Source organism: Mytilus trossulus, unplaced genomic scaffold (genome assembly GCF_036588685.1).
Source record: "Mytilus trossulus isolate FHL-02 unplaced genomic scaffold, PNRI_Mtr1.1.1.hap1 h1tg000247l__unscaffolded, whole genome shotgun sequence".
Taxonomy (NCBI): Eukaryota; Metazoa; Mollusca; class Bivalvia; order Mytilida; family Mytilidae; genus Mytilus; species Mytilus trossulus.
In genome coordinates this window covers 778428-833005 of record NW_026963318.1, presented here as the reverse complement: position 1 = coordinate 833005, position 54578 = coordinate 778428, and the positions used below count along the sequence as shown (strand labels likewise).

Below are 54578 nucleotides of genomic sequence, written 5' to 3'. Positions count from 1 at the left end.
TAAAAATCTTTAAATTTGTTTCTTTTTGTTCTTCGTTTTGTCTGTTTTCATCTTCTGATTCTCGTAAGTGTTGTGATTTCAGTTTTAATCCAGACTGTAACTTCGTATTTTTATCACGTAATTCAGCTAGTTGTGATTTTTGGTTCATAAGTTCAATGTCTTTTAAATCAATTTTATTTCGTAAATTCTTAATTTCTCCATCATACTTCGTAACCATTTTGTCAATTTTCCCTTCTGTATTCTTTACATGTTCATCGAAACTTTGTTTGAGTTCTAAAATCAACGCTATAATAACTGCGTTATTTGTTTGTTTAGTTTTGTTCTGTTTGTTAGTTTTACACATATATCTGTAATTTTCGAGTCACTATCATCGCCTCCCGTAGTCATACGTCGCGGACTTTTAGATATACATTGCTTTAATTCTGAAATATTCTTAGCTCCTTCCAAGTTTTTCACCGATATTGTCTCGCTGTGCTCTTTCAACAAGCTTTGTGTCTTTCAAAGTCAGTTCTCTCTTACGTAAAAGGACGAAAAGGGAGTTTCGAATGGGTCGCATATCTTGTGTAGTTGTATGTTTAATTAACTCACCTGTAAATGGCTCTAATCTACTAATATTGGATGTTAGTACTCTTAATTTCAGCGTAAATAAGATATTTATATATATATATTAAAAATCTCCCACGTTGTGGATTAGCACAATGTTAACCTTAATTTGGAAACCATGCATCCAGTATTCCTGCCGTACCAAAAAAAATATTAACTAAAATCATTGATACATGGATCAGATGGTTTTTCAAGTGAATTTTTTTAATTTTTCTGGTCTGACTTAAAAAAAATTGTTGTAAGATCTTTGAATGCAGGGTATGATAAACGGAAACTTTCTGTTATTCAAAAACAGGGGATAATTACATGTCTTCCAAAGGGTAACAAACCTAGAATATTTTTTTAAAAACTGGCGCCTTATATCTTTGCTTAATACTGTATATAAAATTGGCTTTGGGGTTAAAGCAAGAAGATTTAGAACAGTTTTGACTAAACTTATTGATACTGATCAGACAGGTTTTAAGAGTGGAAGATATATTGGGGAAAATCTAAGATTGATCTATGATATCATGGAATATACTGAAGATAATGATATACCAGGCCTTTTTTTGTTGATAGATTTTGACAAAGCCTTTGATTCTATTTCATGGGAATTTCTATTAAATGTATTGAAATTTTTTAATTTTGGCGATTCTATCATTAATGGATGAAAGTGCTATATCAAAACATTAATTCAGCAGTCATTCAGGGAGGGAATCTTTCAGACTTTTTCATTGTTGAACGTGGAAATAATTTTTGTTACATTGGAGACTAATTGCCAGAAAGCAGGGTTGGGCAGGGAATCGATTAATTACGAAAGTAATTATAATAATTGAGTCTACGGTACCATTGCTTTGTTGTTACATTATTGCACTCGATGTACGCTAGATTTATTAAACTTTAACCCAATGTATAATAGTTTTGTTGCTTATTTTTTCGTCAATAAGTCATAAATAACGATCACAACATATCTGGAATCTAAACATGACCACACTGTCGGCAAATGTTGACATCAATTGCTTTCATAACTGACTTCAAGCTTTCTAGATTTTTTTCGGCTATGCTAAGTTGGATATTAAGATCGTAGGTGAACATGAAAACAAGAGTGCACACACTGAAATGTCTCGCCTTCTTTACTAATCCTTGTTACTATATTGCTAGACATAAACATAAAGCTTTATTACAACTGTCACATAAACTCAACATTAACCAGGAAAATGAAACATTGATCAATGAACCATGAAAATGAGGTCAAGGTCAGATGAACCATGCCAGGCAGACATGTACAGCTAACAATTCTTCAATACAACAAATATAGTTGACTTATTGCTTATAAATTAAGAAAAACAGACCAAAACACAAACACTTAAAACTTAGCAATGGACCGTGAAAATGAGGTCATGGTCAAATAAAACCTGCGTAACCGACATAAAGATCATAAAATATTTCCATACAACAAATATAGTTATAGAAATCAAATTATAGTAGACCTATTGCATATAGTATAAGAAAAACAGACCAAAACACAAAAACTTAACTATGACCACTGAACCATGAAAATGAGGTCAAGGTTAGATGTCACCTGCCAGTTGGACATGTACACCTTACACTCCTTCCATACACCGAATATACAAGACCTATTGCTTATAGTATCTGAGATATGGACTTGACCACGAAAACTTAACCTTGTTCACTGATCCATGAAATGAGGTCGAGGTCAAGTGAAAATGGTCTGACAGGCATGAGGACCTTGCAAGGTACGCACATACCAAATATAGTTATCCAATTACTTCGTAACATGAGGCATCTATATACAAAGTATGAAGCATCCAGGTCTTCTACCTTCTTAAATATTAAGCTTTTAAGAAGTGTGCTAACACCGCCGCCGCTGCCGCCGCCGCTGCCGCCGCCGCCGCTGGATCACTATCCCTATGTCGAGTTTCTGCAACAAAAATTGCAGGCTCGACAAAATCAGTAATGAACGGCAAAAAAAAAAGTTTCTTTAACTTCAACAAGGGATAGTCCAGAATGGAGTTGTACAGTATACAATACAGATAGTCAGACGTGCACATTGCTGCATCACTCGTTTAGAGTTAGTGGTAGTTCGCCAAAATGCGTCGGATTAAACATGCTCCCCGGTCAAACAAAACTTATACTCAGTGGATTTGTAGCCTGAACTGTCATTGTTAATAAAAAATAAAAATCATTAAGGTTGCAATATTGTAAAATTCAAACAAAAGTGTTCAAGTTTTATTCATATTACTAGTCCCATATCATTTCTTAATAAATCGGTTCCTTACCCAATCCTGCATTCCGGCAATTAGTCTCCAATGTGTCAATAATTTTATTAATATATATATATATTGTTACATTCTGTGTAACCGTAGCCAGTGCCTTACATGAAACAGTACATAATGTGATAATAATATAATACATGAAGTTCCCACTCTGTATAACATTGAACTGTATTATTTCGAATATCTTGAATGGAGTTATCTTCCTTTTGTTTCATCTGTTACATAAATGGAGATACTTCCAATTTTACTTGACATGACTATGCCAATAGTTGCCTAAGGCAGGAAGTATACACCTTTGAAGCAGACTTTAGATCAATTAATGTGCAGTTTAGAGAGGTTGCGTTGGATGTACTAACTTCTTTATTTGTTACTTATCGAGACATTTTAAAAAGGTGGGTTCCCAACCCAGAGTAAAAAAGGTGGTCCAACTATATGCTCCCTTTCAAATGTATTGATCGTCCAAAAAAGGGGTTCAACTGAATCAATATTGGTAAGTTCAAGGGATAAGGGTTCAACTGAATCAATATTGGTAAGTTCAAGGGATAAGGGTTCAACTGAATCAGTATTGGTAAGTTCAAGGGATAAAAGATAATTCATTACCCAAAAGACAAACAAAGGTACACAAAACACTGCATGTTAAGAAGAGCAGCTGAACATGAACCCCATCAAAAACCGTGGATGTATTGATCATATCAGGGCTCTCGGTCATAAACATTTACTTAGTACTCCAAGTACAAAATAAGTGCTCGAACACACAAAATCAAGTATGTTAATTCATTGGCACTAGACGTTTTGTCAATAGTATAAAAATATTGGCAATTAATTGGAAGAAAATAGTGTCCATATATATGATATAGGGCACTAGACGTTCTGCCAATAGTATAAAAATATTGGCAATTGGAAGAAAATAGTGTCCATATTACATATATAAAATATAGAGCAATAGACGTTCTGTCAATAGTATAAAAATATTTGTAATTGACAGAATGTCTAGTGCCTGTGGTGGATTCTTGAGTCTGAGTACAAAAATCGTGCTCGAAAGTTTTCAGGCCTCACGGTGTTACTGGCATGCTTTTTGCCAATTCTTCAGCGGTTTGCAAAATTATTACGATTGACATACTTTGGTAGGATTGCTACGGATGATTCCGACAACAAATGTAGGCATGTTATACACCATTGTATAGAAAAATCAATTTAGATTTACGATATAACAAGCTTTAGTGGGATTGACAGTCTATAAAGCGGCATATAACGGAACTTCGTCACCACCTAACATTTTTCTAATTGTGTTATAATAAGGTATATAGGATTTTTTTTTCTGAGACAAGTGCCTGTGATAAACTAGTAAAAAAAAAGCAGAACCGAATAGAGTAAAAAATAAAAAAGCAGGACAGAGATTACAACTAAAAAAAAAAGCAGGACAAAAATTTTCATCCTAGCTCCCTTATTATCTGCAAATGCGTTGTTTCAGATACAAGGACAGAGGAACTGACAAAACAATTCCTAAATTGTCAAAAGCATAAACCAAATAAAGGCTCAATACGAATAGATCCCTAAATTAGTTTCTGAAATTTTTTGGGTAATTGTATTGTCGGATTGCTACCTGTGAATCTTCACCTGAATCTTACAGATAGATTCTCATGACATGAATTTGAGTTTCTGTATATTGTGTAATTTTTAATAAACACGTTTGTTAATTCTCATATACATCAATCTGCAGAATTGAATATCTGAGTATATATTATCAATAAAATGCTTGATTAGGACATGGATAAATTTAAACATATTCACCTCTTGCTACATGTATGTTGTGATGATAAGATAAGACAAAGATGATGACACGTAGGTACCTAGTCAGTGATTATGATTCATCCAAACAAAATATAGATACAACACTGATGTATACCCCAGGAAAGTTCAGATCAAATTGTGTTGATATATGGCTAAAGAAATATCAAAGGATATTAAACCAGATGCTCCACAGGGCACAGCTTTATACAACCACAGAGGTCAAACCCTGAACAGTTGGGGCAAGTATAGACACAACATTCAAGCTGGATACAGCTTTGGATTTTGATTATGATTAAAAAGTTGACAAAGCATAGGTTTCTGACGCAGAATGAATGTAGTCTAATAAACTTATTTTTTTGCCTTTGAGTAATAGTATTCACTATGCTGTTGAATATTAGTCCCCTCAAAAAAAAAATCTTTTTTATTTTCTGAAATCTGAATAAGAAAAATTGGCTGTTTGCCCTATAACCCTTAAAATAAATCATATCCTTCTACTTATGGTATTAAACATTGTGGTACAATTTCAGAGCAATTGAAATACTGATGCACAACTTATTGAATGTCCTGAAACTAGATAATTTCTTGTTTTGGGCCCCTTTGAGCCTTAAATTCCTAAACTTTTGGGACCATAATCTCCAAAATCAATCCAAACCATCTTTTTTTATTATCCAGAAACTATCTTATATTATTATCCGGAAACCATCTGTTGGTACAACGATGACATGATACCAATATACAAACAAAATTTTTGTAATTTTTGTGGTCGTATAAAAATGGAGAATGTGTACCCATGGACGCAGATGATCCCCCCTTTTTACTTGATAATGGTAAAGTGACACCACCAAAATTCAACTTGATTTGTGTTATGTGGTTATAAGCATTGTTCATAAGTTTCATAACATTTACTTCAGGCAAGCTTAAGTTAATAGAGAACGGAAAAATAAATATTTTACAATTTTTCTTTTTATTAAGAGGCATAACTCATGATAACTCTGGAATGGTTAAAGTGAAACTACCAAAATTCAAACTTGATCCGTATTTTGGGGTAATAAGCATTGTGTATAAGTTTCATAGAATTTGGTGGAAGCAAACTGAAGTTAGAGAAGGGAAACCAATTTTGGGTACATATGGACCAGGGCAAAACTTACTACCCCTCCAGCTATGGCGGGGACATAAAAAGAATATGTTCTTGTGACAGATGACTCTGCTTGTAAAAGCTAATGAAGCATTTTTTCCATTTATAAAGGGAAAGTACTTAAAAGTGATTAAAGGGACACCATCCAAATTCAAGCTTGATCTGTGTTTGATTAGTAACATGCATAATGTTTAAAGTTCTGTAGGAGGGAACAGCCATACAGACATGCAAGGGAGAACATTTTGCTCTTGTCACCAAGCAGCAGGGGGCATAAAAATATACCGGCACAATGTTCATTTAAACATACAATAAAAACATAATAAATTTGATTTACGCTAATGTACCTCTTTATATAAACATCAATGATCTTTAATTTATTTAAAAATATACTAAAACCACACTATATATACTATCCATTTGGCAAAATACATGCTTTGATTATCAATGTATCATTTCTAACATATGTAGAATTATCCAGAATTCCAATTGGCAAAAATTCCATATACCCAAAGCCTTTATGATTGCGAGGTGTATTTGGTCTTTGAAATGCAGCTAAATTTGGTTTAGAGATTAAAGTTTCAACAACATGATGCCGTAATTCACATACAGGATTTTGATCAATAACGGTCAATATTATTCTGCCATTAAAAGGCCAGTCTAAAATGTCGTCATAATCTCCCTGCATAAAATGAATAAAAATAGAAAGATGAGTTCCTCGGGCAGAATCTACACCATTTAAATTGGCTCTTATACATAACTTGTACCCATAGAAATGAGAATAAAATGGTGGACTGTGAATTGCTGTTGTATCACCAATTTCTGCTTCTCTTCTGTATTTGCGGTAATTTCTTATTTTCCAAACATAAGTTCCACTGCAAGTCCTTCCTTCAAATTCATTAATAGTACTTTCTAACATTTTAAGCCGTTTATTTAAATCCTTGACAATTTTTTCATGATTATCATTTCTACCACGAATTTGATCGATTTGATGTTCGTGTCTAGCTAAACTTTCGTCCTGTGTAACATTCTGATCTTTCAGAGACTTTAATTCATATCCTTGTTGGACAGAGACATAAGCCCCACCTTCTACATCCTTATTGGATTGCTGAGAAGAATAACTTATACTCGGAGCAATTTGTGTTTGCTCACTTATATTCCTCTCGATCAGACTATGACTATGACTACTAGCGACAGGTTCTGGGAAACCCTCGACGGAGGAGACATTAGAATCAGGTGAATAAGGAATTGGAGTCGGGTTTGATAAGACATTCATTCCTTGCTGTACACCTATATGCTGTACACCTATACGTAAAGTTTCTAGTAAGTTTGTGATTGATTGTTCTGATGATGTGACAGGTAAACTGTGAGATTGTGGGACTGCAGTAAAATGTTGTAATGCTCCAGGGGCTATATTTTGTACAGCTGAGCTCAGCTGCATTAAAATGTTGAACATCAAATTCATATGCTGTTGTATGGATTCTTGTAAATGTTGTGACATTTCACATCTCTCCAGCTAAAAAAGAAGATAATAACATTCAATAATCATTTTATTTTTTGTTTTCAAATGGTTATAATCAATCTTATTTCATAAGATAGTAGCTGAAAGTCAAAATATGAAGAAAAAAAATCACTGGGTACTTTTTAACCCTTGTTTTATTCAAATTTGGGGAAAATTGTGCACAGCTAAATCTGGTTTACCCAACCATATATGTGCCTGTACCAAGTCAGGCTTTCTGGGCCATATGTTGTTTGTTATTATTTGTTATTGTGTGTGTCTTTTTTCACAGGAGTCTAGTGTAGGTAGTTGGTATGGTCTTGTATGTTCACTTGTTATGTTATATGACTTTTGATTGAGTTAAGCCATTTCAATTGATGATTTATAGTGAATAATTGTATCAATAAATTTATTGATACAATTATAAAGAGTATGTTCCCTATTGGAATTTTGAAAAACAAGGATTTATACTGTGTCGTTCTGATGTTACAGTGACTTGACTGTTAGTGTTGCTATCCACCAATTGCAACTCATTCAAAATTTTGACCCAATTGCAATTTGTTTTATTAAACCAAATTGTTCAACTGGTCAGAAATTTGAACTAACTGCTGTAGAAAACCACAGTCAGGTTGTGAAAGTGCAAGGTAATAAAATAAAACATACTTACAATCCTATAAGACTTTAACTGCACTTTGATGATGTTGTGACAAAATTAGTCTATCAGTTTGTATAGGTATATTATAGTCATTACCATGTTTAAGGTGAAATTGTTATTTTGAATTGCTGTAAAAATGTCCATACTAAGCTTTCATATAGTTTTTCTTTCGAAAAGTCTTTTATATTCATAAGAATCAGACATTGTGTGAACTAGATATCATTGAGATGGAAGCCATCTCTGTGGGCCCCGCTGTCAATAACGTGGGGTAATAGTGATAGTACTATTTCATAGTATAATAGTGATATGACTGCATGATGTGAACTAATTGTTGACTACTCTAAGGAGTCTCATGTGTGATTTCAATTTAAGATTTTAAGTTAAAACTGATAAATATTCTCATCTTACTTTCATAGTATAATAGTGATATGACTGCATGATGTGAACTAATTGTTGACTACTCTAAGGTGACTTCTGGATGTATGGATTGATGTTTGAACAATATGTTTAAAGGTGCTGCCCAATTGATATTTGTCACATATTTTTAGAATTATGCCTTCAATATATTCAGTGATATTATGACCCACCAAGTATAAAGTATGAAATATTAACGGTTCTCGAGAGGTAGAGCGAACACAATTTGTTAAGAACAAAAAACGGATGGACAGACTGACAGACTGACCTTAGACCTAGGATGCATACATTATGACACATTCTCTGGTGTTGGTTTATATATATGTTAAGTTGAAAATGTTTGTCAGGTATAAAGTATGAAATAATAACAGCTGTCCTCTCAAAATATAGTGTGGATCAAATTTGTTAGCGATGGACAGACCAACAGACAGACCTTTGACCTCGGAAGTGGTACATACATCATGACACACCCTCTGGTGTTGGTTAAAATGGATGTCAAGTATAATATTTGAAATCATAATGGTTCTCAAGATATAGAGCGGACACAATCTTCACCACAGGACACAGGATTGTCAACTGAAACCAAAGTTTTTTTGACGTTGACCTTTGACCTAGGAAGTTGTACATACATCATGACACGCCCTCTGGTGGTGGTTAAAATGGATGTCAAGTATAAACTTTGAAATCATAACGGTTATCTAGATTTGGAGCGGACACAATCCCACAGGACACGGGGTTGTCAACTCTAAACCAAAGTTTTTGACCTTGACCTTTGACCTAGGAAGTTGTACATACATCATGACACGCCCTCTGGTGGTTGTTGAAATGGATGTCAAGTATAAACTTTGAAATCATAACGGTTATCTAGATATGGAGCGGACACGATCTTCACCACAGGACAGGGGGTTGTCAACTAAAACCAAATTTTTTGACCTTGACCTTTGACCTAGAAAGTTGTACATACAATGGAAGCCATCTCTGTGGGCCCCGCTGTCAATAACGTGGGGTAATAGTGATAGTACTATTTCATAGTATAATAGTGATATGACTGCATGATGTGAACTAATTGTTGACTACTCTAAGGAGTCTCATGTGTGATTTCAATTTAAGATTTTAAGTTAAAACTGATAAATATTCTCATCTTACTTTCATAGTATAATAGTGATATGACTGCATGATGTGAACTAATTGTTGACTACTCTAAGGTGACTTCTGGATGTATGGATTGATGTTTGAACAATATGTTTAAAGGTGCTGCCCAATTGATATTTGTCACATATTTTTAGAATTATGCCTTCAATATATTCAGTGATATTATGACCCACCAAGTATAAAGTATGAAATATTAACGGTTCTCGAGAGGTAGAGCGAACACAATTTGTTAAGAACAACAAACGGATGGACAGACTGACAGACTGACCTTAGACCTAGGATGCATACATTATGACACATTCTCTGGTGTTGGTTTATATATATGTTAAGTTGAAAATGTTTGTCAGGTATAAAGTATGAAATAATAACAGCTGTCCTCTCAAAATATAGTGTGGATCAAATTTGTTAGCGATGGACAGACCAACAGACAGACCTTTGACCTCGGAAGTGGTACATACATCATGACACACCCTCTGGTGTTGGTTAAAATGGATGTCAAGTATAATATTTGAAATCATAATGGTTCTCAAGATATAGAGCGGACACAATCTTCACCACAGGACACAGGATTGTCAACTGAAACCAAAGTTTTTTTGACGTTGACCTTTGACCTAGGAAGTTGTACATACATCATGACACGCCCTCTGGTGGTGGTTAAAATGGATGTCAAGTATAAACTTTGAAATCATAACGGTTATCTAGATTTGGAGCGGACACAATCCCACAGGACACGGGGTTGTCAACTCTAAACCAAAGTTTTTGACCTTGACCTTTGACCTAGGAAGTTGTACATACATCATGACACGCCCTCTGGTGGTTGTTGAAATGGATGTCAAGTATAAACTTTGAAATCATAACGGTTATCTAGATATGGAGCGGACACGATCTTCACCACAGGACAGGGGGTTGTCAACTAAAACCAAATTTTTTGACCTTGACCTTTGACCTAGAAAGTTGTACATACAACATGACACACCCTCTGGTGTTGGTTGATAATCATGTTAAGTATTAAGTATGAAATCATAATGGTTCTCTAGATATGGAGCGGACACGAAAGTGTTACGGACGGACGGACGGACGGACGGACAGACGGACGGACGGACAGACGGACGGACAGACGGACAGACGGACGGACGGACGGACAGACTGATCACTATAGGGCGACCCGCCTTAGTCGGCGGGGCCCTAATTAAAACATTTCATATTCAGTAAAATATGTGTAAAATTGCAATATGTTTGTAGGAAGTTTCCATGGGGAGATAATATTCTTTTCTTTCAAAAAGTCTTAATTCAAAAGATTAATATTTTAGGTTATCTCCCCATGAAAAATTGTCAATAGCATATTGTTATTTCACACATATTTTCCTGAGTATATGATGTTTTATTTAAAATGATATCTGGTTCTTATGAATAAAGAATACTTTTAGAAAGAAAAACTATATGAAAGCTTAGTTTGGACATTTTTATAGCTATTCAAAATAAACAATTTCACCTTAAGCATGGTAATGACTATAATATACCTATACAAACTGATAGACTCAAATTTTCACTACATCATTAAAGTGGAGTTAAAGTCTTATAGGATTGTAAGTATGTTTTATTTTATCACCTTGCACTTTCACATTTTGACTGAACAATTTGTTCAATATTCTGACCAGTTGAACAATTTGGTTTAATAAAACAAATTGCAATTGGGTCAAAATTTTGAATGAGTTGCAATTGGTGGATAGCAACACTAACAGTCAAGTCACTGTATGATGTTTCACATTTGTTTCAGGTAAGGGTAAAACTTGATAACTATTGAAATGCTGCATTTGTTTGTACAAAATGCAGTGGCGGATCCAGAAATTTTCATAAGTGGGGGCCCATTGACTGACCTAAGAGGGGGCCCGCTCCATTCAAGCTTCAGTGATTCCCTATATAAGCAAACAATTTTTTTCCCAAAAAGGGGGGTCCAGGCCCTCCCCCCCCCCTTAATCTGCCTCTGAAATGTACCTGTCCTATCAAGTCAGGAACCTGATAATCAACGGTTGTCGTATATTGATGTGGTTCATAAGTGTTTCTGGTTTTTTTTTTATATTGTTTAGACCATTAATTTTCCTGTTTGAATGGTTTTATACTAATTATTTTGAGGTCTTTTGTAGCTTACTGTAAAGGCTCTGTTTTGAAGACCATGCTTTAATCTATATTGATTTACTTTTATAAGTTGTGACTTGAATAGAGAGTTGTCTCATTGGCACTTATACCACATCTTCCTTCAACAAAATGCAGGTTTTTAAAAAATATTACAGATCAGTTGCTATTTTTTGTGGAAGCTACTTTTGCACTGCATTTAACTGCATTACCTGAAGTCTATTTATGTATTTTATTTTTGTTTCTCCAGTGTTAACTGGTTATCAAGTTTACATTATTTTCAATGGCTGATTTGACAATTACAGTTCAAGAGTTATAATCCTGTGTTATAAATGTCATATTTAAGTTTGGGTTAACATAAGGTCATCAACCATAAATCAGAGTACAGGTTAAGTTTAAATTTTTTATATATCTGATATAGTATTTAATTTTCAAAAATTAATTATATAAAGCTAAATAAAATTAAAACTGCAATGCATTGCAAAAGGTTCCGTAACAAGACCTTTTTTTAACAGTATGTGTAAAACAAAATTCTGCTTTGATCATAAAAAAACATCAACTTTTAAAGAAAAATTTCCTCATTCATTTTAAACTATTATAATTATAGTATTTTTAACTTTCAAATACAAAAAGTTTTCAAAATTTTCAAAGATACCTGAATATAAACAATCAAAATAAATGTTAGGTTTTTTTTTTAATCAAAATGCAAACTGTATCCGTGTAAGCATCCACTGAAAAAATGGGAAAGGATGCATTAAATATAGTTTTAAATAATAGCACTGTTCAACCTCCCTTTACATTTTCTAACTGCATTAAAATCTATAGCATAAATGTACAGATGCACATTATGCTTTCATTATACTCTAGATCAAAATTAACCAAGAGTTTAAAATTGCAAAATAAAAGTCAACTTACAGCTTAAATTGTGTTGTAATATAGCATGATCAACAATGCCAATTAGAAATTGATAGAGTCGTAAGGGTAATCCATTCAATACAATACATGTATTCTATTTACTTCCTGAATTAAAGTGATTGGACCTTTACAACAAACAATAAACATATTAAAGTGTTATTTATGTCAAATTCAAAGGTCTTTGAAAAGTCAACAGAACATGAGATCTGACAAAGTTAACAGTTATAATACCATGAGATCTGACCCCAAAAAAAACAGATCATTGTTTCAAGACCATGAGATCTGACCAAAAAAAAACCTGATCATTGTTACAACACCATGAGATCTGACCAAAAAAAAACAGATCATTGTTACAACACCATGAGATCTGACCAAAAAAAAACAGATCATTGTTACAACACCATGAGATCTGACAAAAAAAACCAGATCGTTGTAACAACACCATGAGATCTGACCAAAAAAAAACAGATCATTGTTTCAAGACCATGAGATCTGACAAAAAAAAAACCAGATCGTTGTTACAACACCGTGAGATCTGACCAAAAAAAAACAGATCATTGTTACAACACCATGAGATCTGACCAAAAAAAAACAGATCATTGTTTCAAGACCATGAGATCTGACAAAAAAAACCCAGATCGTTGTTACAACACCATGAGATCTGACCAAAAAAAACCAGATCATTGTTACAACACCATGAGATCTGACAAAAAAAAACCAGATCGTTGTTACAACACCGTGAGATCTGACCAAAAAAAACCAGATCATTGTTACACCATGAGATCTGACCAAAAAAACCCAGATCATTGTTACAACACAATGAGATCTGACAAACAAAAAACAGAGCATTGTTACAACACCATGCATGCCATGAGATCTGACAAAAAAAAAACCAGATCATTGTTACAACACCATGAGATCTGACAAAAAATACTCTGATCATTGTTACAAGACCATGAGATCTAACAAAAAAAACAACAGATCATTGTTACAACACCATGAGATCTGACCAAAAAAACAACAGATCATTGTTACAACACCATGAGATCTGACCAAAAAAAACAGATCATTGTTACAACACCATGAGATCTGACAAAAAAAATCCAGATCATTGTTACAACACCATGAGATCTGACCAAAAAAACCAGATCATTGTTACAAGACCATGAGATCTGACAAAAAAAAACAGATCATTGTTACAACACCATGAGATCTGACAAAAAACCCAGATCATTGTTTAACATGAGATCTGACAAAAAAAAACCAGATCATTGTTACAAGACCATGAGATCTGACAAAAAAAAACCCAGATCATTGTTACAAGACCATGAGATCTGACCAAAAAAACCAGATCATTGTTACGAGACCATGACATCTGACAAAAAAAAAACCTGGTCCGAGAACACAATTAATTCGTAGTGCATTTCTTTTAAAACATAAATGAAAATAAAAAAAATCCCACCTGCGCTTTCTCAAAGAAACTTTTACAGTGTGTTGTACTACTTTTGGGACAAATTATATCAAATTTATAGAAAACTTCATCGCTTCTAACTCAAAATATGGCCAATTTTATGTTTAGGGCGTCTTGAAATCTTTTGACAGCTTCCGAAGTGCTCATTTTCAACCTTTTTCAACTGGACCAAATCACTACTTTCCTTTAAAATTCTGGACCCAAATTTTTTTACAGTGTAATTTCATCCCCCTACTTGCAATTTGAGGCAGTGAACATGGAGAAATAAATTTGGAAGGGGTATAAAAATTAATGGCAAGTAACCCACTGTCAACACTATATTTGTGAACAACGAAAATCAAGGGACGACAATGGTGGTCTCGGACCACCTGATCATTGTTTAACATGAGATCTGACCAAAAAAAAACAGATCATTGTTACAAGACCATGAGATCTGACAAAAACAACCCAGATCATTGTTACAAGACCATGAGATCTGACAAAAACAACCCAGATCTTTGTTACAAGACCATGAGATCTGACAAAAACAACCCAGATCATTGTTACAACACCATGAGATCTGACAAAAAAAAACACCAAAAAACAGATCATTGTAACAACATGATGAGATTTGATAATGTTAACTGACCATTGTTACAAGAACATGAGATCTCACCTTATCATTCTATATATCTTTTGCTTTTAACATGTTTAAAATATCTTAAATATCTGTCTGATTAATTGAGATATACTGTAAACCAACTTATTTCATGGATACTTTATTTCGCGTTTAGCCCTTTCGATTCCATTTCGCGGATTATGAAAACAAAAAGCGCATTACAAATTGTTATTTTATCAAACTCAAACAGCCTTCAATTAGATTAATTAAAATAAAACTGATTTTCCTATCTTTAAAATTGTACTACAAAATATTAAAGCATAAAATGTAGACTTTAGTCTTGCATGAGCAGTCATAGCCTTCAAAAATCCTCATAATTTCTGCAAGTTTTAAAAAGACCTTAATCATAATATATATAGCCAACTCAAAGTTACAGTACCATGCTGTTAATTTTTCAAGCATTGATGCAAGGAAAGAAATGTACCTTTCCATTGATTTGACGACTAATGAAATTACTTTTAAGTGATAAAACCTTGTTCCTGGGTTCTTGCATCAATTACTTAATGTCACAGTTTGATCAAAACAATGAACATTAGTACCCAATGGGGATGAACGCTAGGAAGACTCCAAATTAAAATGTTATCAAGATAGTACATAAGGATGACAGCATAATGAGAAGTATTTTACTTCCTTGTTGGTTTGATATATATCATTCTCTGGAATCAGCTGTGATAATATAAAAAAACATAACCTGTTGTCAATTTACTTACAGTGAAAGATAAATCTACTTTATATTTTCCAGTTATTGACAATTTCAACATATCAAAACCTAAACATTTGTATTACCTAACAAAAATCTTTTTTATACCCATGGCTAAATATATAATAATTTTTTTTATCAATTTTTCTTTAATTTTGTATTCATCTTTTTGTCTGATTATTTTCCATCTCAATTGACTCAGCTGGTTAGAATGAGAATATAATGACATGATATAAGTCAATATCTTTAATTTTGCCTAAGAAAATAACAGATTATTAATGGTATCTAATCTTGATAAAAAATTGTCAGCTTCTTCTTATCTCCCTTAGTGCTCTTCAATGAGAGTTTTTCCTAGAACCTCCCTTTATTTTTGTATCCATATATATTATGTAACAAGTGAACCTGTGAGCTACTGCTCACTGATGATACCCCTGCCTCAAGTGGATAATATTAATACATGTAGCGTAAAATATGCAAGTGTTCGGCAAACAGGAAGTTGTCGAGTGATGAATCTGAAAACGCATCACACGGTATAGCTGACTTATATAAATTCTGAAACCAAATTTCAGAAATCCTTGTTTTGTAGTTCCTAAGAAAAATGTGATGAAAATTTTCAACTTGGCTATCTTGTGTAAAATCATACAAGTGTTAGGTAACAGACATGGGGTAATCGTAATCAGTAATCGTAATCAGCTGTAATCGATTACATTTTGTCATGTAATCACATGTAATCAGTAATCATTCATTTTCTGATTACAAGTAATCGGAATGTAATCGATTACATTGCAAAAAACAGGTGTAATCATGATTACTTTTAGATTACTTCTAGATTACATTTATATGATTACTTGATGATTACAAATTTTAGAGACATAATTTATTTTTAAAATAAATCATGCTTGCACATTAAACTTAGGTTTACAATGTTTTACATTGTCCAATTGTCATTGATCTTTATTACTGTTTGAAAAAGTTTTGTATAACTATGGTTAAGATTTGAGATTGATTTAAGATTTAAACTATTTAATTAGAAAAAAGTGAAACATGTTTATTTTCTATACTTCAGTGATCACACTGGTTTAAACTAGAATTTTCTTAGTATTAACTCTTGCATTGAAATCTACTCACTAGTTATTTTCACTCTTTTTATTGGATATTTAAATTTTCTTTGTTGAAAGATTTTATTTATATTATAAGTCTATAACTAAGCTTTTATCTTTAATTTTTGAATTGGATGTTATGTTGAAATTTATATAAAATGTCTGCTTTGAAACACTTTGTGTTTCCCGATCATGCACCAAATTCTGGGACTGTGGCAATGCCAAAACAACATCAAACTTTGTGACACATTTAAAGGTAAGTTAGTTTAAATAATTATTGAAATGTTGAAATATTATCATGATTATTATCATTTCTTGAGAGACCAAAATTTAGAGCAAGGGTATCAGGTCTACAATTTGTACTTTATAAATATTACAATATTTTATGTTTTCATTGCTTTAAACATCTATATAAACTTTGAAATTACTTCCAATTTTTAGTTTACACAAAATGTTTTTTTTAAATGTTCAATATTAAAATATGTTATATAATTGTGCATGCAATTAATATTAGCAATTCATAACATTATTTAATAATGCAATTAACACAACACATTTTTCTTACACCTATTGATTGTCATAAAATTTTAAATGGGGATTAACACCTGTAAAAACATGTATACATGTCAATTATGTCCTCAGGTCAAACACAATAAGACTACAATGTACTTGATCATTAATTAGTCACTGTCTGTTTAATTCTTTTTATAAATAATAAATAAATAACCATGTTTTTGTTTTCTTTTACAGAGAAAGCACAGAGACATTTTCATTCAAAGTAAATCTGAGGATGGTACACAAATATCACAAACAAATATAAGCAACTTTACAAAATCTACATCAGTTTCAAAATACTCTGCCAATGATGCTTCTCAAATGCAGATTACAGATGCTTTGGTTTCATTTGTAGCTGGAAATTTAACACCACTCTCAGTTGTAGAGAGTCCCGAATTCAAGACCTTTGTCGAATCATTGAATCCAAAATATCAATATCTCACAATTCCTGCTACTTCTGCTCCAGTTGAATGACTTTTTAGTGTTGCTGGAAAATTCTTTAGGCCAGATAGATGCAGACTTAGTGATTCAACCTTTCAAATGCTGATGATGATAAAATGCAATGAAAAATTTGCAATTGCATAAAGGACTTATGGCTGCATTATCAAACAGTACAAGTATCACTTTACTTAACTTGTATATATTTATGATATTAAAAAAATTCTATAGATTTAGTTTGTTGATGTTAAGTAAAATATACAATGTAATCATAAGTAATCACAAGTAATCATGATTACAATGGAGAAAAGTAATCTAATGTAATCAATTACATTTGAAATTGGGTGTAATCATAATGTAATCGATTACATAAAATAAGCAAAGTAATTGTAATGTAATCGATTACATTTCAAAGTAATCGACCCCATCCCTGTTAGGTAAACAGGAAGTTGTCAAGTGATCAATCTGAAAACGCATCACACGGCATAGCTGACTTAGATAAACCCTGAAACCAAATTTCAGAAATCATTGTATTGTAGTTCCTGAGAAAAATGCGACGAAAAATATTCATGGGACAGACGGACTGACAGAAGGACAGACAGAGGTAAAACAGTATACCCCCCTTTTTTAAAGCGGGGGTATAATATACCCCCCCCCTTTTTTTTAAAGCAGGGGTATAAATATACTTATTGACACATAATGATGAGAACCTATTGGTAGTTTTTATTATCTGATGAGTTCAGCCTTTTTCAACTGCTTTTTATAGTTCATTCTTATGTTGTACTGTAACAGCACTGTCCCAGGTTAGGGGAGGGTTTGGATCCCGCTAACATGTTTAACCCCGCCCCATTCTGTATGTATGTGCCTGTTCCATGTCTGGAGCCTGTAATTCAGTGCTTGTCTTTTGTTTATGTGTTACATATTGGTTTTTCGTTCATTTCTTGTTTATTAATTAGGCCATTAGTTTTCTCCTTTGAATAGTTTTACATTGTCATGTCAGGCCTTTTATAGCTGACCATGTGGTATAGGCTTTGCTCATTGCTAAATCATGTATGTTGACCCATGGTTGTTGATTTCTGTGTCATTTGGTCTCTTGTGGAGATTTGTCTCATTGACAATCATATACCACATCTTCTTTTTTTATAGTTCAGTGATAATGAATGTCTCACATATAGCTACAAATGTAGGCTACAAAACAACTGAACTAAAATTGAACAAGACTAACAAAGGCCAGAAGAACAGGTTCAAAAATGTGTTGGGGTTCAACATTTCATGTGAGATTTCAACCCTCCTCCTTTACCTCTAACCAATATAGAATGAAGAAACACACAGCAATACACAGTAAAACTCTGTTTATAACTTACCCTTGTGGTGCAACCCATGGGTTGATACTGACAGGGAACTATTACTCTCTGACAGTCAAATTCTTCATGGCTATTTATCTGTAATAGAATTAATTCAAATTATTAACTCAAGTTATTTTAAAAAACATTTATATTATTCTTGAAAGTATTGACAGTGTCCACTGAACCTTGGAAATGATGTCAAAACATGTTAGGCAGCCATTTACACCTTATTATCTGAACTAGAGATGACTACACAACTTTAACCTTTATAAAAATAAGATGTGGTATGAGTGCCAATGAGACAACTCTCCATCTAAGTTGCAATACATTTAAAGTTAACAATTATAGGTCAATGTATGGTCTACAACAAGGAACCTTGGCTCACACTTAACAGCAAACTATATAAAAAGGGCCCCAAAAAAGACATGTGTAAAATAATTAAACAGGGGTTATAAGTCTGTTTATGCATGAAGTGAGGTTGGGGTCAGGTGAGCCAACCTGACAGACACGAAGACGCTGCAAGGAACCTATATATCAAAAAGAGTTGGCCCGAGAACACAGTTATTTCGTAGTGCATTTCTTTTAGACAATAAATTCAAATTAAAAAAATCGCACCTGCTCTTTCTCAAAAAGATTTTTACAGTGTAGTGTACTACCAGTGAGACAAATAATATCAAAATTATAGAAACTTCTACCAGCTCTAACTCAAAATATTGACAATTCTGTGTTAAGGGGGTGTAAAATTCAGTTTGACAGCTTCAGACGTGCTAAAATTTGACCTTTTAGAACTGGACCAATTTACTTCTTAACATAAAGATTCAGCACCCAATTTTTTTTTACATGTTATTACATCCCCCTTCTTGATATTTCATGCATTTAATATCAAGAAATAAATTGGGAAAGTGTATCAAATAAGACATGCAAGTTATACACTGTTTACACTAGGGACTATATTCGTAGACAACGAAAACCAAAGGACGATAACTGTGTCCTTGGACCTAATAGGACAGAAAGACTTGACCAATCTTTATAAAACTTTGCATAACCTAAGCTTAGGCAATTGTGAGATAGGTTGCCAAGTTTCATGGCCATATGACATATATTAGAGACACTAGGGTCATTTTAATATAGACATTTGAATGTTTATTTTTGACGTGTAAATCAAATATCTTCAACTGTCAAGATTTTGGCCTTAAAATTTAAAATTTTGCAAATATTTGCTTTGTAAATGCTCTTGAATATCAAATATTTAAAAGTATTAAAAGCATCTGAACACTCATTTTATTTATCAGATGTATTGTAATTATTCCAAAGTTAAATTTATATAAGCCTATGCCTGAAAATAGAGATTTTCCAATTTAGGGACACCTTATATAAATATGCATTTTTCTCAGCCAATTTGAAGATTTTGAAGTTTTTTATGCCTAATTTATTCTTTCATATATATAAAATGTACTTTAAATGTATAGAAAAGTGTCAAAAAGCATACCACATGAGTATAAAATGGTCTTGGGCCATGTAGTACTGAGAATTATTTAGAGTCGATTTAGGCGGTAGCCCATATTGACATATAAAAATGCACACAGAAGCTATTAGAAATGAAAATGTGTAACTTTTTGCTCATTTATATGCTAAGGCGTTATGATACAAGAAGTCTAATTGCAAAAGGACTCTTGCATTTAAATTTTTTAGAAACAATATGGTCTGATGGCCAGTTTTTTCACTTTTCAATGGAAAACTTGCATTTAGTTTTGGCCTTAATAGGCATAAAGTTGGACCACTTACTATCATACAGAGAAAAAAAATGGTAGCCTATGAATGGAGTAAGGTGTACTGAGTATAATAAAGTGCTTTTTTTACAGATTTAGTGAAATATTTGTGATGGACTACAGATTTGATGTACAAAGCTCTTCACATTTTACATACATCTATTAGGCCGTTTAACCATGACCGTGAATACAAATATCTGCACTTTTTTTCTGTGATAATCTACTTTTCTCTATATCCAGAGTTCACAAATGGTTAATTAAATTTGATTTAATCATAGAAACACAAATATCAGGAACAAAAAAGCTGTCAGATAGAAAGTCAGCATGCCTCTTAGCCATAAAATGTAAACTGCTTTAAAATGCTTATTATAGCCGTAGAATGCCAAAATGGCACATTTTAACAGAATTTCTGTAAACCAAAGATGTAAATCCTTTACTTTGATTGAGTTTGACAAACTGAAACCAGCAAATCATTCAGGAAAGTTGCCAAAGTACAGAATCTAGATTTCAGGAATCCATCTCTTAGGCCCGAGAACACAGTTATTTCGTAGTGCATTTCTTTTAGACAATAAATTCAAATTAAAAAAATCGCACCTGCTCTTTCTCAAAAAGATTTTTACAGTGTAGTGTACTACCAGTGAGACAAATAATATCAAAATTATAGAAACTTCTACCAGCTCTAACTCAAAATATTGACAATTCTGTGTTAAGGGGGTGTAAAATTCAGTTTGACAGCTTCAGACGTGCTAAAATTTGACCTTTTAGAACTGGACCAATTTACTTCTTAACATAAAGATTCAGCACCCAATTTTTTTTTACATGTTATTACATCCCCCTTCTTGATATTTCATGCATTTAATATCAAGAAATAAATTGGGAAAGTGTATCAAATAAGACATGCAAGTTATACACTGTTTACACTAGGGACTATATTCGTAGACAACGAAAACCAAAGGACGATAAATGTGTCCTTGGACCAGTTATCCTGTTTCTCATAATAAGTGAATATTTTGTTTAACCAAAAACTCAACCAAGCAGTCACTTCACCATTTACAATGAAGTCAAGGACAATGGACATATGACAGAGAAACTTATTATCATAAGGTGTCTGTATTAATTCTAGTGAAAATGCATCCAGGTCATCTACCTTCTGAAGTAAAAGGCATTATACACATAGCTTATGCTGTCAAGAAAAGTTTGATAAAAAACAGATCAAAGCACAAGTGGCACAATTTTGTAAAACTGTATATATTTACCAAAACTAATGTCCTGTAACTTGAGGGGCCGGGGTCTCAGGGTCTAAAAATCATTTTTTTGACAATCATTGCAATTCTTAAGAAAATACTACCACCCTCAATTAATTAATTTGAATGCCTCCCCTCTTCCAATGCATATAATCTGGAACAGCCATAAGCATTGATAAGTATTTCAATGAGAAATTATTTCCATAAAAAATGAAAAAGATTTTTTTTTATTGATAAGAAACAAACTACCTACCTGTATTTAGAATATTTTCATTTAATCATAAATTGTTCAAATATTTACATTAAATGCACGTTTTGCTTTCAGTGATCATATATCAAGAAAGCACACCTTTCAATTTAGTTTCATATGACTCGTATTTCTAACATATAATAGGAAGATCAAATTTAGGTAAAGTTTCTGTTTATTAAAAATTCAGGAAGTGTTTTTACGATATCAACAACGTATTATATCACAGTTAGATTCACATTATTTGAATAGACTTTAATGGTCATTAAAAATCTAATTGGTTGTTAAAATTGTGAGAGATGTTAGGTTGTGATATGACCTATAAAAGAATGCACTTTTGTACATTAACTTATTATTACAATTTGTCAATATGATATATAAGATCGTCCTGTGTGTCGTCGTTTTATTCATATATATTAAACTCCAAGCAAGTCATATCAGTTGAATATTTGGATATAATAGATATAGGAAGATGTGGTGTGAGTGCCAATGAGACAACTCTTCATCCAAATAACAATTTAAAAAGTAAACCATTATAGGTTAAAGTACGGCCTTCAACACGGAGCCTTGGCTCACACCGAACAGCAAGTTATAAAGGGCCCCAAAATTACTAGTGTAAAACCATTCAAACGGGAAAACCAAAGGTCTAATCTATATAAACAAAACAAGAAACGAGAAACGAGAAGCACGTATATATATTACATAAACAAACGACAACTTCTTTACATCAGATTCCTGACTTAGGACAGATGCAAACATTTGCAGCGGGATTAAACATTTTAATGGATCTGAACCTTCTCCCTTTTTCTGAAACAATAGCATAACATCACAACATAGAAAAACACACGATAAAATATCAATTGGCAGACTTAACTCAATCAAAAAAAGTATGATTAAAACACTGGATTGAATAAATGTAGATATATGATACTGTTGATTCATTATTATTCTCTGGAAACTCATTTTCGTGGGTTTAATTGGTACAGTTGAATCACAAATTTAAATGTTTCATATAAGATAAATTTCTATAATACTGAGTCTAGACTTCTTGGCAGAACCACGAGAACACACATCAAGGAAAATGCAAGGTTTCCACAATCAAGGAAAACTAGTACCCATTATTAAACATAAATGAATCCCAAACTCAAAAGGAGATGTATATATTTAGGACCAAGAACCGCAATGGTACTCAGAACTGCAATGGTACTTAGAACTGTGATGGTCACGCTTAAAAGTGTGATGGTCCACACTGAAGTGTGTTGGTTTAACTCTGAAGTGTGATGGTGACATTTTGTTTTTTGCAATATTTTATGACTAAATATGTGCATATTCAACAAAGAGAACTCTCTAAGGGAAGACATCAAAAGTTCAATGTAGGATAAAAAAACTTTACAGCAAGGGGCATAAAAAAGCAAAAACTCAGTAAAAATCATTGTCAAAGGACAATAACACTATTAGAGTCAACTGAAAATTTCAACCATGCTTATAATTTATTTGTACAGGTCACTATACGGTCTTGAATGATGAACAAATCCCTTTCTGTTTGATAAACCTGAGAATTATTGTCTACAAGGTACATTTAACCCTGCTTATGAACACCATACCTTCCCATTGCCTTCACCAAATTCATCCAAGGATCACTGCAGTATACACATTTTTGACACATCTCTAGAGATGAGTATGCTACAACAAGACTTTCTTGTCAGTTCCCAAATAATAGGCTAATTATAGATCAACTTGTCAGTTCCCAAATAATGGGCTAATTAAAGATCGACTTGTCAGTTCCCAAATAATGGGCTAATTATAGATCAACTTGTCAGTTCCCAAATAATGGGTTTATTATAGATCAACTTGTCAGTTCCCAAATAATGGGTTAATTTTAGATCAACTTGTTAGTTCCAAAATAATGGGCTAATTATAGATCAACTTGTCAGTTCCCCAATAATGGGCTTATTATATATCAACTTGTCAGTTCCCAAATAATGGGCTAATTATAGATCAACTTGTCAGTTCCCAAATAATGGGTTTATTATAGATCAACTTGTCAGTTCCCAAATAATGGGTTTATTATAGATCAACTTGTCAGTTCCCAAATAATGGGTTAATTTTAGATCAACTTGTCAGTTTCTAAATGATGGGCTTATTATAGATCAACTTGTCAGTTCCCAAAAATATCAACTTGTCAGTTCCTAAATAATGTGCTAATTAAAGACCATCTTCTCAGTTCCCAAAAATATCAACTTGTCAGTTCCCAAATAATGGGCTAATTATAGATCAACTTGTCATTTCCAAAATAATGGGTTTATTATAGATCAACTTGTCAGTTCCCAAATAATGGGTTTATTATAGATCAACTTGTCAGTTCCAGAATGATGGGCTAATTAAAGATCAACTTGTCAGTTCCCAAATGATGGGCTAATTATAGATCAACTTGTCAGTTCTCAAATGATGGGCTAAATATAGTTCCCAAATAATAGGCTAATTATAGATCGACTTATCAGTTCCTAAATAATGGGCTAACTATAGATCAACTTGCCTGATTTCTCAAGAGTTCAATCTGGCAGTATTGACATACAACTGTCACCATAGGACACTCTTTATGCAGGTGTTCCTAAAAAGTCAAAAAACAAAACCTCATTAGAAAACCTAAAAAATTGTGGGTGAAAAGTCTGTATATCTTTTAACTGTCAGAAATTCCATTGAACCTTCATTGTACCAAAATCAAAATCATCCTTTTTTTTACGGCTGATATTTATGATGGATACTGCAACATTACTAATATTTTCATGGCAGTTAGTTAAACAAATATATACAGCAAATTGAGGGCCTTGGCTAAGCCTTCAACCTTTTTGAGAAATTTTTTTTTTTTAAATAAAAGTAGATTGAGTCCACATGACAATAAAATAAACAGTGAGAGCATGATATACACATCATGTTTTCAAAGATTAAACTTCACTTCTTCTCAATGTCATATCAGAAATTTATGAATATCCAAAGAAAGTTTATCTTAATAGATATAAATCAGTCACCAAAGTTTAATAAAAACTGCTCAAAGCACTTTTAAGGATATTGTTGAAAACTTGAAAATCAACCCTTTTTTCTATGAATAAAATCCCATAACTTGTAAACATCAAATCTAAAATTTATAAAAATCAAATGAGAGCATACAATAATAAATATAAACAATTCACCAAAATGTCAGAAAAACTGCTCAAAGCATTTTTAACTTATTGTCCAAAAACTGGAAAATCCCCTTTTTGAAAAGAATAAAACCCAATAACTCTGAAACATGAAATCTAAAATTTATAAAAATGGAAAGGGAGCTCATGTCAATAAATATAAAGAATTCACTATAGTTTCATGCAAATTGGTTGAAGCGTTTCTTAGGAAATGTCTGACACATAATCATAACTGTGGATTCATTCATTTTTGTGGGTTCCAATTTATTGGATTACTTATTGTTTCCCTTCTGTCACCTGTTCAGCTGTTGTATCAATTTCCTGCTCCCTTTCAGCTGTCACATGACCTGTTCAATCAATTACGTATTGTTTCCCTTCTATAAGCTGTTCTATCAATTACCTGCTCCCTTTCAGCTGTCACATGACCTGTTCAATCAATTACTAATGTTTCCCTTCTGTCACCTATTCTAACAATTACCTGTTCCCTTTCAGCTGTCACATGACCAGTTCAATCAATTACTAATGTTTCCCTTCTGTCACCTGTTCTATCAATTACCTGTTCTCTTTCTGCTGTCACCTGTTCACCACATTTACAACAGACAATTTTCCGTTTTGTACAGATCTGAGATAGATGATGAGGTAAGTCTTTACGTAGTAATATATCACTACATTCATTAGGACATGGAATTGGCACATAACCACACACCTCTAAATGTTTCTGTAGAAAAAGAAAAAAAAACTGACTTCAAGAGATAACAAACAACACTTTATATTGCAATGTCAATTTTCACATACAACAAATCGATGGATCAATTTAAGAAACAAGAAATATGAAAACCGAAATTTGAAACTGGAAGTTTTAATTTATTGAAATTATTGACTGTTTACTGGTAACGGAAATGAACAAAATACCAAAATCGTAAATTTTTCAAAATTAAAAAAATTGGGAAAATTTGGCATGTAAAAAAAAAGCCTTCTCAGATTGAACTATAAAATAACTTAAACACTAATCTTAAACAATTGTACTTACAGGTAATTGCTTAAGAACTTCTATCACTTTACAGCCTTCTTTGGATTTGGGACATTTAACTTGTAAACTAAGGATTTCACGTTTGGCAAAATTATCTGGAAACACTTGGTCTCTTATCACAGTTGTATTATCTACAGGACAACGTTGTTCACCAGACTCACTGAAAATATTATTGAAAATGTGCAACAAGGGAATATTTGAAAGTTTTCTTCACAACTTCTCAAATTTACAAAATTAAACATTGATCCTATGTATTTTTATAAAACACTACAGGTTTGGTTTAAAATATTTCATTTCAGTGTGGCATAGTCATTTAATGTCAGTAAATTTAAAAATAAAATGGAAAAAATTCAAATCTTAACTGGAGAGACAACTAGAATTTCCATGTCCCCTGCAACGCATTGCACGCGGGACAAAAAGTGATTTGAAAATTTATATATAAATAGATAGGATAAATTCATGTTGTGCCTAGAAACATCTTTTTACCAAAATAAAAAAAGATAACATTTTTTTTTATACATAATGTAAAATAATAAATGTAAGAAAGACAACTCCTTACAAATTAGAAAAGTATATTGTAGATTGAAAATTACCTTAACCACCTGTGTATACATTTATGACAAAATCTGTGTCCACAAGGTGTTTGAACTGGGTCACGTAAAATAAGTAAACAAATTGGACAGTCATATTTGTCATCTTTTAAGTTCACAAATTCAAAGTCATAACCGTCTTCCGGTTCAGTAAGAAAATTAACATTTGACGAGTAACTTCCAGAATCTCCGTTGTTCTTTGGTTCTAATGTGTCGAACACACTGGCCATCTGACCTTGATCATCATATTTACGTTAGGAATCATAGGTATGGTTACACAGGGACATAATACTCCTTTTCTTTTAATGATGTTTCTGAAAAATAAGAAATACTTATAGTGTTGATACTAAACTGTATGTATACATGTTAATATAAAACATTTCAATATACTGTAAACCAACTTATTTTCGCGAGCGATTTATTTTCGCCACTTTCGTGAGTAGAAAAATAAAGCGAAAATAAATCGTCATATGTAAAACTTGGATTTTACCTTATAAAACTTTATCAAGTAAATCAGAAAATCGTGAAATTAAATAACCGCGAAGTGGTCAAGAAAGGGTAAAACGCGAAATAAAGTATCCGGGAAAACAAGTTGGTTTACAGTATATGTATAAGAGACAACACTGAAGATACAATATCCATTTACTTAATTAATATATCAAAACATGCTTCTTCTTTTTCCCCATTACAAACATATATTCAAATAAGGGACATGAAAATTTCATGAGCAACTTTTCGGACTTGTTAAAAAATCTTTTAGACAAGTAAATATGTTCAAACTACTTGTAATGGAACAATCAGTAGGGACAAGTCAAAATCATTCCTGGCAAGTACTAAGTATGGAGAGTCATCTCCAGTAATGCTTCAGTGATTCCATTAATAATGATCAACTAAATTTTTTCCTACAAAAGGGTGTGTGGCGGGGCCCTCTGGAAAAACCCTCTAAATCTGCCTCCGAGAGTTGTCTCATTGGTACTCATACAACATTTTCTTTAATAATATCTATATATAGTACTCGTCCTTGTACTAATTTTTTTACACACCACACCCTTGTAAATAAAACCACACAAAAGCTACCTACTGATTTTTATCCAATTGAAGATTTCGACACTACATTGCTCATTGTAACCTTTTTCAATACAGGTATCTTAGTACATAAAGGGGTTATAACACACTACTTCCAATTTTTACGCATGAAAAATCAAATCTACTCATGTTAAAACTTAAATACCTTTTACCATACCTCTTATACTATGTTCTCAATTAAAAAGTAATCTTAATTTACAGTGAATTATTGTAATTTTTTATATAATATAAAAACAGAATACTTTACTATTCATTCCGTGTCGTGTTAAGTTTCAATAAAAAGAATATGATGTAGTAAAACCTGATTGAAAGTTGATAATGATACGGGTTTGGTCCTTTAAAGATATGACTAAATTTTACAAGAAGATTGCTCACTAAATTATACATCATTCTAGATTTTGAATGAAAGAAAATAACAAGTATCATGCATTGTTAAAACAAACGACAAACTGTGGGTTCATTAATATTTGTTGGATACCAATTTTTTTGGATTTCGTGGGTACATGGGAACCCCGAATTTACATGTTGTAGGAATTATAAATTTTCTAAAGAAATGTATGCAGACTTTGCCAAAACCACAAAATAAAATGTCCACCAATATGCAAGTTTTCCTCGAACCACGAAAATTGGTACCCACTAAAATAAATGAATCCACAGTAGTAAAAGAAGATCTAGATAAACAAATAGTTTAGCTTACCAATAGTAGACTTTGTACCAAATGTTGTAGCTGAGAAAAGAAATAAGTGACAGATCTGGAAATGCATCACATTGTAATTTTTCTTATAAATATAAATCAAAAAGCTTTGACTTGTAGATGCTAAAAAAATTGCAGCAAATTAGACAAAAAAATCTACTTTTATTTTAAATATCATGACCATGTGTAACTTATTATATTGTATGCAAGAAACAGACCTAATCATGAAAACTTGATGCTGACCATAGCTTATAGTATCCAGTGGCGGATGCAGGAATTTTCGAAAGGGGGGGTGCTAGCCCAGGGCAAAGGGGGGGTGCAGGGGGGGTGCAAACATATGTCCCGATTCAAATGCATTGATCGGCCAAAATAAAGGGGGGGTGCGGACCCCCGGAACCCCCCCTCTGGATCCGCCACTGCAGTACATAGCTTTGGATCCATACTATCATTTTAAGATAGGCAATTAATAGGGAGAAAACATCATCGAAAATGTCCAACCCTTACACTTTACAGAAACTACAAAGTAAACACGCCCCACTCCAGGAACCGTTAAAAAGGTGAATATTACACATGTTTTATGTTTTTATCCCCAAAAAAGGTCTCAAAATTTGTTCGCCTCGCTCCGTTCGGCGAACTTTAAAAACTTCGCCCCCCCCTTTCCAAAATCCTGGATCCGCCCCTGTATGCATTTTAAACTTCTACTTTCCCAATAAATCTGGCCAAGTGATTCGATATATATTTGTAATATTTTCAACTTGTTCGTTCCTTTTTTGCATCAGAAGAAAGAGTCAGTGGCGGATGCAGGAATTTTCGAAAGGGGGGGTGCTAGCCCAGGGCAAAGGGGGGGTGCAGGGGGGGGGGTGCAAACATATGTCCCGATTCAAATGCATTGATCGGCCAAAATAAAGGGGGGGTGCGGACCCCCGGAACCCCCCCTCTGGATCCGCCACTGGTATCTGTATGCAAGAAACTGACCTAATCATGAAAACTTGATGCTGACCATAGCTTATAGTACCTGTATGCAAGAACCTGACCTAATCATGAAAACTTGATGCTGACCATAGCGTATAGTACATGTATCTGTATGCAAGAAACTGACCTAATCATGAAAACTTGATGCTGACCATAGATTATAGTATCTGTATGCAAGAAACAGACCTAATCATAAAAACTGGATGCTGACCATAGCTTATAGTATCTGTATGCAAGAAACACACCTAATCATGAAAACTTGATGCTGACCATTATCTTATAGTATCTGTATGCAAGAAACAGACCTAATCATGAAAACTTGATGCTGACTATAGCTTATAGTGCCTGTATGCAAGAAACAGACCTAATCATGAAAACTTGATGCTGACCATAGCTTATAGTACCTGTATGCAAGAAAGACCTAATCATGAAAACTTGACACTGACCATAGCTTATAGTATCTGTATGCAAGAAAAACACCTAATCATGAAAACTTGATGCTGACCATAGCTTATAGTACCTGTATGCAAGAAACTGGTCTAATTATGAAAACTTGATGCTGACCTATGAGCCATGAAAATGTTCACGGTCAAATTAAACCTACCAGAATGGCTTGTCCACATTACATTCATTTCAATTACACCAAATAATGTAATCGTGTAGTATCTGAGAAAAGGATCAAATCATGAAAACCTAGCATTGAACATGGAACCATGAAATACGGGTCAAGGTCAAATGAACCCTTCCAAATGGGCACATTATATGTACACTAAACAAGAATGCAAGCCATGTATAGTTGTTTGTATTGAGGTATCAGTAAAAAAGAGGAAGTAGGTGTGTTGTTTTACAAATAAGAAAAGCAACCACACATAACAACTCATCACATAGATATAGGAAGATGTGGTGTGAGCACATGTATGAATATGAAGTTATTCTGTTCAATAGTACAAGAGAAATGTGTGGCTTAAAATTTTAAGTCCACCTATTTATTGAAATATTAAAGAATTTGGCAATCAGGAAGTATGTGTCTGAGAGATCTGAAAAATGGTCATAAGTTACAACTTATCACTGTCTGTTGCTGACCAAATGCAAAATCATTTTGTGTTCTGTAGTACTGGGGAAATGTGTGATGAAAATATTAAAGTACATTTAATAATAAGAATATGAAGAAGAATTAGAAATTATTAGTATCAGCAAACATAAAGTAGGTTACTGACAGATCAGAAAAGTGGTTAAATGTTGCAAATCATTATTGAAAAGCTGCTTTATATACAGACATAACCAATGAAAATTAACCTTCATCACTGATCTATGACAATAAGGTCAAGGTGAGATGAATGCTGACTGACAGACATGTAGAAATTGTAATGATTCTTTATCCCAAATATAGTTAACATTGAGAATGGAAATGGGGAATGTGTCAAAGAGACAACAACCCAACCAAAGAGCAGAAAACAGTCAAAGGCTACCAATTAGTCTTTAATACACTGAGACAATGCCACACCAGAGGTGGGCTGTTTTTTTAGAGAAAATCATGGGATCAAAAGACTATTATATGTAAGTTTCTTAAGCAGTTGCTGAACTATGAAAATGAGGTTATAGATAATCCACATAGGCAAATGGAATCTTCATACAGATACCATCGAGACATGCATTTGTATCCAAGATACAAAATATCCCCATAACTGTCTGAAATACTAAGCTTTATATAAATAGGTTTACACCATTAGAACCCATATGCTGAGCCCATGTCATGCATTCTACTACAAATGTGACATAGCAGGCCAGATAAAAAGTCTTCATTTTATTCATTTGAACATATGCAATAATTTGAATAAGTATTTGAATTTAGAGCATATGTAATGTTTTGAATTAGAATTTGAATGTAGAACATATGTAATGATTTGAATTAGAATTTGAATTTAGAACATCTGTAATGATTTGTATAGATTTGCTTATATTGACACTAAAAGTGTAAAACAAAAAAAAAGCAAATTTGTTATACAAACAGCACTACTAGCATGACTAGTCACAGCTACCATGGCTATGGTCAATTTAAACATTTTAATAGTTTAATACACTTGTTAATAATCACTTGTTATAATTTGGCTTATTGAACTCTATATATACAACATGGAACACTTCTCTGTTTAACCTAGTCAGTTCATCTATCAAATTTAAAGTTTTAATTGATACCAAACAAAGTTAATTTATCACCCTCAACTTGTTACATGACATTTTGGGGTTAATCTCAATAACCTTAATTTGAGTGTTGGCATAAAAATAATTTCAACAGTGCCCACTTAATCTAAATACAGATTTTGGAAATTCTGTTCCTATAAGTATAACTGCTTATCAAGTATATATTCATATATATGTGTATAATATTGACATATTAATTCATGCAAAAATTGACTATATCTCTGAGGATGCCGCTATTACTAATACAAACAAGGACAATTTATGTGAAGATGTTTGGTAACAAATTTTTACTTACAAATTGTGATGGCTATAATCATTCAAAATGTGTTTAGATATAGGAAGATGTGGTGTGAGAACCAATGAGACAACTCTCCATCCAAATAACAATTTAAAAATTAAACCATTATAGGTTAAAGTACGGCCTTCAACACGGAGCTTTGGCTCACACCGAACAACAAGCTATAAAGGGCCCCAAAATTACTAGTGTAAAACCATTCAAACGGGAAAACCAACGGTCTAATCTATATAAACAAAACGAGAAACGAGAAACACGTATATATTACATAAACAAACGACAACTACTGTACATCAGATTCCTGACTTAGGACTGATCATTTTCAGCTGAACAAGGAAGTGATCTGTATAACGGACTGGGTAATGTCAAAGCCCTCTGTTTTACATAAATTTTTCTCTCTTATTATGCAACATTAGATGCATTTAATCAAAGAAAGACATTTAAAACATTGTAAATAAAAATTATACATTATGTCATTGCATGTTTTTATTTTTATCTGCATTCCATAGAACATGTACAATGCAATAACTTTTAATTAAAGATATTTGTATGTTAAGGCAATCATTACATTCTAAAAAAATTCTTTGATAAAAAAAACATCATGATTAAAGTTTTATATATAAAAATTAACTCTCCAACTTATATAACTGTACTAAATTAGGGTTGCATCTGCCTGAGGTTTGATGCTACCAGTTTTTGCAGACTAAAAGCATACAATTGTTGTTGTCTTTTTTTTATGTTTTTCCCGAAAACAAGTATTGTGCACATTAAAAAAGCATTCCTATGTATATTTTTCTATCAATTATAAGCTACTTCGGAAATAATGCATATGGATCCAAAAAGAATGTCAATACATACTTTCCTGATAGAATTAATCTCTTTTTCTTTTATTTTAAAATTAATGTAACTTGTAGAAAACAATAAATACTTATCATTGCTTATGCAAAGACAAAAAATATTTTGTTCACAGCACCAGTACGCTAAAATGAAAAGAAATATTGCAATGAATATTATACTACCTTATTGATTGTACAAATTCCAACATCAGTTTAATAATATATTTGTACTTCCTAGTTGTCAATTTCAATCAGGTCGAGCTAATCATAGCTTGTATTAAATATAACGCACTTATTTCACTGATTTACAGTACAACTTAAACATTGCTTTTGCAACCAGAATCTCAGTTTATGAAAATGCATTAGAATTCAGAAAAAGTGCATTCAAACAAAAAAGGAGATATCAGGATCCTTCTACGTATTTGATTCAAGTTTGCGGAATTTCTTTTAACATGACCTCAAAGATATCTTCCTATTAGGAAATTTAACATAACAATAACTGTAATCAGCCATGTAACATTTTATGTTGTAAGTTTTAATTCTGTTCAGTAATTACTTATATTTTCATATGTTTATATTGTTTTTTAAAATTCAGAAGAAAAAATTTTTTTTTTTTAAATTCTGCTTTCCATAGAATATTTATAGGTATTTAAAGATCATGAGCTATATAAATATGGTAGTCCTGAACCCATAAAAAACTTAACATTAAATCCCTTTAAAATACTTTTGTAACTTGTGGTCTTCAATCAAATGTATCTCACATTTATTCATTACATTGCAGTAACATTTTGTTGACTTTTATAGTAGCATCTTTTTTAAAAGTAATATATTTGCATTCATGGCAGTGTCAGAATCTGAAGCAGGCAAAACAAGACATTGTATTTTTCTGACACAGAAAATTTCCATGGGGCATTTTTTTTTTCTTTTCATTTAAGCTTTCATAAAAAAAATCAATCTCATAAAACAACTTCTCGCTTCATATTTTGAGCAATTTTTTGAATCTATATTGGATGCATTGTTAAAGTTCTATTAATGTCAGCCGCTAATATTACAGGAAAGCAATTGATAACTGAAGTCATTATCACACAGGCTGGCTAAGGCAATTCTTCAAATTTAATGAATAAACCTATGTTCAAATAAGTTTTATCGTGGGGTACAATTTTACCATTTTTTTCTATAAGTATATGATAAATATATATATTAGCTCTAAATAGAAATAAACATTACAGTCCAGTATCCAAATAAAAGCTCACCGTGTGAAAATTACTTAGAAATTATGTTTTGCATGATCACTTAAAATTCAAAATACTTGTAACTTACATTTCACATTTACATCCACCAAAACAATACAACTTCAAGAGTCTAAGCATACAATTTCCACTTTCAACATTTATTTAAAGCAGTCAGTTCATTCAATCTGATATAAGAATGAGAAAATCAACACTTTTGAATTATCTTTTTTGTAAGGATATAAATCATAACTTAATTATTGATAAAAAAAAATACTTATTTAATATGTCCATTTTAATTTAATCTTATTAAAGATTAAAACAATTATTCACAAATATAAACTGTGTTTAAGGATACATTTTTTTCGAAATTTGTGATAGTTTATCACAATCTAAGGTTACATAAAGGTCAAATATTATCATATAATCTTCAGCCATATAATAACAATACCAAGTAATATTGAAATTCATAAATTAATTCCAAGAACTGATTCAAAATTATAGTTTTCATCTTTAATACATGTAACCAGATGCTCCGCTGGGCGTAGCTTTATACAACCGCAGAGGTTGAACCCTGAACGGTTGGGGCAAGTATGGACATAACATTCAAGCTGGATTCAGCTCTAAATTTGGATTGTGATTAAATAGTTGACACAGCATAGGTTTCTGACACAGAATGAATGTGTTCTAATGAAATTAAAATTTTTGTTTTCTCTTAGAGCAATTCACTATGCTGTTGAATATTATTCCTCTCAAAAAAATGTTTGAAGAAATGTTCTTTTTATTTATGAAATTTCAAATGAGAAAATTGAACCCATTTTTTTTTAATCACATCCCCCTTTCCCTTATTCCAAAACTAATCTCAATTATAATTTCTAATGGAGTTTGCAACAATTACTACTCATTTAAATACATCATAAAATATTAAGATGTAAAAAAACTGCTTGTTATCACTGAATGGTAAAGATTATTTTAATTTATCAGTTGGTAGTAAAAAGTGAATATACATTGTATATTGTATATATAACAAAGATTTAAGTTGATTCTGGACAAAGAAAGATAACTCCAAATAAAAAAAATTCTTACAATTAGATATTTCTTGCTTACTATTCTGGACAAAGAAAGATAACTCTAATTAAAAACAAAATTGCTATTTCACAATATTTTGCAATAAGATATTTCTTGCCATTGCGCAATACTGTGCAATTGAAAAGACTTGCTATTGCACAAAACTTAATATAATAATTTTAGATCCTGATTTGGACCAACTTGAAAACTGGGCCCATAATCAAAAATCTAAGTACATGTTTGGATTCAGCATATCAAAGAACCCCAAGATTTCAATTTTTGTTAAAATCAAACTAAGTTTAATTTTGGACCCTTTGGACTTTAATGTAGACCAATTTGAAAACAAGACCAAAAATGAGGAATCTACATACACAGTTAGATTTGACATATCAAAGAACCCCATTTATTCAATTTTTGATGAAATCAAACAAAGTTTAATTTTGGACCCCGATTTGGACCAACTTGAAAACTGGGCCGATAATCAAGAATCTAAGTACATTTTTAAATTCAGCATATCAAAGAACCCAACCCATTAATTTTTTGTCAAAATCAAACGAAGTTTAATTTTGGACCCTTTGGACCTTAATGTAGACCAATTTGAAAACGGGACCAAAAGTTAAAATCTACATACACAGTTAGATTCGGCATATCAAAGAACCCCAATTATTCAATTTTGATGAAATCAAACAAAGTTTAATTCTGGACCTTTTGGGCCCCTTATTCCTAAACTGTTGGGACCAAAACTCCCAAAATCATTACCAACCTTCCTTTTATGGTCATAAACCTTGTGTTTAAATTTCATAGATTTCTATTTACTTATACTAAAGTTATGGTGCGAAAACCAAGAAAATGTTTATTTGAGTCCCTTTTTGGCCCCTAATTCCTAAACTGTTGGGACCTAAACTCCCAAAATCAATACCAACCTTCCTTTTGTGGTCATAAACATTGTGTTTAAATTTCATTATTTTCTATTTACTTAAACTAAAGTTATTGTGGGAAAACCAAGAATAATGCTTATTTGGGCCCTTTTTTGGCCCCTAATTCCTACACTGTTGAAACCCAAACTCCCAAAATCAATCCCAACCTTTCTTTTGTGGTCATAAACCTTGTGTCAAAATTTCATAGATTTCTATTAACTTAAACTAAAGTTATAGTGCAAAAACCAAGAAAATGCTTATTTGGGCCCTTTTTGGCCCCTAATTCCTAAAATGTTGGGACCAAAACTCCCAAAATCAATACCAACCTTCCTTTTGTGGTCATAAACCTTGTGATAAAATTTTATAGATTTATATTCACTTTTACTAAAGTTAGAGTGCGAAAACTAAAAGTATTCGGACGACGACGACAACAACGACGACGACGACGCCAACGTGATAGCAATATACGACGAAATTTTTTTCAAAATTTGCGGTCGTATAAAAACAAGTGCACATGTACATTGTGTATTTTTAAGGCAATGTGATGATATTATTTCATAGATCCATGCACTGGATGTAATAATAACAGGGAACTCAAAGAATATCATACCGGAGTATGAGAAAAGACTGCATCATGTCTTCTCTGAATCAAAATAATGTTAAATGAACTGCTTCCTAAAAGCTGTGACCTAGTACTTTGAAAATGAGGATCAAAATGTTGGTCTTGTACAAAGCAGAGTTTCAAGTCAAATAAAACTTACATGTTCTTATCCTGATATGCCTCTAATATTTGACGCTGGACATTAAAAACTAATTAGGTTTTTTTTCAGTGGAGGCATTGCAGGCAAGCACATTAAAAGTTCAAAAAGACTTGGAATTCCATAACTATTGCAAATAAAATTAAGAAAGGAAATAGGGAATATGTCAAAGTGACAATAACCTGACCATATAGCAGCTACAGCCAAAGGCCACCAAGGCATGGGTCTTCAATGTAACAAGAAACTCCCGCACCTGTAGGCGTCCTTCAGCTGGCCCCTTAAAATATGTATACTAGTGCAGTGATAATGTTTACCTTAATTTAGGTTAGCTTCAACTGCATACTATCAATTCTGTCTTTGATCAATTTGTTAACGCTAAAGCTACATGCAGAAAATTGGTTTCTACACTCAAAAAAAATTTCAGTAGGTAATTCCCAATTTTATGTTTACAGGAAGGTTTAGTGTTAAAAATATATGAACAGTCATAGTAATGGTTTTGGTTATCAATAAGTATAGTCAATCCCCAAAAAGTCATTGCACTTATAAATATTCTAACAGTAAGTAGGATCTAGGAGACTATAGTTTTTTTCAAAGGTTGTACAGTACATTGTCCCAATACAAATTGTACCCAAATATGTCACCAACATCTTTAACAGATAATACTACTGGATAAAGCCCACACACTATGACACACTAATACACACAACAACAAAAGTCATTAGACACATATAAAGGCAAAATTACACTTTTCCCCCCTCTCAAGAATGTCTTCAGAATCTTAAATCCTAAAGATTTTTGTTGACTGACAGATATATGTGAATCACACTGGTATAAAAAATAAATGTTTGTACTGCTTGTAGCAGATGCTTGACTCAGTTATGAAAGTAACCATTATAAATCTAAACAGATGATGGATGTTATCAAACCATATAATGTGGCCATGTGATGCAATTTTTACATAATAAATACTCATAAAGAAACAATCAAATAAATATTTCATTTAAAGGTGATTTAAATAGCCAACTAATTTAACAGGAATCGGATCACTACAACCTACTTTTCCAAATATTTGTAAAAAATCTACAATTTTATACAACAGCCTTGATGTATGTCAGTCTGAACTTTCATCTCTATTTTTTGCAAGAAAACTTCCAATATGACCCTGAATATCAATTCTGTCAACAGGGGGGACAAAAGAAAGTATTTCTGCTAGAAAAAGATCTCTCTGATTATCATATTGTTATTATTTCATTTCTAAAAGGAAATTCCCCCTTCAGTGATTTGTATTTCATTTCTAAAAGGAAATTCCCCCTTCAGTGATTTGTATTTCATTGCAATTTACACAAATACAATACTGCAGATTCAGTATTATATCCATTGATTAAAAAATACAGGAAACACTACGAGGTGAACAGAAGTTTTGAGTTCCCTGTACAAATTTAACTCACAATTTGATTGGCCAAATAAATGACCAATCAATGTTCGATTGAAAAACAGAAAGTCACATGCATTCTTCCTTTAACATTGTTATTTATAATTTTTTTTAAATACACATCCTCTCCTTTTATACTTTAATCTTGAGGATGCATTTGACACTTCTTCATGTGATTTATTATGTAACAAATGACTTTATCAAATTAAAACTAAGAAACAATCAATTAGCTTAAAGGAATGCAGTTTCATACTGCTTAAGAACTTCACATGCTAGAAAACTGATGTACTAAATAGAAAACTGTCTGTTATTGCATAGTTCTTGAGGAAAGACGAGTCTTCCATACTCTTTATACAAAACTCTTTATTAAATCCACATGGTTTTAATTTGTTGAGAAACTGACAAAAATGATAAAAAACGTAGCATTACTCTTATACAAAACTCCTTCATTGCATTCCACATTTGTTCTAAATGAGAGCCGTGGTGTAATGGTTAGTGCATCGGACTACTAACACAAAGGTTCCTGGTTCGATTTCCGTTTGGGATGAAAATTTCAGGAATTCAATTTTCGGCTCTCCCTTGACACCATTTGCGAGTATGGTCTTGAGGAAACGATGATAGTCCGTCGGACGGGGACGATAAATGGCTGACCCGTGTTAAGAGAGAGCCATATCTCTTGCACGTTAAAGACACCCTTGTAGATTTCGAAAAAGAGTAGGCTAATGCCGCTACAAGGCAGCACTCGCACCCGCAAAGTGGAAAGGGATTAATATAAGTTGTAAAACTTGTTTTCCAATCCACTATAAATAAATATGTTTAAACAAAAACTAATATTCCCTCCTTACCAAATTTAAAACATGATCATGATGATAAAACTCTCAATTAATTGCTACAATAACCGGATTTGAAATCAGATGCTCTTGCATATTGTATCATATTTATTTATACTGTTAATGTTTTAATAATATATATATACATGTTGAAAAAAATCTTCATGCTTAATTTCTGCTAATATACAATTCTGCCAAACCTTAAATTTAATAAACATACAAATAAAAATCCATATTAATTTTTAACCATTTTCTCCATTTTTAATAAAATTGACTTTAAACATTCTGGTTCGGCTATACACGTCATTGTAATATATTTTACGTTATTGAATGAAGTATATATTTACTTTGCAATGAGGAAGTCTATCTTATTGGTTGTCTACCTTTTGTACTTAACCAGGAAGTAGAGATAAAAACTAGAGGCTCTAAAGAGCCTGTGTCGCTCACCTTGGTCTATATATGTTAATATTAAACATTGTACACAAATGAATTCATGACAAAATTGTGTTTTGGTGATGGTGATGTTTTTGAAGATCTTACTTTAATAAACATTTTTGCTGCTTACAATTATCTCTATCTATAACAGTAGTTTCTGTGGAAAATGTTAGTAAAAATCTACAAATTTTGTGAAAATTGTTAAAAAATGACTATGAAGGGCAATAACTCCTCAGAGGGTCATTTGACTATTTTGGTCATGTTGACTTATTTTTAGTTCTTACTTTACTGTACACTATTGCTGTTTACAGTTTATCTCTATCTATAATAATATTCAAGATAATAACAAAAAAACAGCAAAATTTCCTCAAAATTACCAATTTAGGGGCAGCAACCGAACAACCGATGATCCAATTCATCTGAAAATTCTAGGGCAGATAGATCTTGACCTGATCAACAATTTTACCTCTGTCAGATTTGCTCTTAATGCTTTGTTTTTTGGGTTATAAGCCAGAAACGACATTTTTCCCCATGTTCTATTTTTAGCAATGGCTGCCAATTTGGTTGGTTGGCCGAGTTACCGGACACAATTTTTATACTAGATACCCCAAAGATGATTGTGGCCAAGTTTCAATTAATTTGGCCCAGTAGTTTCAGAGGAGAAGATTTTTCTAAAAGATAACTAAGATTTACGAAAAATGGTTAAAAATTGACTATAAAGGGCAATAACTCCTACAGTGGTCAACTGACCATTTTGGTCATGTTGACTTATTTGTAGATCTTACTTTGCTGAACATTATTGCTGTTTACAGTTTTTCTCTATCTATAATAATATTCAAGAAAATAACCAAAAACAGCAAAATTTCCTTAAAATTACCGATTCAGGGGCAGCAACCTAACAACGGAATGTCAGATTCATCTGAAAATTTTGAAGCAGATAGATCTTAACCTGATAAACAATTTCACCCTTTGTCAGATTTGCTCTAAATGCTTTGGTTTTTGAATTATAAGCCAAAAACTGCATTTTACCCCTATGTTCTATTTTTAGCCATGGCGGCCATCTTGGTTGGTTGGCAGGGTCACCGGACACAATTTTCAAACTAGATACCTCAATGATGATTGTGGCCAAGTTTGGTTTAATTTGGCCCAGTAGTTTCAGAGGAGAAGATTTTTGTAAAAGTTAACGCCGGACGCAGGACGACGACGGACGACGACAGACGACGGACGCCAAGTGATGAGAAAAGCTCACTTGGCCCTTCGGGCCAGGTGAGCTAATAAGATGTTTTCTCCACAAATAAACTGGACTTATATTTATAAAGGACAGGTCAATATGTGGCTGTAATATAGGGATGCAGCGAATGAATCAGCCATAATGTTAAATCAAGGTCATCCTTAACCATATTCATTATACATTTATAATGCCATCACTCTAGAGTTATACATGTAATTTTGAATTCTCAGTGTATTTGTCTGTTAAAATATAATTTTCTTGCTTCTTCAAGAGTTATCTTCCATTATAACAGAACTCTTATTCATTTGAAGTCCTCAAAATGTTTTTGATAACATATTTTTAATAGAAGGCCATTAAATTTAAAATCAGATGATGTTTCCCTACCATTTAACCATGTTAACTAAGATAAAGTATACAGATCTAGATAACCTAGTTTATTGTCGGTATGAAAAATCTTAATGAAAATCTTGATAATTTACAAAAGTCATGTTTAAATTGTTTTCTATAACAAAACTATCAACTGTTTCTCAAGTTTGAAAAGTGGATTATAATGCAGACCATATTTCTATACATTGTGTCAGAATCGTAGCAGTAACCTATTGTCCAGGAGACAAATTATTCTCAGAGACATCTGTTATATCATGAATTAAAAGGAGTAAATTTGTTTTACATTATCCTCAACTAGGAAGTAACACAACAGAAAAAAACACCTAAAAATTTAAAAACTACATGTAATTTGAATAACTAAATCTATACATATCATATCAGTGTATACTATCACTAATGTATAGGTTTCTATAATGTCAAACAGTTTTTAGACTCAATTAAAAACTTGTGTATAAAATCAATGAATAGCGACCAAATAAATGACTATCAATTTATACATATTATATAACATTTGTGATAATTCATAAAAGTAACTTTCAATCAATATTCAGTACTATTATACTTTAACAGTTGTCAGGCAATGACATGTACTTCGACTTTGTACATATATGACCAGACTCTTCCTCAAATGCTTTATAGATCACTGGGTGGTCTGATGCAAGAATAGAAAGATAATAGCAAATGCTCTACTCACTGTCATTGACTGTAATTTCATTAAGGAATGACATCAAAAGTTCAATGAAGAATAAAAAACTTAATTCACATAGTTTTTTCACTGACCCCCACACCCTTCTCTTAACTTAATTTGGGAAAAATTTATGGCCCAAAAGGGATACATGTAAATTTGATTTTAGATTAACAAAACTTACCGCAATGTTGACCCCCACCCCCCACCCCCAAACTATTTGATTTAAGTTTTTTATCCTACATCGATCTTTTGATGTCATCCCTTATTTTCATGGGTACCAATTTTTGTGGATTGAGGAACAATTGTATTTTTTGAAGATACCTGATTGGTTTTATATGGTTTTTCTCAAGTCAGCATCAAAAATCTACATAAAAATATGGACTAAGTTAAACATGTTATTTTGTGGTTCATCTAGAACCACCATTATAATTGATGTCCCATGTCAGAATAATAAGGAATTCACAATATGATTCCACATTTTTTGTAGGTATATGTACATGTATATTATAAAATGTATTTTATATAGCTAATTTTAGTGTAAATACTGGATATACTTTTTAGATAGTCTCCCATAACTCTTTTTAGAGTGGCTCTTGTATGTTTTTATGATGTTGTTTTATCAACTGTTTGTATGTTTTATATAATGAAGAGGTGAGACTTAAATAAAATATTGTCTGGTCTTGTCTATAAAAATCATTATCCATATAAACAAAGTCACATGTTCTTTGACCAATAACCTATATTTAATGAACTCCATAGTCTGTAGCATAGATCGATAAAGTTCCACTTACTTCACTCATTGTACTTTATCAAGGGAAGCCATAAGCTAAATGACTGCCTTCCTGTACCAATGTGTACTAATGATTATAAAGTTTCATACAAGTTCATCAAGGTTACAATTAACATTTTTGTAGATAGTTTAATCAACTCTAATTTAACTTATAAATTGATCATTCTGAGAAACAGAGTTGTCACGACATAAGGAACCACAGCTTAAGATCTACAATGTAAATGCTGTTTCACTAAGGATGGATATACTAGCCTATTTGCAAGTTTTTGACCAGAAAGGTATATCTGCCATGTTTAATGCAAATACATAAAAGTGCATCACTTGCATTGGGCCTAACTATTCTTGTCAAACAAAACTTTTTACAGTACACACAAGGTGATTTGCTGGTATTTTTACAAGTAAAATTGAGAATGAAAATGGGGGATGTGTCAGAGACAACAACCCACCCATAGAGCAGACAACAACTAGAGTGGAGATTGGGAGTCATTTATTTTTTATATCTCTTTGTGAAAAACTTTCAAATAAATTTCCTGAGCTTTTCATATGCATTTAACCCTTACTGAACTTAATCTGTCCATGAACATCCTTTATAAGGTGGTGGTATTTCACAAACATACACAAGGAATGACACAATCCACTGACACATATCTGAGGTGAAACAATACACATACATGTACATGTATATTACATGTATATGTAACACATTGCTATATGACACACTGCCCGTGTTACAGTTTTACTGTTAGTAGAGCGTCATTTATAAATTTAACTGCAAGCGATTAATATCTCTTAAATACATGTTCATAAAAAGATATGTATACGTACATGTACAACATACTACAATTGTTTAAAATATAATACATTTCAGAATTGCTGTCAATGAGACCTCAAGGGGGAGGGCTACTTCAATACTTATATTAATTGATAGGGGTGCTGGGTGCTACTGGGGTTCTGTTACCCCAATCTTTTCATATAATTTAGATGTTTAAAATGTTTACATTTGCATATATTGTGCAGGTGAAAATAAAACCTTTTCCCATACTGTTTGGGTTTCATGTGGTAGGTAATGGTATGTAATGTAAGAGTGAAATACCAAAGTGCCAGAAGAAGAAAAAAATGGTTGATAAAAATAGCTTGGAACACCTTAAAGATGACAGACAAAGAAGATATAAGAACTTTATTGACTTTATCATATATTTCTAATAGTTTTCCCAACCTATTCACATATCTTTAAGCTTAAAACAGTGACCTATTCCAGCGACACGTCCTATCACCTTGTATATAGGAAGTACCAATATCATATATCAAGAAATCTGGAGAACATTTCATTTCAAAATAAAAATATTATTACAATGCTAAGTGCTGTAAATTTCAACATGACAGCAGTCCAACAATACAAGATAACAAAGATACAACATCTAGAGATCACCAGATCTGGCAGATGGCCTTCAAGGCCATAATAGCGACTTTGCCATTCTCTGGATAAACTAAGACAACCCAAAACCTGACACATACAAATGTATAGATTAATAACCAGTAGAGATATAGATTATATATGGAAAATTACATATATAAAAGAAGATGTGGTATGATTGCTAATGAGACAACTATCCACAAACGACCAAAATGACACAAACATTAACAATTATAGGTCACCGTACGGCCTTCAACAATGAGCAAAGCCCATACCGCATATAGTCAGCTATAAAAGGCCCAGATAAGACAATGTAAAACAATTCAAACGAGAAAATACATTACTTTCATACTAACAAACTGTTACCAGACCATTTATATATTCAGTGTTGACATAGATCTCTCAGAAAGTTCACATATCTAAACAAAGAGTTCATTAGTTACAATAGAAAAATGCTTAGTGCAAAAAAGTTCTTGGCATGTGTGAACATTGGCCACATTACATAGAGCTTTAAATCAGGTAACAGTTGTTTTTGATCAATGAATTGATGATGATCATAAGATAATTATCAAAAACAGTGTAAAGGTTTAATGAACAAGGAATTAAGTCTCGGTTATTGTATAGAAAGGTATATACTATGAAAATTATAGCGCGGGGCTTTGCCTATACAATATCCAATTTAGCACATATTTACAACTTGAGTAATCCTATAATTAGTCAATTGACATTTTTTGGCTGACTGGATGTAGCTCATTTACATAGTTTTGTTAATCTACTCACTATAATATCATTGTAAAAAAAGGATTTCAAAAGGCCCTTGACTTTAGAATGTAAAGAAGGTAGCTGCTGGTGTAAGTATGTTTATTGATATAAAGCGTTGTTTTACTATACAGGAACTTATTTACTTGGAAAGATGACAAAATGAATTAACCAAGAGCTGACAATTCTTAAATTGCAGTGAAAGCTTTACATTCTTGATTTTTTTTTAATTTCACATAAAACCTAAAACTATCTTGAAAATGCTTTTTAATGAGTACACACATCTTTGGTAGAAACACCTTTTAAAAATGGCTGGATCTGCTCCTGGTATGTACCCATAGGTAGTCTAGTGAATAGTTTATATGCATGAAATATTTGTCACTAGACATTAGGCAACCAATTATCGACCAATTTATGACTAAATATATCAAATTGCTTTATTAATAATTTCCCTTCAAAAGATTCATGGTTGACTCTTTTTGTGTACAAAGTAATTGCATGGAAGATAAATGATTACAAATTTTAGATTGAGTTGTACTTTAATCAAGGTATAAAGCACCATAATTATTACTCTTTATTTTAATGTAAGCCACTTTTTTAATTGTCAAAACAAAATTTAGATCAAAAGATTGATTAGTAGGATGTTAAAAATCTGTTTGAAAACGAATTATAAACTATTTAGTTAATTTGGAACACAGAATTTATTTCAAAATAGCCAGTAGCAATTTTTGTTCTAATATCTTGATTACAATACAATGAAATCTTACCCTTGTGGTCATTCATGCGTAGTTACTTAGTACACGGAAAAAGTATGTACTATGAAAATTAGAAGGCAAATTCAAGCAATTTGATTGGACGAGAAGTGGTATGATTTCACATCAGCACTAATCAAGATTGAATGTTTAGATCTAAAAAAAAAAATTAACATTTCAATGCCTGTCTTAAGAACCTGGTCAGTAAAATCTATTCTAAATGAAATACATATCCTGTGTCCACACTTTGATTACAAGGATCTGACAAGGCCATAATAAATAATAGGTTTGTTTGCCCAAACGCTACCTACTGAGAAAAAAGCTGCCTACTCAAATTCTTTTATTGTCCTGATTTGAAGAAGTTTTTTTTTAATCAAATAGGCATGAAGACTCATAAACATCTGATACTTCAATTTCTTTTTTTGAAAAAAAAAAAAGAAAATGCCTACCTACTTACCCATTATCTATATATCATGTATATATGTTCCAGACCATTTGACCGTAGAAGTATTTGGACCGTTTGTGTACTTATTCAAAATACGCATACGGTCAAATGGTCTGGAACATATATATATACATGTTATATAGATAATTTAGCTGATCTGAAAAAAAAAACATCTCCATGCCTTATATATCATGTACTGTAGTACAACGCTAGATTAAAACTGACGTTGAAAGGAAACACCCGGCCACCAAAAGCTTCATTTCATTTCAAGCCCAGGTGGTCGTGTGGTCTAGCGGGACGGCTACAGTGCAGGCGATTTAATGTCATGATATCTCAGTAGCATGGGTTTGAATCCCGGCGATGGGAAGAACAAAAAATTTGCAAAAGCATATTAACAGATCTAACATTGTTGGGTTGATGTTTAGACGAGTTGTATATACATAATGTACACAGCCATGTATCACCATCACTGCTGGTGATCCGATGGATAAATCTGTTGTAGAGTTGTCACTGGCTCAGACATTCTTATACATATATATGTGATGTCATGCATATATTGTTTATGAATACCACATTGTATAGAATAGAGAAGGGAAAAGGGATTATGTCTCAAAGAGAAAACAACCCAATAAGAGGCCATTAATGGTTGTATGTATAACATGTAAAATTTAAAAAAAGTACATGTACCAAAGGTTTTAACCCTATCAGTTGAGTGTAAAATGCAGGTTACAGTACCAATATGCTGCTGAAAAACTTAAACAACACAAGAGAACTGAACAAGTGAGAGTTCACTTAAGTTTCTAATAAATATGTACATGTACATTTTTGTACCTTCAAATGAATAAGACCAAATCATAATTTATACCAAAACCCCTCTATGTACCATGATGTACTGTTTCTATATGTAAAAATTAATATAATGGAACAATAGTTACAGTAGTTTGAACAAATTATAGTAAATGTATATTTGTGGTGGGGCATAAAAGGAAGTTTATAATTTGGTGATAATTTGCACTTTCATATGATACATTTAAAAGAGGGACGAAAGATACCAAAGGGACAGTCAAACTCATAAATCTAAAACAAACTGACAACGCCATGGCTAAAAATGAAAAAGACCAACAGAAAAACAATAGTACACATGACACAACATAGAAAACTAAAGAATAAACAACACGAACCCCACCAAAAACTAGGGGTGATCTCAGGTGCTCCGGAAGGGTAAGCAGATCTGATCTACACTTAAAAAACATGCAACTGTCTGAATGAAAATTATTTGAGTCGTTAAGTGTTTTTAAAAGTTTCAATTTTAAATGGTTATTTTGTCAATCAAATTTAACATGTATTATACATATATACAATAAATGTTCAAACAAAATAAAATTGAATAGAATACTAGATAAGCATGATAAGGTAAAAAGACCATTAGGTTTTATAGGGATTCCCCACCTACCCTTTTATAAGTGCTCACCTATTAACAGTTCTTTAATATCATATGTTTCATATAAAAAAGAAGATGTGGTATGATTGCCAATGAGACAACTGTCCACAAGATTCTATGTTTTTTTTTAAATAACTTAATTATTAATAGTCAGCTGCCTTTCATTGTCTCTCACTTTAAAATTATGTGAGTAAATGAAAGCTTTAAAAAAGTCTTTGAGAAATCCTGGTGAAGATAAATCCAGAAATGAAAACTGCAAAAAAGCAATAATGAATCCTAATGTACAATGTAGGAAAATATAGAAAAAATGTAGAAAAAATATTACAGTGTCAGATATTTCTGATTATTTCTGGTAAATATGGAATTATGAAATACCTTCATAACCTTCTGGTTTCTAGAAGAAATAGCAGCACATTCATAACCACAGGGGTAACTTCCTATTATTGATAATTTTGCAAGATATTATATAAAAATGACCTTCCTTTTTTACTGACATCCTATATTTAAATCGTTTACAAATTACATTTGATAACTGTATATTGATTTGGGGTATGATCTACATATCATATATAAATATGCTATTGTGAATCTTACATTATTAATGGTCAATTATTATATTAAATTAAATCAAATCATTTTAGCTGGTATATTTTTGAATTATGAGTGATGCTGAGCTAGTGCTTATATAAGCATGGGTCATATTTTAAATATTGTATATAAGAATAGGTCATTCTTTCTTAAATATTTATATAACTATAGGTACTGAATTTCAGTGAATGTTACATTAAAATGAGTACGTTTTTTGAGGCAAAAATGGCACACCCCTACCAAAAAAATATCAAAATTACCCCCTGTGTTCATAACATTATCTATATAATAAGAGGCTAATTTCAGAAAGTGTCACAGTCAAGCAATATAGTTATTATAGAATCACATTACCATGATGCCTAAAGGCCTCGGGGAGAATAATAAATTTTAAAAATCTTGATCTACATGTACATGTACATGTAGATTGTACTATTACTGTCTTCTTATGAAAAAAAGAAGCAAGTTTGGTTTGGTTAAATTTCTGGAACATTGTTGAAGGTTGGACAAAGTTTTCATATCTATTGACAATGATTGATGGCTTACCACAGACTGAAGTAACAAAATGAAAGAATCATAAAATTGAGAATGGAAATGGGGAATGTGTCAAAGAGACAACAACCCGACCAAATAAAAAACAACAGCAGAAGGTCACCAACAGGTCTTCAATGTAGCGAGAAATTCCCGCACCCGGAGGCGTCCTTCAGCTGGCCCCTAAACAAATATATACTAGTTCAGTGATAATGAACGCCATACTAATTTCCAAATTGTACACAAGAAACTAATATAAAAATAATACAAGACTAACAAAGGCCAGAGGCTCCTGACTTGGGACAGGCGCAAAAATGCGGCGGCAGTATAGTATTACAACTCCAGTTTCAGCAGAATGTCAAAACATGCATATGGAGTGAAATAAATTTGTGCATTGTTTCTGATTTTTTTCAGTTTTATTATAAGTTTATGCTGAATTGAAACATATTTAGTTTTTTTTTAAATCTTGCATCTTTTGAGGTTTTTTTTTAATTTCAAAGATCAGCTGTTGAGCATTTAAGCCTATAGACAGATAGATTGATCAGTTAATTACAAGATTACAACCTGAATGTTGTTCCTTAATCTTGCCTTTGCAGACAATCTTACATTGACATTGTACTTGTCAAATTTTAAATTACAAATTCACCATTTTTTTTAACTACCTGACCAATGTTTATTACTTTAGATATCACTATTTTCTGATGTAAACAAAAAGATGTTTACTTTAAAATTACCTCCATGGAGAACTATTCAAAATATTAAATTCTACATTATACATGTAATAAAATGGCTTTATAAGGTTGATTTAGTTGAGTTAAATATACATGTAACAATGAAACATGTGTAAGTTCCAGTTTCAATTACCATGAAATTTATTTTAATAACAAAGTCATATCCTTCCTTGGAGTTTCATTTTCCAATGGCGAACTAAAAAAAGAACTAAAAACTTTTGTCATGGTTGTATGCTCATTAAAAAATGTTTTTAAAAATTCATTTCTAAATTTAAACTCTGGATGCAATAAAAATAAAACATGTTAAAACAATACAATCATATTATTAATTCCATTCTAAACTGAAAATGTCAATGTCGTCACACATGGCTAAAAATGAAAAATGGCAAACCAAAGCACAAAAAAATGCAACATACATGACATAGGAAAACTAGAGAAGTAATTAGCAACACCATGAACATGAACCCCATCAAAAACTGGGGACGAACTAAGTTTTTTGAAACAAACATTAGCTATCATGCTGAACGTGGATAAAAGAAGCAGTCTTTGCATTAACCATGTTTTCTTCTTCAAAAGGTGGTGGTGGGTCACCTGCATGCTCCTTTTAATAGTTAAAATTAAATCCATCTATTAAATATTTCAATGTTATATTTACTCTTTAATTTTACACAAGTATAATTTGTCTTTTCTGGGAAACATTACTGTTATGACAGTGAAACTGATCAAGTGGTTAAAATAATGGGAATTTCTAGGATTTCTGCATATATAATCAATCTTCAAACAAGTTTTTTTTTAAGAAACAATAGACATGACCTTGCACTATTATATATTTAAGTAAATAAAGTTGGTATAACATATAACAGTTAACCTGCTTTAAGAAATATTGTTATAAAAGGTAATGTTTTAAAGGCTGTCATCTAGTTTTGCACACTGCATATGGATAAGTGCAATGAACCCACTCCTCATTTTTACGTCATGCTTGGGTTAAACACGTTATTCAAACTTTACCAAAGCTCAGTCCAGATTGGCAGATCAAACATGTTTTGATATTTGTAAATTTTATTTAAAGGCCTCACCTTAATTTGAAAATTTCTGCTAAATTACTTGGAAATCGGCTGCTACAGGCTACTTCCTTCTTCAAGTCACAGTTTATCCAATAAGCTTTACAAAGGGAAATTCCCAAGTTCTAAATTAAAAACCATTCCCGGACTATGTCACCAAATGCACTCCGGAATTTCTTGAGTACAGGCGGGCTCTACAACAGTTGGACATGAACATTTGAAATGACGCCTCAGTTTATGCTGTCACACATATTTTTTTCTATTTGTAAATCGATGAAATGACTCAAAAATTAAAACCTACGTCATCAAAAAATTCCCCGTTATTAAAGCTTTTTTTGATTTATACACATCAACCGGCCGACTGACCAGAAATACTTAAATGCAATATAGGAAATACCAACACTAAAATTGGACAGAGTTATTCAGGATGTACCAGAAAAGGTAAATATGTCAATGCATTGTAACTGAGACTACTGTAGCAGATTGTATTGTGTCTTTTCATTCCGGGAATATGTTTTGAACAAAAGTAACAGTTTTAAATCCGTTTCACATAGGAAAAATACAGTAACTGCTTATGTGTTGTTCAGTTTGTCTAGGTATATATGTATTTTAAATTCAGTCGTATGTGAAGTTAGAACGTAAACAATGATTAAAGTCAAGACACTGTTATACAATGTTAGACAAGACTCGGCACTGGACGTCATGACGGTCAGTCTATTGCTGCCTTTTTTCTCTCAAGTTTGGAAACTTTTAAAGGTATTTTTCTTTCAACTTTGATGTAAGGAGGGCAGGCTACTGATGACATTCTTCGTTTTAACAATCGACTGTTGGTTTTTTTTAGAGGCGGAATTTAGGGGGATAGAGTGACCGCCCTCCTTATAGAGCTACTATTTTTCCTGCTTCACTCAGACAAACACCGTTGTCTAGTTTTTTTACACTAAATTCATATCTTGTTTTCGTGCCATGTTTTATAATGATGTGACAAAATACTGTCTGTGAGAGTACGCTGATCATACCGCTCACAGCAAAATAGTGTTATTGCATGATGCTATATGATTCTAAATTGGTGTGCCGATTTAATATTTATCACTTGGTGCTAGGCAAGCAATTTAATCAAGTCATTTCTTTGCTGGTCCACTCGTGGTATCGGCTCATTACACATCACCATGATATCCTTCCCCTTGTATGACTCTTTCACGTGACATATATTCTGGTCAGTCTTTTCATTAGTTTCAGAATAAAGAAGCTACGTGCTTTTTAGTTGCATTTGCACAAAATTAATTTAGATTACATTTGTACATATACATTACTTTAAAAGGCGAGTTAGACTTGAAATTTTACACTTTCGATGATTTATATTTTTTCAAAATTATCAATCTTAACCAATCTTCTGTTGGGCCCCTTCTGTTAACTAGATCCATAATTTTGATGCATAAGTTACCAATATCATTAATGACTTATCATTCCTGCCACCATTCCATTTCATTATAGACTGAAAAGTAAAATAACCAAAATATTGAAATCCAAGGAAAACTTTAAAAAAAGAAAGTCCTATATCAAATGCATGACAAAATCAAAAGATCAAACGAACGCATGGAAAGCAATTCATATGTTCCTGACTTTGGAATAGACATTTGCCTACGTAGAAAATTGTGGATTAAACAGGTGTTATATAAATAATGAAATAACATGACATGAACAAAAACATCACGACAATCCACGATTCTTTTGCTGGAAATAAGTATGCACTGCGATAACAAACTTTACCTGCTCCAAATTCCAAATTTAGATCTGTTTTTAAATAAATTTTGGAAAACACCTTCCTTTCCTGACACGTGCGTGATGTTTACCTTTTTTTTTTAGTTTTTTTTTGGTGCTTACACCATACAGACCATACACATGCAAAATATTTTTACGTATGGTGCTCACACCATACACATGCAACATTACCTTACGTTTAGAATATCGCAAAAAAATAATTATAGTTTTCATATTTAGCCCTCCTTCTTCTTCAGAAAAGATCTGTATCATCGTTTCTGTGAAGAGCTGGATTGCATACAGTTTTGCGAAGTGCAAACACCAAGAGCGAAGAAAATTGCCATGAAACAAAAAGAAAATTTAGAAGGAACATGCATACGAAGAACGTGTTTTTTTGTTTTTTTTCAATGGGAATTTTCCAGGTCACGTCAAACAAACTTTTTGATGACAAACAAACATGGCGGACTTCATGTGCCAACAATTTCAAAGCATACTATAACTATCTCAGTGACTTCACTAAAGACCACCAGAAGCAGGATTCATGATACCAAAAAAGCTAGTGATCAATACATTCAAATATGAGATAGGCACTGCATGTCTTGCAGATATGCTTTCTTTCAAGCCGAGAGAGATCATAACAATTATGTAGACAATATTGATAAAGTCTTGATGAATAGCAATTACTAGTCTATTGAATGTACGTAGCTCATATAACATTGACCAAAAAAGAAAAAAAAAGAAAAAAAAAATGCTTTGTGTTCATATGTGCAATCAAATGATATGACTAATAAACAAAGGGGAAACAAACAACTTCAAAGGACAACTTTTTAGAGAGGATAAACCTAGATAATCAGGAAAGTTCCCTTTGAATATATTTATTATTTATTAATGTTTTTATTCAGAATACTGTTTTTGTGTGACTTAATAACTAGGTAATGTTGTTTTATTATGAAAAGAGCTGTCCCTCTTTATTAGTATCAACTTAACCAAAGGTAACAGATTTGTCAAACGTGTTTTCAGGTAAGACTTGATAATATAATTATTCTATTTTAATGTCTTTATGTCTTAATTTGCCAATAATATCAAGCATCTACTTTTTAAAAAAAAAATTTTTAAAGAATAATCACAAGTCACTATAATTCAAAATTTTGAATATCAATATATGAAAGCTTCGTTTTCTTATTTAATTTGAAAATATTTTACACAATTACTTTTTTAACTTTATTCTTTCTGATTTTAATTTATTCATGTCCCATTTCTAATTTACAAATTCATTATAATTAGGATAATAAAAATGATGATGATTAGTAAATAAAAAAAACTTTTATATTCTCTGAGGAACTTTTGCTTTGATTCATGGATCAATATTGTTTTACTTTTTAATTAAATCAAATATGATGTTCATTTTCAAAAAATATATTTCAAGTCAAACAGTTAGCACAACAGGAGGATATTCTTTGTTCTGAAAAAGTTTTGGAAGTAGTATATAACTTTGTTTACAATGATATTTATGTACACATCAAAACTGCTTTATGTTTTTCATCCAAGTAGTAGAAGTACTAGTAGAGAATATTTGGATAAAACTTGTAACAAGAGGAAATTAAACTTAATTGATTTTTACTTTACCCGGCAGCCTCTTTGTGTAAACTTCCATTACATCCATTTTTATATGAGATATCATTTTATCACATTTCTCTGCATTCTCCTTCATCTGAATTGAGTTGTCTGTTTACTTTATTATTTAAAAATGCCAAATAGCAACTTTAATTGATGATGATGTGCTCTAGTAACTAACACCAAATTTAATTTCAGTTTAGGCTGTAATTCTGATTGTCGATGGTGCCAAACCATTGTATTTTTGGGTTCCATATAATTCAATAATTTTACCATTATGAATGGATCCAGTTTGTTGATATATAAATTAATAAATAACACATATTGTAGTATGGAGTTGTCAAAAAATGTAAACAACTAAAACATTAATGGAACTATCTTGTCGATGCAAGTTTCATGTGATATCTACAAAGTGATGCTGAATATATTCATCACGATATCACCATCATCTTTGAATGTAAAACATTGCATAAAATTTCACTTAATTGTGTTTAAATGTTCAGACCACCAGATTTTGCGTTCATTGTGATGTCAGTTGGATTTTAAGACAACATGTCTCTGTTGATTGCTCAATTCCTTTATATATACTGACTTGACTGAAGCCAAACTTTCGATCTTCCGGTTAAGTTCCTCCTCATCAAATATATCCATATGTGTTTTGTTTTTGGATTCCTTTCCTTAAGGGAGACGAGACTGTGCAATGGAAGTCTTTGTTGTTGTTGGTCATTCATTCACGCCCAT

At 32.2% G+C, this 54578-nt stretch overlaps 1 protein-coding gene and 1 long non-coding RNA gene across 4 annotated transcripts; one reads left to right on the top strand and one right to left on the bottom strand.

Moving 5' to 3' along the window:
• Positions 1 to 6125: 6125 nt before the first annotated feature.
• Positions 6126 to 54093, bottom strand: LOC134701626 (TNF receptor-associated factor 6-like). 3 transcript variants are annotated; one of them, XM_063562760.1, is made up of 8 exons: positions 53850 to 54093; positions 50481 to 50659; positions 26900 to 27210; positions 26307 to 26466; positions 25833 to 25994; positions 24634 to 24708; positions 18856 to 18933; positions 6126 to 7318 (listed from the first exon to the last, which is right to left on the bottom strand). In XM_063562760.1, exons 3-8 carry the CDS (start codon positions 27124 to 27126, stop codon positions 6215 to 6217), a joined length of 1806 nt encoding a protein of 601 aa, XP_063418830.1. In that variant the 5' UTR covers positions 27127 to 27210; positions 50481 to 50659; positions 53850 to 54093; the 3' UTR covers positions 6126 to 6214. The 3 variants fall into 3 exon arrangements, with proteins under 3 accessions (XP_063418830.1, XP_063418832.1, XP_063418831.1); XM_063562762.1 differs by lacking the exons at positions 50481 to 50659; positions 53850 to 54093 and adding an exon at positions 50273 to 50296; XM_063562761.1 differs by lacking the exons at positions 50481 to 50659; positions 53850 to 54093 and adding an exon at positions 33165 to 33270.
• Positions 50730 to 54166, top strand: LOC134701627 (uncharacterized). The gene is made up of 2 exons (XR_010104167.1): positions 50730 to 50906; positions 52481 to 54166. It is a non-coding gene; the product is annotated as an uncharacterized LOC134701627 (long non-coding RNA).
• Positions 54167 to 54578: the final 412 nt, after the last annotated feature.

What these genes read in the sequence shown, in the direction of transcription:
- LOC134701626 (XM_063562760.1), bottom strand. Translation starts at nt 27,126, where the DNA reads ATGGCCAGTGTGTTCGACACATTAGAACCAAAGAACAACGGAGATTCT. An exon ending in AAGTTCTTAAGCAATTACCT is followed by an intron (nt 25,995 to 26,306) that starts GTAAGTACAATT and finishes CTTTTTCTACAG; the next exon opens with AAACATTTAGAGGTGTGTGG. An exon ending in CCATGGGTTGCACCACAAGG is followed by an intron (nt 7,319 to 18,855) that starts GTAAGTTATAAA and finishes CTTCTTTTTTAG; the next exon opens with CTGGAGAGATGTGAAATGTC.